Source organism: Stegastes partitus, unplaced genomic scaffold (genome assembly GCF_000690725.1).
Source record: "Stegastes partitus isolate 25-593 unplaced genomic scaffold, Stegastes_partitus-1.0.2 Scaffold1756, whole genome shotgun sequence".
Taxonomy (NCBI): domain Eukaryota; kingdom Metazoa; phylum Chordata; class Actinopteri; family Pomacentridae; genus Stegastes; species Stegastes partitus.
The window spans coordinates 60,816-131,063 of record NW_007579487.1 but is presented as its reverse complement, the minus strand read 5'-3'; the positions used below and the strand labels follow the sequence as shown (position 1 = coordinate 131,063).

Sequence of the window (70,248 nt, the reverse complement as noted above, 5' to 3'; positions counted from 1 at the left end):
CTGCCTCCAACAGAGAGGAGCGCAGTGGAGGTGTCGCGAGAGGACCCACTCCCCGATACTTCCGTCTTCGTTTTTTGTTTTGTTTTGTTTTGGGGTTTTTTCCCCCCTCCAATAACAAGAATACGAATAAGAACAAATCATTAGTATTGTTATTATTATTAATAACAATAATAACAGCAATAATAATAACAATATAATAATAATAATAAGAAGAAGAAGAAGATAAGATAAGATAAGACAAGATAAGATATGCCTTTATTTATCTCACAGTGGAGAAATTCACATTGTTGATAGCAGAGGTACACATATACGAGACAGAAAAAAAAAATAAAAAATAAAAAATGTACATATAAATATAAGCAATAGTGCAAACAAGGAGAGTAGTGCAAACAGAATATGAAAAATGGGCTTCTGAATGGGGGGTATATAGAAAAGATATATATATATTCTATAGAAGAAGAAGAAGAAGAAGAAGAAGAAAACACGAATATAATACCTCTTTCAGAAATGCACTCTTTTTTCTTTTTTTTAAAAATGAACTTTATTAAAATTTCAGCCAAAACAAAAAAAGGCAAGGCACCGACAACAGAGTATAACATTGAGAATTATGTGCAAACATCAAATTTTAAGGCATTAAAAAATAAAATGTATGTAAAGATAAAGAACATTTCAGCAGCAAGGCAAATGTTTTTCAAATCTTATTGGAATTTTTTAGGAGATTCAAGGAGAATAAAAACAAACAGCTTAAGTTTGGCAGTTCTTTCCATTTACTTTAATGAATGTGGTATTTACTCATAATAATAATAACAATGTTGATTAAAAGTGAAGTTTCCCTTGTTTCACACATGCGCTCTCTTCTGTTATTCTGACGGCAACTAAACGGGTTTGCGCATGTCTGAACGCGCACCCTGATCGCTTTGCCGTGGAAGTGTCGCTGGAAGTTGTGCCAAAAAAGTGATCCTCTGCCAAAGGATCTGTCACTGCTGCTAGCTGCATGAAATAGTCATAAAATGCAAACACACATAACTTAACACCCACTGGGTTTGTGCATTTAAAACTTTTCTTGAATGATTGTGACCAAAGACATGTTTTCAGTTAACAGCATGATCATTCCTGACATCTAAGATCACACTAGAGCTGCAACAATTAATCCATCAGTTGTATTAGTTTTTTTATTTTAAAGCAAATGTCAAAAAACTGTAAATCCAGCTCATTACATTTGGATCCATGATAGCTGACCTATCTTACTTATATATATGGTCACTTGTATTCCTGAATATGAATGTTACTATAGGCACTTCCTCATCTGATCCTCATAACTACTGTGTGAAATATTATAGGTGGCAATTATTGTACACAGCTGGTGACTGCTGGTGTGTCAGCGTTTGTCTATATTGTGTGGTGTTGGGTGTACTCAGGAGAAAAGCATGGCATACTGCATTTAGAGTGTTCAAAGCACAGGTAACACACTGGTGACATTATATTGAGCTGGCACCTTTGTAAAAAAAAAAAAAAAAAGATTCATATTAACGTCACTGCTGTGTCTGACACTACAAAGAAGAAGAATGGGGCACCAAGGCACCTTGATTGTAGTCACGCATCCTTTGTGTAGCTACAAGTTTGTTCTGCAGAGCTGAATGCTGCTTGTATTGTCACTGAATAACTGTTACGGTAACATGTGGAGTATGAATATTATGCATCATGCAGAAACATTCACCATGTTGTTTATTTGTTGTTGTTTATTTAACTGTTCTGTTGTGTCTATTCAGAAAAAATCCAAGCCACAGTCAACACCAGTCAACGGATCCTGAATCAAACTGCTCATCTGAAATAACGGCAGTCATGAAAAGCCAAACACTGAGTTACCGTAGAGGCTGATGCACCAGTTTCCAGGCAGACTACATCAACAGGATGTGGTGCTCCCACCATGAGTGTGTCTTTTTTGTTCAACAACTTTATAACATTTATTGAAGCCGTGCAACATTTTACCTTCATACTTTGAATATTTTTTGAAATTGCAGGCTTTCAAAGTGCATGGGGGTGGGCAAATGTCACGCTTATTATTTGTGGTTATTTTTCTAGTGTTTTTAAGCCCTCATCACTTTAGAAATACAGGAGATATCCAAAAGAACTTTTCAAGGATGAAAAACACATTTGGGCTTTATTAAAAAGCTGTTTTCTGATAAATCACTTCAAAAAAAACTTTAAAACCGGCATAATGAGTAAACTTTCAAGAGTCATATCACCTTGTAGGATAGACTGTTGGTCAGTGTTTATCTACATTTCTATACTATGCTCATCATCACCACGTGGGATTAGTAATCACATTTTAACACTTATGAATGTAGTTTATGGCTGGGACAGCTGGATGTTTTGGACAAATGGTGTTGGTCAGACAAGTTGGAAACATTCAGCGCTTGTTTGAGAGTCTTTCAGATTCTGTTCTGACATGTTTTTGTTCTGTCTGTACTCTCGGCTTGTTTCCAGCTGCAGATTGTGAACAACAATGACGATGTGTAGTTTTTGGTGTCTGACACTTGCCTGGTGTGGAAATGGAGGTAAAAACATGACCTTTCATGTGCTATGACTTGTTCTGACCAACCTTCTCTCCCACACGGTCACATGGCCCTGAGGGTTTACCCAACATTTTCTCCAGTGACTTGTTAGGAAGCAGAAAACGCTTCCAGGGTACCAATGCTTGTGTCATCAGTTTACTGAAATGGGTGCATTTTTGGTATTAAAACTATCCCATGATATTGACACTCAAAGTTTGTTACAGAAAGAAAGATTTTAGTACTTGGAAGGGACCTAGAGTTGATTTGGTTGTAGTTTTTTCCAGAGTTTGAATGTGCTTTCAGCCCTGAAAACTGTATGTGGGTATCTACTTTGTGTAATTCCTATGCTGGAAAAGTAATGTACGTTAAAAAGCACAGTATGTCCATTCACCCCTATCTGCTTTAAGGGTCTGTAGCTGTAAAAATATTCATAGTATGAATGCACAATTTTGCATGGTGTCATTAAATATACTGAAGTTACTGTACAAAAATCAAATCAGCTGATTCTGAGGAGTCAGGTAGGAAATTGATTCATTTTTGGTTGATTTTATATGGAAAACACATCATAGTACCACACTGATCTTTAGTCAAGACTTCAGTTTCTGTGCAGGTGTGTGATTTTACGTAAATATGCATATGGATATGTATCTGATATAAAGATTTAAACCCAAACACTCTTCTTACTCCTGTTCCCTGCTGCAGGAAGGCCAGGTGGAGCTTCAGTGGAGCTTCAGTGGAGCTGAGGAGTCATCAGAGCAGTTGTCATTCTTGACCTTGCCAAAGTGAGCAATATCACACCCATCACAGATGGTCGAAAATCAGCACAGAGCAGTTGGGTGTCAAGACAAGCGGTGTCTTTCATTTGATTTGCACCATCGTTTTGGAGCTGTAACCCTCTTCCTCCTCTTTATCTTTCCTGTCAACAGTGTTCTGATCCTCCAGCTGAAGAGGTTTAGATTCTCCTCGGCCTCCAGCTCGGAGAAGGTGGACAGCCCGTCATCTTGTCAAGGGAGCTGGTGATGAATCCAGAGCAGACTGTCGCCAAACAAGTAAGGATGATGTTTAGCAGTTGAGGGGGTTAGTGGCAAAGTGGATCAAATCACATTTACTAGTTTTAGAGAGATGGGGTCAAAATGTTGTGTTGCTAAAGAAAAATCCTGGTTGTTGGAGGAGTCATGATATGCATCCAAAGATGTTTCAACACTGTCCAGAAATAGAAACAACTACTTTGTGAGGACTTATTTGAGTTTTGCCTTTCCTTTTGCTGAGTGCTAAAGCGGACCATACCACATTTTCTACTTTTTGAGAAAAATACTGATTCAAGGTTTGTCTTGCCAAATAACATTGAAGAGTTTACATCATAAGGAACTAGAGATACTTTTGAGGATCATGGGGTAGAAATAGATGCTTGGTGGTGGCTAAGTAAGTTTTCATTTTACCTACAAGTTGAGTTTTCACGGGACTTGAGGTCGCGCTGTCGGCCATCTTGAATCGTGTGCAACTACCTGCACCTGGGATATAATGGTCAGCAATTCCTGTGGCTTGTTTGCCACTACATTTTCATGCCAAAACCTTTATGGGCCAAACTTCAAAGTCGCATTGTGACATAAGTAGTGGGCTGTTGGTTGGACCACTTTTGCCATGAACTAGTAGACCATAAACACTTATCAAAAAAAAACAGAGAACTCACTTGTTTTTTTTTTTGTGGTGTGGCCCGCTTTGGCACTGAACCCCTCAGTTGATATACAAGTGGGCCTCATCACAGGGAGTTTTACTGTTGTCTGGATGCATATCAACTCAAATCGAACCTGCAGTCGAATGAAACGTTCCTGCATCTGCAGCTGATTGTTGGTGGGGAAGCACTTGCTATTCTCTGGTGAACATCATCAGCCATTTTGGCTCCTGTGTTGTGCAGCCAAAGTCAGATTTAAAGGTTTAAGAGTCCACCAAAGCTAACAAGTGTGTCCTTTCCTCTCAGGCCATTACATCTGTGATTACCAAAACCCAAAATAAGGTGATAAGACATGCTGTTGACTCATGTTCTTCCTGCTACCTGGGTTAAAAAGCGGCTTACCTGCTTTTTTTATGGCCAACAGGATCAGAGAGCAGCTTTATACACATCCTAAAACTGTACAAACACAGTTGCATCAATAGTAACAGCATTTGGAAATGTTAGGCAGGAACATGATTGAAGCTCATTTGTGTTGTCTTTTCAGCCCGAGAGGAGTCTCACATTTGGGACACAATCTTGCAGGAAGCAGCCCCACAATATTTCCTGCTCTGTTGTTTTGATGTGCTAACATTATTGATTTTTTAATAAACTTCAAATCCGATCAAGGTTTGTTAAAATACCAAGGAAATATGACTGGTCCTCCCAGTTTCCTGTGTCATTGACGTACAAGAACAGCTGAAATACAAAAGTGTTTAGTTTAAGATGATAACTTACTAGCCAAAGTTATGCTTAGTGGGGCCCTGAATCCATCTATAATTGTGATGTTGGCACCAGATGACCAGTGGCACATATAAACATGTTTAGAGCTGCATATAACTATAATCCTAAACCAATATGAGAAATGTCAAAGCAGAAAAGAAAGCTGGAAACAAAAAGGACCCTGCAGACTGTGTGAATATGTAATTTAATGGTGTTATTAGTATCATTGCTCCATTAAGGCACAAGCTGATCCATAAGTTGCTTAAATGTAAGTTTGTTATTAAAGAATCGATTTATTATGCAGCAGAAGATTGCATAACTGAATTACAGATGTGTCCTTTTATGCTACTCGCAAAAACGACAAATTAAAGAATAAATGGTCCAGTGATAAATAAAAATGACTTTTTTTGGAGGACCTTGGTGGTGTTCAGCAATTTTAAAAGCAAATATGAAAACATCATTCAAACTGATAACTGCAAATCTCAAAAGGTCAAAAAAAAGTACAAGGTTTCAGTGCTTTAATCAGTTTTTGGATTATATTATCATAAAAGGGAATACGAACGGTAAAATGGCCTTGAAATCTTTTGCAGCTGTAAAAAAAAAAAAAACACTCTGACCCTAATTTCCCTCTATCTGCACATTAAACTCCATGGGATCTTCAAGGAGTGGTGCTACCCTTTTCCAAGAGTACTGAGTGGTGCAAAAATTAAGTTTGCAGCCACGTTACCACGGTGATGTACGCTGGCAAGAAGTGAACCGCTGTTGTCCCCCTGAAAATAAAAGTGAAGTTACCTCGCTAACCTCAAATCCTGTTTTGGAGTACAGGCCTCTAACGCTGTTAGCAGATGAACCAGCATGAGTCACTTTGGAAGCAGAGGAGTTGTTGCACTATATATTCTTGTTGCTCTTTTAGGTTGTAAATTTTGTAAGTCAAGATTGCATACTGGGTCATTCTATCGCAAATCATCAATTTTTTTTTGCAGCAATTTCCATTTGATCCTGTCTGATTTGCATGAAAATGTTATGGCATACAATATAGATATTGATAAAGATATAGGTGAAATTTTACTTTGATATATCAAGCACTTTCCAGGTTACAATGTGTTAATATATTGCCAGTCGATCCACTTTCAGACGGCTTTGTTGCACATTGAAGTTTGAGTCTATGTTTTAACAACAATATTTTAGGACCTATTTAAAATAAAAACCTCCAATTTGTGTTGTTATTTCTCATTGTGCCATCGAATCAAAACCTGCAATATTGAACATGTGGATTAAATAATCTCTAATAATGTGTGAGTTAAAAAATGAAAAATCCATTAAAACCACCATGATCTCGTCAAATTTAGAAAACTACCCCCCAAAAAAAAGAATAATGGTCAATTTCTGATTCATATGTAGCTGCACGTCACAATAGCACAAACCAAACTTACTTTTTTAATATGAAAAACAATGTAAATTAAAAACAAAAATGAAAAAAAGCTATTTTTGTTTAATCAACTGAAATAATCAAGACAACCAATTCGATATTTTTTATATTTAAGGTAGTGACTCCAACTAAAAACAATAAGCTGTGATTACATACATCAGTTTAGTTCTGAATGTCGTGTTTCCCTGCTGAAGCGTGAAACCTTTGCAATGCTGCCCTCTATAGGACACATTTATACTGCTTTCATTTGAACTTCCTGTGGTGGATGCACATTTTTTGTGGTATATGCAAATGTTGTCAATGTGATTTCTTGTACAAACATGTCTTTCTGTGTGAATGTTTTTTCTCTGTTTGCCGAATTGGTTTCAGTCATGAAATGTGCGTCAGTGCTATTGTGTAGCATGTTAACAACTAGCATTTTCATAGCAAAAATACAACAGTGCAGCATCCAACAAAGTGAAAATTTTGGATTATTAAGAAGAGTTGCATTTTCCTACTTGACATGCACATAATATTACATATAACATAGCCTTATAGCTTCTTCTTGTCTTGACTGAAAGTCTCTGCCTAGCTTTTTATTTATTTAGACATAGTATAGTGTTAGAAAGATAACATAACAGTAAATGGGCCTCAGTATCTGCAACTCAAAGTGGACTTAATCCCCTGTTTTATTTGACTCATAAGACTTTCTGGCAAGACCAACAACATGTTAGAAATCCAAACTCATAATTGCCTCATCAGATTGAAACCAGTTGTAAAGCAGCTGCAAAGTACAAACAACTGTCTGTCATTGTGCGTCAGATTTAATGTGACACCATTAAAACCTTTTGTTTTGCCGTCTCCTCTCGAGAGTCATTTCATTCCACGTTGATGCACAAAAACGTCAGTTGATGCACGCTTAAGAGCATTTCATACATCTATGCATAATTACTGGTGAACAACACACAGTGCTGCTGTTCTGTGCAGCTGCGCGGACTCGCAGCTCCACGGCCATTTTCAGCAAATACTCAGACCAGCCAGCTGCGAGTTTTATCCACCAAAATGGCAGAGATGCCAAGTAAACCACCGGCCAGTGAGGATAAAGTGGAGCATTTTGACATGCAGGGAGATTTTAAAAGAGGATTCTGAATGAATAGAGCAAATAAATATAATAAATGGGCCTTATGCTTATTGAATTCTAACTATGACCCCTTTTGAGCAATAATCTCAACAACAGTATCATGCTATATGTAATAATATATGCACAATGATATTTTGCATTTGACTTTGTTGAACTGATTTTTGTTTTTGTGCGTTGCTGCTGTTGTTGTGTGCATTCTGTTACAATAAATCCACTCCCAATAAAAAGTAAAATAAAAAAATGAGGGTGTATTATTGTATTAATGGTTATTTATACACTGGCATGTGCCCTACATCTGCTCTGTTTACAGCTACCGAACAACCACTCCGCTGCCTCGTGCCTTCGCAGAAGGCAAGCAGAGCCGGTGACGTCATCGGGTTGAGAGCACGTTGAAATGTGCATGCAGGGCCTCGCGGTTGCCGTAAGTACGAAGCAAACGCGCAGGACAAAACTCCCCTCTGCTGATGTGGGCGCTGGTAAACAGACACGGTGGACAAGACAGTGGAGATATACTGCATTTCTTGGCACTTAAAGTGTTTAAACTAATGCAGACCCTCATTGGGCCAAATAGAACTGTCTTGTATTTTCAACTGTATATGTTATCAAAATGCATTGTGGTCAAAAGTGATTCATATGAATAAAACACAACATAGCTGTAATACATGTGTTGTTATTTTATCTAAATCTTACTTTCAATGAACTGAAATACAAAAAAAACAACTTCATATTTGAGGGTAGCTTTCTTCTAATCAAGAATACAATATTTTTAAACACTTTAAATTTAGAATAACACAAACTCAGCACAAAACTTCATTGAAATGCCTTTATTTATGTCTTACCCATGTTTTAATAAATGACCTTTTCAACACTGATTCTTCAATGGCATTGGCTATTACTTATGACACATAGCCAATCAGATACTACTGTGGGTGGGATTTTGTTGGAGGCCACCAATGAGTGGCGACTACAGCCAGAAGTCACTGCATCAAAGGTAAAATAGCACACTTTATAAATGAATTAATTTGATTCGAAGTCAATTTAAAAAGTATAAAGATATTGATAATCAGCAAAATGCTAAATATTTGATCAATTTATTGAACTCTATATAAGTTTTTAATAGCTGGTCAAAGTCTGGATGGAGTTTGTGCAGTTGGTTAAAGTTGACTGATTTTTTTTTTTTTTTTTTTTTAAATGAACCAATGAATAATAATATGTAATGGAAGACATAGTCCACTTACTTGCTAAAAAAAGTTGTTGTTGTTTTTTTGGATGAAGCTTTCTCTGGAAAATAATTATTTAAAAAAAACAAAAGAATTTTAGTTTCACTTCCAAGATCAAGAATTTACACTATACAACTTTCTAAAAATATTCTTGTCCCTGTTGGTGTGTTGAACTACTCACACTGCTGATGACAAAAATCAGAATAGCAGAAATAGTAACTAAAAACAGTTTTAATATATATTTTTACATATATGTTGTAATTTATAGGTCCAACAATGAACTCAAAAGATAAATAAATAAAAATAAATAATAAAAATGTCAACAAGCTTTGACTCATGCTTTTAATTGTTTCTAACACTCTGGATGTAATTTGCTTAGTTGGTAAGCAGTCATTACAACAGATATTTTGAAAATGAAGCAATAAATAATGATAATAAACCACTATAGCTACTTCCACAATGTACCTCTGCCTTCCTTTGCAGATTGTGTTTATAAAGAAAAAAAAACATCATAAAAGGGCTTACTTCCAAGGTCAACAATTAATCTCCATAACAACTCGCATAGATGAGAATGAAAACAATAGTTAATATTATTAGCAGCAGTGCATGACGGGTAATAAGAGGACCTTGAGTTGAGACTTGCTTTCTGTCAATTAACTTTCCAAATCACAGGATAAAAACATTGCTACTATTCACACTGATGATGATGAATATAATAATTATTGTCAATACAATCAGTAGCTTTAATAACTGAGACACTACAATTTAAATTAGCAATAGTTTTTTCTGGATATTGCTGTGATGGTGATCTCTAGGCTTTTAAATTCGCATTTTAAGGGTTTGCTAATGAAATCAATGCACAGGCTGGAGTGTTTTATGACTTTGTGTAGACAAAGCACCACCTCTGAAACTGGAACAGCAACTCTGTGAAAGAACTGCTAAGTTAACACGGATTGTCATTGCGATGCTATTATCTGCGTTACGGTGAGCTCCAGGAGGCTCCATCCAGTGTGGGCACGGGCTACGCCCTCTCATGTTCCAGTATGTTTGGAAATGAACTCAGGAGCAGACAATCTGCAACGTGACCACCGAGCCCCGTGCGGCTAACCCCGCCCCTCACAGCCAATCAAAAACTGCTTAGGCGGGCCCAGGGCGGGGACTCCGCCTCCTGTCGACCAATCAGGACGGCCGGTTCAACATTACTTGCTAGTCCATGTACAGGCACGTGTGTCCCTGCGTGTAAACTACTGTTGGGGGGAGAACAAAAATGTCTGGAGAGCCAATACACACTGCTACGCCAACACTGTCGTTGCTACCTGGATTTATGCTGTTTTTCTGAAGATTTTTGAATATCTCATCGTGGAATATCAGACCTGTTGTTGTCTTTTTGAAGCGTATGTAAGGTACGTTGCTCCGCTTTGTGTTTTAGTCGTGTTTGTAGCCTTTGCTTTGTTGCTAGCATGCTAGCTGTCACTTCGAGCTAACAGTCCACCGTGTACCAAACTGCAGATATGTCTTTTTTTTCTTTTTTAAACTGCCTCAAACTGTAGAAATACCATATCTCTTAATGTACCATTCCGTGCTTATAGTTTACATGTGAAGCGTTTCATTTTTAGGTTTGGTGGCGTGTACGTGCATGTGGACGTCGCACAATGTGGGAACAGGGCTGTAAAGATGCCCGTCTGTGATAGGTCCATACTGTATTTACGTTATACCTGCTAACAATCAGTTATGATCAGTTTTATAGAATGTTGTGATTGACCATCTAGTAAACCTACCATTATTTTATTAACAGCGCAAAACATTACCATGGGTGTGTAACATGTCAGCAGTCTTTATTTTTACGTTTTGCAGTGACAAACAGTTCCTTCTTTCATATAAATTAGAAAATGCACTCATCTTTTCAATACTTGAGAGAGAAATCATGGGTGTGTGTGCTGGTAGCACTAATCTGGCGATGTTACTGTTGATGTTGAGCATTATTTTCAAATTATTTGTTTGATTCTTGTATTCACTACTTTGATTGTGCTGTTAAAGGGACAGCAAATGTGTACTTTCTGTATTTAAATCACACCTTATTAAACTCAAAAGGAACTTATAGATTTTATCCACTAGAGGCTCCCATCTCCGAGAATACGCATGATGTACTTGTTGAAGGCAGATATATTCTGAAAGAACCAGCACTTTTTATGGATTCAATTGCATAGAGTGTCCATTTTATTATCCACAGTGTAGTATAATAAGAAGTGGATGTAGGGCTACTTTACTTGTGCATTGACTGTGCAAATTGTGAGCTGCTGGTCAATCAAGTGATGCTTTGTGACAGATGTTACATGCTTGTGAATTGGATTTTCTGCAAACTCATTTCACCACACGCTGGTTTCCCCAATGCAAAGAAAAAAAAAATATCACAACCTCAGAAAAACCTGCCTAGAACATGGGCCTGTAATCATTTTTATTGCCTACTGCTATTTCTATTACATTTATGAGGATCCACACAGAGCATCCATGCAGCCCTGTTCCAGCATTATAAACGCTCTGAGTGGCATGGCATTATTTCAGTTTGACAGTCAAAGTTTCACAAAGAGTATGACACACTAAGTCATCAAAAACAGGCTGTGGAGGCTCGAGAGATGAAAATGAATCTGCATGGATGCAACCCTGCAGGCTCTTGCAGATATCTCACCCCACTGAGTGGCTCAGTGCAAAGCAGTTGCACATAAATATTCAAAACGAGAAAGATTAAAAAAAGAAAACCCAGTGTCCTCTTCCTTCGCCCAATGAGCAACGCCTCAGTGAATCTCAGAGAAGACTGTGGGTGTGCACCATAAAGATGACTCTTCCAGTTTGTATGCATAAACAAATTAAACCTGACAGTTCTGACACCAGCGAACGGCACAAATTTTTGCCACGGTGACAGAGGAGGTAAGATTGCAGGCAGTGGCAAAGGTTGTGTGCTCTACATTTAAACTAGTTGATCACATGGATGTGACTCAATATGAGATACAAACAAGTAAACAATCTTTAGTTTCCTTTGCAGTGAAACTGAGTGACTCATCAGCAGTTTGGGCTGTTTATACGTGATGGAGAGGAGCAGCGCCATCGTGCTCCTCCTCTTCTGATTACACGAGCTTGGTTTGCACACGTACTGGCAACAAAAATCACTGAATTTCTTAGTAAATATCTATTTCACTGCTTCGGTAGTTGAAATTGAAATCGTGAAAAAGGCCTTGAAAGACAGAGTGAGAGGAATTTGACTCCATAGTTGCATCTCTTTACTCCTTGTTAATTTATGGCTAGTTTCTGTTCCAAATTTCAAAGAATGTATTTTTTTTTTATCATGTCTTGTTTGATTGTTGCCCATATTTTATGAGCATGTGTCGAATAAAAACTCTTGAATCTTCTGAGAATAGTTTATAGAGGATGTGTGTCTGCCGTCCTTGTTCTTAGACAATAAAACAAACACTGGAGTCTCTTATGATGCCAGAATGGTTTAAAGTTGAGGTAATGAGGGCTGCTTCGCAATTTGAATGCATTTGTGTAATCTTAGGTTTCATTTAAGGATTTTACACTCAAAGCTGCCTCATCTGCTTTTGACTTGTTAAACTGTTTTTTGCTTTGTTACGCATTTGTTGGAAATATTTACATCTGTACTTGTTACACTGATTGTTCAAGAAAGATATGCGGGCAACTCCATGAGTGTAGGGTTCAATATTCTGTTATTACTGTGAACACTTTCAGGGCATCATTTTGTGGTCTATAAAAACTGGATATGATCCTGTGCTGAGTTTTGCTGGCAAGCTAACCAGAGCGCATTCTTTATTAAACCATAATTTGAATAGTGGCTGTTATTAAGCAGGTTTTAGAAATTCTTCAGTTACCACAGAGTAGAAAACTTGGCTTCCTCTACAGTGGTTGCTCGTGTCATTTACAACAGAAACATGATAGTTAATGTAGACCAGTGATGTTGAGGACATCTGGATTGGGAATTAAGGCTTACTGTTTTTTTTCATGTGTTACAGCACAGTTATAAGGGTATTTACCTGTGTAACTTACTCTATGTGCTATTAAAACAAGACAACAGTGCAGAACGAAACAGAAAAATTTGCCAAAAACATGAAAAATGTGCATGAATCTGTTCAAGGAGAGCAGCAGATTTCTTGATAAGCAGCACAAATGTATTGTCACGGTGGCAGCACAAAAGCATTTGCCTACCTTGACATTGGCGTCCTCTTTTTAAGAATATTTTTGAAGGTTTTCTTCTTCTTTCAGTAATTGAAGGGCACTAAAATGACTACATTTTATTAGATTACTCAAGGTTTTTTGAATAATAAGTAAGTATAATGTGCTAATATAATTTTGGCTGAAATAATCACAACAGAGCCGTCATATCAGCTTAAATGCGCTCGGTATGCCAGAAAGTGGAGCATAATGCAACCATTGAATGAAGCGTGCTGATAGGGAGTAAGGACTTACAATATCAATATGTTGACTGATATATATATTTCAATCAGTGTGTGTGTCTAGCGAGTGACATTTTCATGTTTAAGATCACATGTTGTCAAACTATTTCACAATCTAGACTTACCATAAAGATAAAGCTTTACTCCGCACCACTGTCTGCTCAGCTGTGACGTGCACTCTGCTACATTCGCTGCAGATTGTGCTGCTCTGCTGGACAAGTTATGCAATACCACCATTTTCAAATGACGCTAAGCACCTTTTTAGCGTATTATGTTCTGTAAAAGACGTTTTTATATCAACGCATATACGCTTGACGAGGCCAATGTCAGCCAATAATATCTACCAAGTAATATACTGGTCGTGATCTAATTTGCTTAACTAGTTTACTTTCTAACAAATCTGTCTTGTCCCATTGAAGGTTCTCAAACCCTCACACTCATTACCTGGCTGCTGCCATAAGAACTTCATGCAACTTTTTCAGCATACAATTACCAGATATAGATAATTGCTTGATAAACATGCAGACAATGGAGGTATTACGCAAACTGTTATAATACGTAACAACTGAACCTTATTATGGTTGGAACAGTTAACCATAAAACAATGAACATTTGGCTGATTAAATGAGCAACCTGCCATCCATTGACAATAGACTGACAGTATTTTGTAGGATGACAGATGAAGGATAGGTAGAGTTAAAGTGATGCAGGGAAAGTTGGCAGATGTTGTGAAAGTCATGCCAACATGGAAATGAAATGGAAAAAAAAGAGGGCCCCATTGTTACTGAACCGCTTTATTGTGCATTCATAATCTCCAAACTAGGGCAACATAGGTTTCCCAAACCTGGATTTTTAAATTCTCATATAAGCTTGTCAATTTGGCTTAGCACCACTGCTGGTACCCCGAGTCATTCACCTTCATTTTATATCTCATCCCATATTCTGTTGTGTACTCGTTTATTTAATTAAACATAGTGTGTGAAGTCATATGGTGCAAAAAGGTGGACGCTTTTCCACCTATTATCCGATCTCATGTTAAGCGCGTGCTGCGTCGTCTCATAGTTGTACATAATGTACAGTCCAGGGCCTTTCGCCAACACTGATCGCGGATCAGCTCATTGTGCTGCGCATGCAGGAGGCAAACCTGCAGGCGGGGCTGAGACCAGTGTCTGGCAGTCCGTCTGTGCGCACCGTCGCGGCAGGCGAGCCTGTCCGTGACGCGCTCTGCCATTGGTCCGCCGCGCCGACCAATCAGCAGCCGGCGAGGCTTGCGGAAAGCACCGCCGCGTACACGTGCCGTTTGTACACAAGAAAGCAGAGCGGGACAGAGCTGCTGTGAAAGCACCGCCGGACAATGACAAGTCGAGCGGTGGCGGATGCGCAGAGCTGCGGGGGAAACCGAAACGGTACTGCTTTATAATTGTGACTGAATACGAGACAAAGCGAGTCGTGATGCAGTGTGTTGTGATGGGAGGCGTGTGTGTGTGTCTCAGCCCAGTAGAGAAGTTCACACATGTTCACGCACGGAGCCACGCCACACCTTCCTGCAGACTCCATCGGTACATTGCAGCGGGGCAAGTGTCGTGTTTCAACGAGTTTAACTTAAATGACTGTCGTTCAGGACATGCAGTGCAGTTCTTTTGTGTTTCTTTTGATGTTGTACCGGTTTATAACTTGTAGTGTGACAGTGATTGTACATGTAGTATTATAGCTGAGACAAGCACACTTGGCCTGTGTAGTGCAGATTATGTCAATATACTAGTAATTAATGCTTTTAATGAAAGGAGAGCATGCTTGATTTATATACAGTTACAGTTTGTGTCATTTATATGGAAAAGATATGGGGTTGTGGCCTGTTTCCAATACTGTGTGCTCTGTGTCAGTATGTGCAGAGCAGGGCGGAATCAATCGATTTCAAATTGCTGTTTGAAAAAATGCAATTAGCAAATTGCAAATGCTGCACTTTAGGACATATGTTATGCAGCATGTTTGACCTAGGGTTTAAACTGAAATTAAAACAGGAGGGGTTTCACGAATAATCCTGTCCTCCTTCTGTGACAGACAACCTTTTGGGAGTGGTTCATGTTGTAGTCATAAAATGTTTATTACACAGTGATTATTAAGTAAATTGATTTTATTATTATACTGCTTCCTTGGCTAGAGCTCTCTTGTAAAAAAGAGTTTGAATCTCAATGAGACTTCCTGGTTCAATAAAGGTAAAATAAATAAAATTGATATTGAATTGAGGCAGGACTTCCAAAAATGTTGCAAATTAAGTCGTAATATCTGTCAGAAAAATCTGAATTATATGTTTTCCCCAAATTGTTTTGTGCTGTTACAGTAACTCTCACATTTAGCTATTGTGACTGCAGCTATGGTTAGAGTAATAATTATTTTTTTATTACTGATTATTATCTTGAAATATTTCTAAGTGTTAAAAAGTTGTGAACAATGACCACAACAATTTCCAAAAATCTTCATATTGCTTGTTTTGCCTAACCAGCCATTCAAAACACAGATATATTCAGTTTGTAAGCATAAAATCCCCCCCAAAACAGCAAGAATCAGCATTTGAGGAGGTGTAAGCCATGAGCTATGCAAGTTTTTTTTGCCTTGAAAATGACTCATTCTACTGTTTTGTAGTTGTCTCAGCTTTATCTACAACTTGTGGTTCATTCTGTGCCTGCTTTCAACCAAATATATCTGCTTGTCCTTGGTCTCAAGCTAACAGTAAGCAGTTATTTGTGTTAGTTTTGTAAGCCACAAAATCAGCATGTGCTGCGTTTTCCTTAGAAAGGCTTGATTGTGCTAAAAACAGCATTGTGTTGGGAATTGTTGGCTCCCACAACTTTAAGTGTGATATTTTCCTGTGCCACCGTACTGTAGGTGTGTTATGCACATTGTCTGCTATAATCAACAGTTGAGTTCTCATTAATTAGTGCTGTGTAGCTACAGTCCCTGTACTGATTGAATAATTCACCTCCGTCTCCTTGCAGCTTTACAGATACAGCGTTTGTATCAGATGAACACTTGTTTCATTACCATGATAGTGAGCAGATTTGTGGCCAACTGTTGGAGCCGAGCCCAGCCAAAGTCAAGTAGAGAAGCGCTGTTAAGCTGGCAGTACGGCTTTGTTCAGTTCATTGATGTCTCCTGCATGTTGTTTACCACCATAGAGATGTTTTTGTTGATTTAGTTTTGTTGTTGAAGTGAATGCGGAATTTATTTAGCCCCTGCAGACATTAGCTCTGGCAGAGTACATTATCAACAAAACTTCAGTTTCACCATGTATACTGTGGTGTTTGTTGCTACCAACAACCACTGTGAGCTGAAGGATTGTGTATAGCCCCATACTGCTCATTAGAATCACAGGTTGGCATCGTAAATGTGCTTTTGTCTGACCAACACTCCAATCTGAAGATGCAGAAATTCAGAACAGAAAAGAGCATTTAGAAGTTAGAAATGTTTGACATTCTTGCTGACTAAAATCAGTGGAGCTCATGCGTGGTTATGCTGTATGTTCACAGCAGTTATAATCTGAAAACAGCACCTAAGAGTGATGCTGCAGTTTGTAGTCTGGTTGTGTAATACTGTGCAAACTACAATGGTGGCACTGGAGGAATGATGACTTCTTCATTCCCACGACAGTATATCTGTCTATCATTTGACAAGTCATGCAGGTTAACTGAACAGAATTGAACTAAAAATCTGACTTGCTCGTCAACCACAGTCATTCAGGAGATCACACCAAAACAGGAAATGTAACAGTGAAGCTTTAAATGAAGCAAATGGGAGACTGAGAGAATATCTGCAGGACAGAAATGTACTTGATCTCTGTGTTGTCAGGTGAGTGCTTTGCCTCTTTCACTCTGACAAACTCAACATGCATTTTTCATGGAAAATGATTTAAATTTTCTTCACAACATGTCGCAGTTAAGAGCAACACAAATCAGGTGGAGAAGTTAACATGAAATTTGAGACATGCTAGAGAGTAAAATGAAAAAATAGTGTGTTGGCCAGAGGACAAAACAGCATGAACCATCTCATACTCCGCGTGCTTGTTACATATTCTTTCCCACATGAAGATAGACACCATCTTGCATAATCAGAGGTTGCTCTTCGAGAGTGCATTTCCTGTGAATAATTCGAGAGGGCGGGTGGCATAGTGGCTCAGCGGTTTGCATGGTTACCTCACCAGTCACGGGGTTCAGACCTGACTGGCGTTGTCGTGTGGAGTTTGCATGTTCTCTTGGTGCCTCAGTTTCCTCCCACAGTCCAAACACATGCATGCTAGTTGACCCTGGATGTCTAAATGGCCTGAGGGAAGATTTGAGCATTAATGTTAATGTATCTATGCTTTAACCCCGTCTCTCTGATTGGCTTCAGCAGCATTACAGAAAATGGACTGAATTTATTGATGTACCCTTCAAGCAAAAGGGTCAGTACAGCTGGCTTAGCAAGCAGGTGGGTGGACTGGGATGGCGCATCCAGGTATTCTAGTAGCCTGAGCACAGTTTACCACCACCACCTTTGTGTGTCTTTGCCATCACCCGTGGAAGTATGCATGGATGCCAGCCTGCCTCAACTCCCACTCACGCCCTGCTTGCATATTTCCAGATCTTAATTGCTCCTTCCCCCGCCCGGTCCGGCCACAGCACACAGTTTGTCATGTGCAACTGTGCATCATCCATCTGACCAAACATAATGCTGATTAGCATTTTAATGCAGGCAGGGAGGCAGCTTGGTTGTGCTGCACAGTATCCCATGAGTTTGTTGCACTCAAATACCTGCAGTTGATCCCGTTTTTCCATTCACAATTTAGGTTATTGAAGAGTGATAAGCTACGCTCGTCATGATCTGTCCACACCTGTTACCTTCTTGTCAGATCTAATGTGCAGACTCCAGATGGTGGCCGCTTTGAACTTGTCCACTCAGCCATTTTGAGTCATTGCGTCAGTACAGAAGGCTGATGTATGTCTCAGTCACCGGTACAGGTACATATTTAAACCTGTCCCTGACCAAATTCTGCATCAGTGCATCACTGCACACCTGTCAAAGACAGGTAAAGGGGGTTGTGGGGCAGCCAAGTGCATAAAATTGGCAGGACTGACGACTAAGTACGAGCTGGTGTCGTCCACCGATTGCGTCTGCAGGTCTTAAAGGATTACGAGTGGTCACCCTTGCCCAAGGAATAAATAGCACTAGACTTGCACTTGCGTAGGTGGTGGCCATATATAAACTAGGAGATACTATTCGCAAACAAACCTTAATTTATGTGAGCTCTCCCTCTCCCGTCTCCTTGCGTACTGTTTGTTTTCACTGTCCTTCGGGTAAAAGTGGACTGAGCAGTGACGACTAACAAATGTAATTTTGGCATTAGCACACGTTCACCTGTTCTATAATCAGGTGCATGCATACGCACTCGCAGCATGCAAATAGGAGTAGGAGATTATTGTTATTCTGTGCTCAACATGAGGTAGATGTTTTATTCTTGATAATCTGAGTAAAAGGCTCGGCCCTGAACAGCCACGCCCTCTTACATTGTGGCAAACATGCAGTCTCCTCCGCGCCGCTGTGAAAACATTTCATGGCCATATTTGAGTCTTCCTTGAAGGCCAACGCGATAAACCGATGATAAGCGTTTCTCTTTTTTGGCCTTTTTCAAAGCTGCAGCCCTTGGGAGATACTGGTGAGACCATGACGAGTGTTTTATAATCCTAATGTTGCTTTTCTTTCTCTGTCCATTTCTTTTTTCTTTTTTCCCAGGTGGCCTTTAGCACCTAGAGCAACACATCTCTGAAGAGGCGAGAAGACCAGATACAGAGTGAAAGGAATGTTTTTTGCTCTCACCAAGAGCTGTTTTTCTCACTCTCGCTCTCTCAATCTCTCATCCCATCTGTTGGAGCACTTATGCCAAGGCTGTTTCATAACAAGAAATTCACGTCTTGTGTGCAGCACTTTGAGTGACACTTTTTTTTCTCAAGATAATTAAAGATACTGTTTGGTTTTTTTGGAGAGACAGTCTTTGATTTTTGGTGTTTGTAACATTTTACAGTCTGCACTTTGTAGAAAAAAACAAAAATCGTCGAGGGGTTTACAGCCCCATCCTCTTTCAACGGCTTTTGTTTTGCAGGAAGAACAATGAATTTCTCTCCTTAGTTTTTTTAACCATCAGCCAACAATCATGATTCACTTGTACGTACATAGTAGTCCCACTTAAATTACAGTTGCTCAATTTTTCATCTCGGCTGACCCCAGAATCAAGCAGCCTCATCCTACTCTAGTATGAGTTATGACAACTCTACATCAACGCTCAGCAGCAGCACTCGTGGCCGAGTGGCAGGGGCTGATGAGAAAGACCAGGAAGCCGAGTCCCAGGGATTAAACGCGCAGACAACCAGCGGGGGACAGGCCAGCGCCAATGTCGCCACTCAGGGGCAAGGAAGCGGCGCCGGAGGATCTGGATCCGAAGGCTTGTCTGGCGATGGAAGGGGCCCTAACTCGGATGATATGGACGGACTTTCCAGCGGGAACGACTCTGGGGAGAGGGAGAGCGAGGGCGGGAGGGAGAACAGGTCGCGTGGACATCAGTCCACACGCAGCTCCCACAGTCACAGTTCATCCAATGGGAAGGACTCTGGCATGATCCTGGAGAACACAGAGAGCACCAAGAGGTAAGAGAAGAATTCAATATATGTTTACTGTAATATTTCTGCTAAGATGAGTTTGTTTTTCATGTTTTTATGGCTTGATGTCTAACCCTTCAGGCATAAATTGTAACAGAAAATACTTTAAGCAATAGATAAAGATGGAAATTATAGCCTGCTGCTTTCATTATAGGAGGCACAAGAGGTAGTTATCAGTGCAGGGAAACACTGGTCTGCTTTAAAGTCAGATTGTCAGGAATAAATTTATGTGGCATACACAAAGGGTGCTTAAAGTCGTCCTTATCAACTTTTAATGCTTCCAATGTCAGTGCAAATCCTTTAAAATCTTACGTTTCATTTTATTATCCACATAAAACAAATGATTGTAAAATGCAGTGCAAACTTTATGCAACGCTGCATAAAGTTACGAAAGCAATTTAAGTGTATAAACTTAGGTTATACAGTGGATAACAGCTAAATGACTGAACAAATACAGCACACAAGACAGCTTTCCTGAAATAGTTTTCAAGCTTAAACTGGTGAGTGTGGTGTTATGAAGTGCTTTGTCTTTATGAAAACGCTTTAAAGCAATTGAAATCTTGGTTTGAAATGCACATTAAACAAAAAGAATGTCAGAATGGACATCAGCAGCTCTTTTTCCTGCTTATTTGTGCTCACTGTGTTGAATTCCTTGTAATGTGAGGACCTTTGTGACAAGCATAGGCACATGTACAATAAAAAAAAAAAAAACTTACAGAGAGTAGCAAAACTGTGTTAGTCTTGTTCTGTTCTGTGTTGCACATGCTCACATGTACCAGCAACACATCCTTTCATCAATCTTTAAAATGATCATTCACTGTAGTCTTAACTTTTCCTCCTCACACAGCTCCAACTCTCAGAGTCTCTCACCTCCCAGCGGCTCACTGGCCTACAGCCTGCTGTCCACCAGTTCAGAGCATGACCCCCCCTCCACCTCCGGATGCAGCAGCGACCAGTCAGCGAGGGTCCAGACGCAGAAGGAGTTAATGAAGGCCATCAAGGAGCTGAAGCTCCGCCTGCCAGCTGAGCGCAAGACCAAGGGTCACTCCAGCACTCTAAATGCACTCAAATACGCTCTTCAGTGTGTCAGACAAGTCCGAGGTGAGAAGAGAGACATACCCAAGAATATGTGACAGACAAAACCTCATCACGAACCTGTGTCTTTTTAGTGATGAATTGAAACCGTTAGCCACTTTTCTGAACTCTGAAGACACCATGTTTCTTATTTCTGCATGAATAATTTACACTCTGATGTGTAATGCTATCTGCAGCCTGTCTAAGAAATGTGTATTGTTTCCAGCCAACAAGGAGTACTATCACCAGTGGAGTGTGGAGGAGTGTCACGGCTGCAGCCTTGACTTGTCTACCTTCACAATTGAGGAGCTTGACAACATCACCTCAGAATACACCCTCAAAAACACTGTGAGTTTAAACAGTTAGTCATTCATTCCTGTTTCATAAAACTACTGGTAAAGTACCTCATCTTCTTAGTTATGTTCTTTCAGGAAACTTCCTCTACAAGTATCCTCTTGTTGTAGTTTGTGGGCCATGGGTGTGATCATTTTTATTACTTTTTCTACCCCCGGGTATAATATTTAACTGAAAATACAGGAAGATTGGCTCAATCCAATATCATTGAATGCCTCTAATATGGTTGAGAAACACATAACAAATTGGTCCTGATTAATCTGCTATATATTTGTTTTGCTGCAGGTGAAGTATCGAGCAGACTGATTGGAATAAACTCTTAGATTTTACCCACCAGATCCAAAATGACTCACCTAGTGCTCATGAAAGCCATTCAGATTGGGTTTTTGTACTTTACTGCTCTTACTTAATCTAAATCAGGGACAGGCCGAGATGTGTTTTGGCTATTTCTTGCCTAGATGTGTTCTAGTTTTCCATTTATTAGTGAATAAATGAGGTGGTTTGGGTGTATTATAAAATGGGTAAGTTATGCAAATTAAGATGTACTGACTTATTTTCACAAGGACCTTTTGCTTGGTTTGCGTAGGAACATACTTTTTAAATTCAGAAACAGACACTGCAACAAAGTGTGCCCGAGATCTTTCTAACTTCAAAGGTCAATTCAGGTCTTATCAAATTCCTAACTTCCTCTTCTATTTGTTTTTTTCCAGGACACGTTCTCCATGGCAGTGTCATTCCTGTCAGGGAAGGTCGTTTATATTTCGCCCCAGGGCTCGTCCCTGCTGCGCTGTAAACCCGAGTGTCTCCAGGGGACGATGTTTTCCGAACTTCTGGCCCCGCAAGACGTCAGCACCTTCTACAGCAGCACGGCGCCCTGCCGCCTGCCCCTCTGGGCCTCCTGCATCGGATCTGGTAAGCTGACTGAAACTGGAAAGGAAGTTTAGTTGTGTGGTCTTAGTGAAATGTATTCATAGTATTGAAATGTGTTCATTGTATTTCCTGTGCTGACTTGACTGACTGTCTCCCTCAGCCTCTCCTCCGGTCGACTGTACCCAGGAGAAGTCCATGTTCTGTCGGATCAGCGCTAACCGGGCGCAGGGTGGTGAGATGCGCTACTACCCCTTCCGCCTCACACCCTACCAGCTCACCATCAGAGACTCGGATGCTGCTGAGCCACAGCCCTGCTGCCTGCTCATCGCAGAGAGGGTCCACTCTGGATACGAAGGTATTTGATACTACACCACACTGTGTGCAGTTAAAGGTAATATGTGTGTCAAGTCAATGTCACCGTTACATGCTGCAGCCAGAGTAAAAAGAAGTTGTAAATCAACGAAAACTGACATTGTCCTCCTCCTCCTGCAAGACGTGTTTACAGGACGACCCTGCAGCTCTAGTAAAATCTGTGGTTGCCATTGCCACAGTTGCGAACATAGGCATTGCTTAAATAGTAAAATTTGTTATAGCCATGCTGCAAGTTACAACACACACAGACGCAGCACTTACATCATGATCAGTGTTACGTGATCCACTCAAGTATTACACATCATTTTAAACACACCTGGAAAACACATCTCTACAAGATCTCCAAGTAAATCGCACACAACTACAAAGATGTCAGCAGGAATGGATTAAGTAAAAATAAAAGCTCAACTGAGCTGTAGTCTGTTACAGTAAAACAGCAAATGCAGTAATGATTTGAGTCAATGTAACAGGAGGTCCCTGGCACCATATTTTTGCTATGTCTGTGCAGCATTGATAACACTTTGTCAGAGTAACCCAGGCATCCCATAATAATTTGAGTATCAGCTTAACAGTTCTTCATGTAGCTACTCATACAGACAGACACTGTTGGTGTGGGTAAATAGAGAAGTGCATAACCCAGGGTTCAAACATTACAAGGACAATGACATGTGGATACAGTGTTGCGCTAAAAAAAAAATGTGATCCCAGAATTAGCAGAAGAAACTGAGGGAGGGAGTCTAGTTTTAGAGTTCTCACCCTAGCAGTCTGTAGATGCTAATGGGAGGGCTGCTTTTTTAGAATTCAAGTGGTGGGTAAATGGCATTTGCTTGCATTTAGACTCTCATACTGGCTTGCAGGACAGCGAGATGAAAAAGACAGACAGATTGCCTCCAACAGATATGGTGTGGCGTACCATATTCCTCTGAATATGGATATTACAGACACCAAATGGCTGGACGCCTTTTTAGAATTGCAAATAAACCTTTTGTTATATACAGAGTGTCTGTTTCATCTAACCGGTCCACCTATCCTCAAAACATGCGTTTCATCCGTTTTCTCTACGCAGCTCCTCGTATCCCCCCAGACAAGAGGATCTTCACCACCAGTCACACTCCCAGCTGCCTCTTCCAGGACGTTGATGAGAGGTCAGTTACCATGCTTCCGATAACATTGCCGACATATACAGCCAAAAAGCAGACATCAGGGTTCATGAATGATGCCATTAATCAACAAATAGCATTGCCAAAAAGAATTGCAGAGGCACTAGAATGTATAATTGTTGAAGCAGAAGCACTGAAATGTTTTATCTTCCACCGCCATCAAATGATTGCCCAAAGGGAGTCTTTGAATTTGTCGGGTTTTTATGTGTAATTTTTTTAAACCACAATTTAAAAATTAGTGAGAGAAATGCATATAATAAAAATATTGTTCAGTTTTACTCTTTATATTTGAACTTATTTGGTAAATTAGTATTAGAAATGCAATTAATGTTACAAAGTCTCTTGTTTTAAATGTGCTATATAGATATCTAAATACACCTCGGTGACCTGACTACTTTAAAAACTCATCATTTAAATTTATTCCTCTCATTAGTTCCAGTATATTTAGATTTTACAAATGAGAATTCAATTAAATTGGTTTGGATATTGTTTGCTTCTATAATAACCAGATATCTCAACACAAATCTTCATCACTTTACTGATGCGAATATGTAGTTTAACTGAACAAAACAAATGCATTGTTGACGTTTTAACACATTAGAAATGTGCTGTGTTTGCAGGGCAGTGCCGTTGTTGGGCTACCTGCCTCAGGACTTGGTGGGAACCCCCATCCTGCTCTGCATCCACCCTGAGGACAGGCCTACAATGGTGGCCATACATGAGAAGAGTGAGTCTATTTATTCATCGGCCTTATGCTGTTATTTACACTACCCAACATCTTCCAGATATAGGGGGTTTATTTCAATGCTACAACTCGTAATATTTTATTATGTCTTCTATATGTGCTTCTTATTGCTCTCTGAACATGCTCATACAATGCCTGTTCTGTCTTCTGTCTTCAGTCTTTCAGTTTGCAGGGCAGCCGTTTGACTATACGCCCCTGCGAATGTGCGCCCGCAGCGGGGAATATCTGACCATCGACACGAGCTGGTCTTCCTTCGTCAACCCCTGGAGCAGAAAAGTGGCGTTCATCGTAGGGCGGCACAAAGTCAGAACGTAAGCCCTTTCATTAGCTTCTTCTTTCCCCCCACTCAGCAGTGATTGTAACACTTACTCAGAAGCACAAGCACACATAGCATAAATAGATTTCTGCGTTGTTTATTTGATTTCATTTCACATTTTTGTTGAGTAGAGTTTGAAGTGACACAAATGCACACAGTGGGAGTAAGGAAACTTAGTGCATTAGTCATCAGTGGAGCAAAACAGTCCTTGACAAGCACTTTGCACATGTGCAGGCACATTCAACAAAAACTTAGAGCCTAAAGAGTTGGAAGAAGGATGTGTTTATGACCATCTGTAAAAGTGGCAGCCACATACGTAGGCGTAAAATGGCAGAAAGGCAGTCGGTTTCCATTATATACCATATGTGGATTATAACAAAAGTACAGAATTTGTACAAAGTTAATTCTCAGCCCAATCAAAACAGTTTGAGATTTCTCTACTCTCCTGTGCTAAGTGGCCCTCTCTCCCTCTCTCCCTGCCTCCAGGAGCCCTCTGAACGAAGACGTGTTCACCACACCGCAGGGCTGCGAAAGTCGGGTCACGCCCGACATCGTGCAGCTCAGCGAGCAGATCCACCGGGTCCTGGTGCAGCCGGTGCACAGCGGCAGCTCTCAGGGCTACAGCTCACTCGGGTCCAGTGGCTCGCGAGGGTCTCGCCGTTCCCACCAACAGCACCACAGTGCCTCAGCTGCCTCGTCCAGCGACAGCAACGGCCCCGCCATGGACGAAGCTGCTGCCGCGGTCGCTTCACACAAGCCTGTGAGTCCAAGAAACCAACAGAGGCAGTGAATTCTGGACTCGTGATGGGTTGAGATTCATGCACATCCCAGTTAAACTTGAATTAGACTCTTTCACCTCGTGAGAGTTGATTGCGCTATGTGTAGGCCAGACAAGTGAAACGAGTGCTAAAATAGTAGAAATCAACTGGACTTTTCTTTGAGGTTCTTGAAGACATTTCACATCTCATCCAAGAGGCTTCTTCAGTTCTAACTGACTGATGGGCCTTTTGTAGAGTTTTGTCACTCCAGCTCAAATGGCTCATGGCCCATTAACTAAACCAGGTGGTCCAACAACAACGACAGCAATCATGGTGGTAGAGCTGCCAGTTTACTCAACAAAGGATATTAATCTGCCATGCTAGGAGTGACTCAAGATGATGATGATGGTGAAACTTTCTCAGGAGAGACCTTATCATTGCATAAAGAGAAGTCCAGTTGATTTCTACTGAAGCTCCTTGGATTACCATGATGTGGATGACTGAGAATCTACACAGACACAGTGCTAAATAGTTCTGAGTGTTATGCACCTTCAACAAATTCTGCATGAGAAATAAGCAGAAGATTGTCATTCCATGTGTAGTTAAGCTAAGATGTTGTTGCTGTGATTTTTCTAGATGACGTTCCAGCAGATCTGCAAAGACGTCCACATGGTCAAGACTAATGGTCAGCAAGTTTTCATTGAGTCTCGCCACCGTCCACCACCCAGGAAAAACACCATCACAGGTAAAATAAAAAGACAGTTTCCTGATGTCCCCAGGCCTATTTTAGATTTACAAGTTAAAGGTTGTTGTTAGCAGTGCCGTAGTTAGTAGCAGTAGCTGTGAATGCTAAATATTGACAAACACAAATGGAAATGTTGGGCAGATGCTGTTTCAAGAAAGAAAAATCATCTCCAGTAGAAATTGCTCTCTTAATGCGTCATGTCAGCTTCACAGAGAACGATGAGAAACAGCTGGCTCAACTTTCGCTCCCCTTTATTTGTCATCCAGGTGCATCAAACATCAGAGCCATCAATAGTGACCCAATCAGAGGTCTGATAGCGGACATGACAAAACCACCCAAAGCTTTGGTTCCTGCTCCACTTGTACAGAAGGAGTCCACCACTGGCTACTCCTACCAGCAGATCAACTGTCTAGACAGCATCATAAGGTTTGCGCACAGGCCGGTAGCCGTGACAGTCATGTTATTTTCTTTTTTCATTTCACTAATCTAATGAATGTCCACACAGATACTTGGAGAGCTGTAACATTCCTAACACAGTTAAAAGGAAGTGCGGCTCCTCCTCTTGCACTGCCTCGTCAACGTCCGATGACGACAAACAGGAAGTCAGCGGCAACAACAAAGGTACTTCATTACGATGCTTTACCAGTTTTAAGGTTTTACACAGGTGATAATATAGATAACTAGGTGGAAAAGATGCCAAGATTACTGACTAACCTGGTTCTTCGTGTTACTATGCAACTGAACTGTGATGATGTTTTCTCTGCAGGTGGTTCAGTTAGCCTTGTAGGTGAACCACCTCCTCTGCCTCCTCTGACCATGGCCACAAAAGCAGAGAGTGTAGCCTCAGTTACATCTCAGTGTAGCTTCAGCAGCACCATCGTCCATGTAGGAGACAAGAAACCTCCTGAGTCAGGTGGGCATCGTCAACACACTCTCTCCAGTCTGTTGTTCCTCAACGTCTTTCCTGGATGTTATGAGTTCCTTTTTGCATTGGTCAAAGGAGTTTGAAGACAAGTACTGTTCATGGTCACCTGATACTGTCTTTTTCTTTGTTTATTTTGCCACAAAGCATGTGTATTACTTTATAAGCCTACAGAATAATCTTGCATAAACCAAGAGCCACATGATAAAACAGCAGATTAGCCAATTTAAACCTTTGTTTCCCTTTTTTATTTGTGGCGCTCTGCTTTGAAGTCTTTTGCTGTGGCCATGTTTTCTGCAGCCGTTTATGTTAACCTTAAGTTTTAGTTGGGCTGCAGCGACAAAACTGCTGTGTGTATTGAATTCAAGAGAGTTAAAGTGTTTTGTGTGCAGTATGACAATGTTATAATACCATAAATCATAAAAGAAAAAAAAATCTGCTTCCATTTGTAATTGGTTTCTGTACTTTCTAGTATATGCTCAGTGTGACCACTGCCTGCAGTTTAGCTGTTTTTCTGCAGAATGTGGACTTTTTTTTTTTTTTTGCAATTTCTAAACTAAATAACATTTATTAAATATTACGATTTTAAGTTTAGATTTGATCAAGTTTGCTGTCAAAGGTCCGACTCAGATGATTAGTTAAAGGACCGTCGGAAAATGGACAATCTGATGATTCTCTCTGTTTTTACTGTTTTTCTTGGATATTTTTGTAATAACAGCATCCTTTTGTAAACCCACTGGTGGATTTTGGGGTTCAGAGAGTTAACTGGTGTACACTTTTAAAATCATGCTATTTTATAACACCCATTCATCTTCCTCCCGTGTCACACAGATATCGTCATGGAGGAGGCGCCTACAACTCCTACACTGGCTCCTCCTACTCCTTCTATACCATCGACTCTTCCCGCCGCCACCCCGACTCCTCCTGTGTTTGGTTCGACACCTAACGCAGCCATCGCTCATCCCCCTCCTCCTCCTCCACCACCACCTCCACCTCCCCCACCTCCTCTCCCTCAAGCCAGTCAGCCAGAGAAGGACAGCTGGAGAAGTGGAAATGTAGGAGGAGCGGGAGGTGGAGGCGGCCGGCTGGGTCTGACCAAGGAGGTGCTGTCCGCCCACACCCAGCAGGAGGAACAGGCGTTCCTTGACCGCTTCAAGGACCTTAGCAAGCTGCGTGTTTTCGATCAGACGGCATCCTCGACTGTGCACTGCCACACCCCAGCTGGCAATCCTCTGTCACGAGGTAGGGCCACGCTCCCATCAGGCGAACACGCACACTATATGTAGTTGTATGCACACAGAGATTTAGTGCCTTACTATATCATACCTGACAGTATTCCAACTCAAGCCTCATTTACTAAATTAGGACAAACATATTGTCTTGAGGGCAGCAACACTGTAACACTAATTTATAGATTAGATGATCTACAAGAAGTTTATAGTCAACAGTTCTGATATTAAGTAATCAGCAATTTGTCAAACAAAATGCAAAAAATTCAGGATCAATTTGTATTAATCAAAAGTTATATTGTAGCCCTACTGAGCTTCACTGTAGTCGTCTGGGGATGACATGATACATAACTAAGGCGTTACATAATTAGGCCTACAGTGTAATCTACAACAGAGTTACATAATGGGTAGAAGTTTATTGTTTCAGGTTTATGAGGAAGTAGTTCTAGCAGTAAAGTAGCATAAAACATGCAATAAAACAACTTTATCACCACTCTTGAGTAAGACTTCTGAAGAAAATGCACTCGTACATCCCATAAATTCAACACAAAGAGTTTATTTGGTAAAAGAAAAGTGATTCATGATAAGGATAAAAAAAAGGCAAAGTGGTCACCTGTGTGGGAAAACAAGAGACAGTTTATGGTGTATTTAGATTCCTGCATATAGGACAAGGGGACCTACCTCAAGTATTTCAGTTCATTAATTAATTAATATGTCTGTATCTTTTTGGGGAACCTGTGCAAAATCTTGTTTGCTGGCCCACCTCTCCATTTCCACATGAATACCGAACAAGTCTGCATCACATTAGATAAGCATAGAAGTTAGACCAACACATACATTTTTGTCCACTGTTATAATGGAACCTTTACCCTCCCTGCACTAAGCCTTGTCTAAATATCCACTATTGATAGTAAATGCCAAGATTAATGAAGCGTCTCCCTTTCTTTTTTAGGAGTGCGTTGTTCTCGTGACTACCCAGCTGCAGGAGGCGGCACCGGTCACAGACGTGGTCGTGGCGGCAAGAGACTCAAGCACCAGGAGTCGTCTGACCAACACAGCTCTCTGGGCCTGAGCGGGAGCCGCCGAGACCATAGACCCAACGCCGCTCCCATGCCCCTCAACATGCCCCTTGCTCCCCCCACAACCTCCTCCTCCTGGCCTTCTGTATGCTCACAGGCCAGCATTCCCTCTGCCCCCTTTGCCCCCGGCATGCTTCCGATCTACCCGATGTACCCGCCGCTCACACAGCCCTTACCCGTCTCAGATCCGTCACGTTTCCCCCCCGCACCGATGGTACCTCCCATGATGGCATTTGTTCTGCCCAACTACATGTTCCCCCAGATGGGAGCGCCCATTGCTCAGCCAGGTGCCACCCCCGGACACTTCTACAATCCCAACTTCACCTACCCCGGGGCCCCCACAGCCGCCGCCGCTCCCCCGATTATTTCCAACCCCGTCACCATTCCAGGCACCTGCGCCCCGTCTCGTAGCAGCACCCCGCAGTCCTACAGTCAGACGCCCGCTGACCGAGAGGGTGCAGAGTCCCCCCTCTTCCAGTCCCGCTGCTCCTCCCCTCTCAACTTGCTGCAGCTGGAGGAGTCGCCGAGCAACCGGTTAGAAGTCGCCACGGCACTAGCGGTGTCACAGCAAGCCACGCCCTCCGTGCAGGGCGGTGCGGCTGTGGGGCAGAGCTCAGCCAATCAGAGGAGCGCTGATGATGCCTCCAAGGAGAATGAGAACGTAAGGAAGCAGACATTCATTATAGGATGCCCAACTTTATGTCACTTAAAATGTATTTCATGGTGTGTGCTTTTTTTGCATTTCTGTTCATTTTTCTACCATAGGGTGAAGCTAATGAGTCCAACCACGACGATATGTCCACCTCCAGCGACCTGCTGGATCTGCTGCTGCAGGAAGATTCCCGCTCCGGCACCGGCTCTGCTGCGTCCGGTTCAGGGTCCTCTGGAACAAGATCCTCAGGTTCAGGCTCTGGCTCCAATGGCTGCAGCTCCTCTGGCACCAGCGGCACCAGTAAGTAGACCCTTTTTTTTCCTCTCATTCACAGATTCAGTCAATGACATTTTGACCTTTTGTTCCTACAAACAGAGGCGAGTGCTGTGTGAGATGTTTTTAGATTTTTATCATTAGGATGATGAGTTCAGGGTCACTGTGACAGTTATTTTAGTTGATAGTGTGGCTGCCTATTTTACACTATTTCCTGCCAGTAAAGCACGCTAAAACGCAGAAGAGAGTCGTCTTTTTTTTCTTGAATATGTTCTCTTGATAGAAATAAAAAAGATATTCTCAAAACAAGACATACATTTAAACTTAAAAAAAAGGGGAGAGTTAGAAAGTTGCCACAGTCAAATCCCTATGCAGTTAGATATGACTTAAGTAAAATTAAATATTGAAAAACACCTAAATTTCCATTTAAAACAGTTTTTACTGAGATTTTTTTTGATTATCTTAACATTGAATTCATAGTTAATTGTATAGAAACCCCACTCAAATTCAGGACTGTTTAATATTTGGAGTGTAAACTGCAAAGTCACGCATCTGAATAAATCACAACTTTAACTTCCTCGTCCATCCAGGCAGCAGCCAGGGCAGCCACACCAGCAAGTACTTCGGCAGCATCGACTCATCGGAGAACGACCACTCCCGCAAACAGCCAGCAGGGGGCAGCAGCAGCGCCGGAGGAGATGGCGGCGAGGAGCAGTTCATTAAGTGCGTCCTGCAGGACCCCATTTGGCTGCTGATGGCCAACACAGACGACAAGGTCATGATGACCTATCAGCTGCCTGTCAGGTACAGCACTGGGCAAAATGTGATGAAGCTATACAGCAGACTCATGCTTTAAATTGACAGCTTTGATACTTGAGCAACTTCTGAAGTCTGATTTCTGCAGTACATAGAAGAATTGATGCTTTATACCTAGATGGTGTACAATTATTCAGAATACATTGTTTTCTTGTGTTATTTGGCTCTAATCTGGCCTATGCTCAGCCATTCTCTGAAAAACTAGCGAATGGACAAGAAAGATGGCACTTTAACGCCGGCCCACTCTCCCTGTGTCTGAATAACAGGGACATGGAGACAGTGCTGCGAGAGGACCGTGAGGCTTTGAGGAACATGCAGAAACACCAGCCACGCTTCACCGAGGAGCAGAAGAGGGAGCTCAGCCAGGTTCATCCCTGGATCCGCACAGGGCGACTGCCACGAGCCATCAACATCTCTGTAAGTACCGCAGGTCAGCCCGTGCTTGGAAAAACCACTCATAATGTGAATCGCTGTACTTCAACTCGCTTTTTTTCTGCGGTTTCAGGGATGCGCCGGCTGCAAGTCACCCACTTCGGTGCCTCCCGCCGCCCCATTCGATGTGGAGATCCACGAGATGGAGCTGTGCAGCGTGCTGAAGGCCGAAGAGGAGAGAGCGAGTGAAACCAAGAAAGACCTCGCGGAGACGGCCATGGACGACGGTCACCCAGAAGACGAAGACGAGGAGGAAGAGGTGGAGGAGAAAGGAACCAAAATACAAGACAGCAACCAAGAAATGACAACAGACGAGCAGACGCCACTGTCAGCCGTGGATGAGAAAGCAGAGACTTAACTGACATGATTCACTAAGTAGGTGGCCAAATATGAAAAAAAAAAAACACTAGTGTTTTGTCACAGTCTTTCTACGCTGACACACAAAATATGCACCTTCCAGGACTTTTCTGTGCTCTTTACACAAGGCGGAAGAAAATCGAACCGGGACATTAAGGTGCATATTGATCAGAAAACTGCCATTCGTTTGTTATGGACAGGTCAGGCAGGACTCTTGGCCTCGTTCATTTCTTCAAGTTTGGCTTTGATGACAGCACACCAGGCATGTTCTATGACTGTATATTGAATGCCTTGGACACCACCAGACACGCACACTCAGTTTTAGAGAGTGAATTAGTGCTTCTTTTTTTTTTCTCCTTCAGCTGTTCTTGTAGTTTGCATATTTATTTAAGTTGTAAAATAAGCAGAGAGGACGAAGGTGAATGTGTTATATATATATATATATAAAAAAATGGCGCCTTTACATAAAGATGGATGTGCTTCACCACAGTGTCCTCCCTGACGTTTTTAATCTCTCCTGTTCAGGGTTCAGATCGTGAGGGAAGGTTAGAGGTTACCTGTAACTTCTCTTCTTATTGAATGTTTCTGGGATCTTGCTCCCACCTCGATCCTGAGTTACGTTTTTATGCTTTTTTCGGGGGAAGGAGAGGAATCTTGTCCCAAATTAACAAACGCCACTTTGACCCAGTAGAGAAAATGTACAGAAAGAGCCAGGCTATTTTGTAACATTGTGTATATTTTTATACTTTAAAAACAGCAGATAAAAGGGACAAAAAACACCCTATAGAGTATCTGTACTGTACAAAGTATACGTGGAAATCCAGAATTGAAATCTTATGAATTTGCTGCAGAAAGAAAAAGCAATCAGATCACAGTTTCTGAAATGGAGACGGTGTTTGTGGCACAGCAGTCAAACTGCTTTATTTGATGTACAGTAAGTCGTGGAGCAACGTTGCAATCGCCAGGAGGACGACCAGGGCCTTTTGAAGGTCTCTCTTTGGCCGGGCATTAGTTTGTACATTCGTGTGGTTGCTGCACAGTGAGGAATGAACAGTGCCGCTCAGATTCCCTCACAAATGCCACACACAGTATTCCCCAATTTGTCAGCACTCCATAAGGAGCTGTAACGCCTTGTGTTGCCAGTGCTTGCTCATGGTGGTGAGTAGATTTTGAAAGAAGTGGACGTAACTCTGTAAAAACAACAAAAAAACAAAAGAAAAAAAAAACAACAACTCCTAAGAGTTCGGAGAGTGTTTACTATCTTTTTTCCTCTCTGTCCCTTTCTCTCTTTCTCTTCCTCTCTGTGACACTGTTCTGGTCATGTGATATCCTATGCTTTATGGCGTCAGTGGTGACAGTTTCTTAATATTTTTGTGAAATTCTTTGTACAAAAAAAGACAATAAAATGACTTGAAAGGCCTTTAAATGTGATTTGTTTTTTTCCCCTCCTCTTCTCGCACAGTTAGCTTTATGATTACATCTCTTCGCAGGCTATTTTCGTTGGTGGGTGTTGTGCAACAGTTGGCCTGGATACAGAGAAGTGTCCAGAATGAACTGGAAGCAGGGAGCGGATCATGGCAGCTGCTTTTCTACCCAACCGCAGTCTCCTTCTATTCAAATGTGGTTTTCACCCAAAGTGGTCACCGCAGCTTAAAAAAGACAAAGGCATGTCCCCCGTTTAGACAAACACAAAGCGCCAAAGTTGACTTCATTGAACATTATGATTATAACAATGATGGCAGTCATTATAATTTATGCGGGCTATATCGTGAGACCGCTAATGTTAATAAAATAGCTACATAAAAAGCTAATTTTAAGTCACATTGTTTGGGCCAGAAACGTATCTTTCTGTGCCAGCACGAAGGAAATTTTGCTGCACAACACAGCATATTTCAAGTTTATTTTAGTTACTGTATTTTCCGTTCTTTCCTGCACTTAAACATTTCATCAGCTACTTTCGGCCATTGTGAATTCTGCGTAAAGGTATTTAAGCTTGTTAATTAACCGTCGCTTAAATTGGGCTCGTATGTTTAGGCAGGAAATACTTGAGCTAAATGGTCAAAGCCAACAACGTCACCATGACAGTGGGGATAACTCGCGGGTAATCTGCATTAAACATTGTACAGTTGAGAGCAACTGGAAACACTGCAGATGTGTTACTAAGCAGGAGCTCCTAAATCCAGACAGAAGAGAGCCATCGGTGTCATTTTAAAGTCATCAACAAAAGCCTTTTGCAAATGTTGACCCCACACTGGCCAAAGAAGGAGCTTCTAAACCTTGCCAGGAATAGGGAGTCCAGGACCCCCTATTGGAGGAGGACCTCCCCAGTGACCGTCCTGTGGTCTTCAAGTGGTGAGTCCACTGGGCCCAGCACTTGAATGAGTCAGTTTGATCAGGTGTGCTGCAAACGGACAGCAGGCCAAGGACTGCACCTATACGTGCATACCCCTGGCATCGCAGACTGGCTCTATGGGCCTATAATGTCACTTCTCCAGTGGGGAAGGTATCAAGCATGGTTAGGAGGTCCAGTAACTGGCCTCCATCAAGTCTCTGGGTTGCATCCTGGAAGCAATTTCACCTAGAGACTCCATAGTTCTGCTGGCAGACATGGGAGGTGTCTACTCATGCTGGCAATGATTAGGAAGCCTGAAGGGAGGTGTTTAGTTTTATTAGGTTGACCATTCCCCACAGAGTGGTGTTGTGTTATCGGAGGCTGCCAACAGCATATATTTAAGCATAAGTTTGCTCATGAGTATCACTTGGTTCCAGAGTACCTTAGGCCAAAGGTTGATGATTGACTTTGCAGTGGCGTTGAGACTTGCGGTCCGCCAACTGACGTGGTGGTGGGTGAGCTGGATCAGGTAATGGGGAAGGCTACTGGACAGACATGGCAACCCAAACGTGTAGTACGGCTGAACTGGCAACTGTCAGTTTTACAACAAACTCTAAAAGTTGTGAACTCAACATGGGCAAACAACATCAACAAATCTGCATTTAAAGTGATTTCCCAACATTTTTCTTGACCCTGTGATGTTTGCGAAAACTCAGTGTCAAACTGCAGTAAAAAATGAAGCTGTAATTACTCTTTTTCTGATGTTTAAAGAGAAAACTGTCCATGTGCTCTCATGTCAGGAAGAACTTCCTGAGGGAGGGTGAAAACATGAAATCTGAGGGAGTCATTTTCAAAGCCTCTTTTGCAGAGGTAGCTGTTCGAAGCTGTGGGCAAAAGGTTGTCTGTGCCTTTTGGCAGATGACATGGTTCTATTGGCTTAATCTGGCCGTGACCTTTAGCAGGCATTGGCACATTTTGCAGCCAGAAGAGGAATTGGTTTTCTGTTGTAAACCTATGGATTGGTCCTGGGGGCTGAGTTGCTGCCCCATGGGAAAGAGTTTTAAGTATCTTGGGCTCTTGTTAATTAGTGCAGATGAAGTGTCGTGTGACAAACTTTATTTATATAGCACTTTTCATACTTAACACAAAGTGGTTTTATAAAAACAGAAATGCAGCAACAGTAAAAACAGAATAAAAGACTCTAAAACACGGGGATTGAGGAAGTGAGGAATCCTATTTACAATGTGCAATTTAACACATGCAGTGAGGAAACGCCAGATGGGATTAAATAAAATAAGATCAGATAATAATATAAATTTAATTGTGTTATTTAAAATGAGAGAAATACAAATAGAAGTCTAACATTATAAAAACAGATGGACAGAAAAAGAGAAAATGCACAATAAACATCTGGTAGCATTATTATTTACATCATTTATAGATATTGCAACAATATTATCATTGTGAAATCTTTTGGCAGCGCTAATCATGCAGTAAAAATTGGATATACTGTCAGCCCTAGTAACAATAGACCCTGTAGCTGCTGAGACTTTCTCTAGCTGGTGGCAGTGAGGGAAAAGTTCATCCTCTGGGGACAATGCATAATCAGTGACTTAATTTCACTGCAAATCATCCAAACATGACATTTTGCTCACAGCCAACAATGTAAAGCTGTTGGTTGCACTAAATGAGAACTAAGAAGATCGTGAAAGTCATGGGGTTCATCCTCTGGGCACAAAGAATTCCTCAACTAAATTTTACATACAATAAATCCAGTATTTGGTGAAGATCTTCCATTTTTGCTCAAGAGGAGAACTGAGCAGCACCAACATTACCAAACACACATGCTTTCTGCTAACACGCTGACCAAAAGCCAGCTGGGCAGTGAATTGGTCATTATACACACATGCAACACAGGCGCTCTGTCCGTCAGCACACACCTGCAGAAACATATATTCCATTACTTTACCTGTTAACCAACATCACAGAGCTGGACTATAACAAGCACACTGTACAGACTCGCTCCACTCTAAACTGTACGTTATATTTGGCCACGAGTCAATGAATGTTGTTTTCCCTCCTCACCTGTGTCAAACAAGCCTCTGTTTTCCACTCATCCACCTTTTCCTTTCTTCTCCATCCCTCCATAACACACACCACCTTCCATCACTTACACTACCCTCCTCTTTCTTTCTCCCCTCCCCTTCCAATCACTACATCTCTCCACGCCTCTGCACCGCTTCTCCCTCCCGCTTCTCCTTCTCCTCTCTCGTCTTTTTCCTGATCTGGGGAGGACAGCAGGATGGAGGACAGGGTGTGGACTGTGTGCCTCCTTGTCATTTTGACATTGGGATGGACCGATGCTCAGACTAACAGCAGTAACTTAAGGTAAGAGTGAAAGAGAATTATTTTAGATTTGTTGCCAATGTTTCTGTCCTGAATTTGTCTTTTTTGCATCCTGCATGTGCACATGTGGCAAGTTTATTTTCAAGCCCACATCTGTCTAGATTAACAAGTGTGCGTGTTTCCTCTCCTGCTTGCGGTATTGTGATTACTGAAAGTAGACAGAGGAGGTTGGAGTGTTAGTAAGATGTGGTTGGCATCTCATAAACACACAGACAGGCAGGCGGACACGAAATGACAGCATGCTGATCAAAGTGGGCACAGTCGCTTGTCTTTATGTTTTATGGTTTGGTGAAAAATAATGATCATATAGTCAGGTAGCTTGACACACATGGCCATATTTTTTGATCCTAACTAAACTTTTGGTGTGCGTGGACTTTCATTCAGAGTGTAAATTGAACACGAGAGACAAACAAATGCCTGTGGGCTGTTCAGCCCCAGAGGGTCAGAAGGGAGGGACTCCACCACTGGAATATTTTGGCCACATGTGGCCTTACAGTACCGCAGTAGACACAGGACACATGCCTGAAAACATGATGGCAAAGAAAACAAGCTATATTGGATTGATGATCACAGATGTTTTATTATTTTTGCCCCACTGGCTGCCATAGTTTAAAGATACAGGTTTTAAAAAAACAACAAAAATCACCCTAAAGTGACCAGATGCAGGCGCTGCAAACATCCAAATTAACGAGTCTGGGCCCACGGAGCGCAGTGAAATTAAAAGCCGAAGCTGGCCCTGCTTTGATGTGTGTTTATCTCAGTGTGAACGAGTGGGTGTGTATCACCAAACTCCATGTGTGTTTGAAAAAAAAAAAAAAAGTGCCTGTCTGCTAAAGTAAAGTGTGTCTGCTGACAACTTTCTTGTGGTGCAGTCACAAACACACACACACTGTATATTGACGGTCTTTCTGGCTTGGTTTGACGAAGTTTTATGAAAAAAAAAAACACCATGAGGGTTCACTAGGAACCTCCCCGGCCCTGGAGAACAGAGACAGACTGTGCCGCTGTGGTTTGCAGCGTGTATGTAAACGTGGGTCTGCGCTGTTTTTTTCTTTTTTTGCCTCAATACTCTTCAGTTTAAGCTACATAGGCAAGTGGCATTTTCTTAGCAATGCAGCAAGTCGACTACAGTTTTTCCTCTGTCCCTCTCTCTCTCTTTTTCAGGCCAGTCTTCGCCTGTGGAGGCCACCTGGTCACAGACTCGGGCATCGTGGCCAGCGAAGGTTTCCCTAGTTACTACAAACCCAACAGTAAATGCATCTGGTACATCACTGTGAGTCCTAAAAATCAGCCTTTCTCAGAATCACAGTGCGGCAATGGAAGATATCGTATTCCTAAAGGCCTCGCTCAACCTACACAAGTGATTTAATTATGATGCTTGCGACCTCGTTAAGACTGCGTAGGCTTAGATGACGTCTCCCTGCCTCTTCTTTTACTGGTTAAGGTCTAATTTGTTGCACACTTTGTGAGCAGCATGAGTCTAGTAAACTCCAGTTTATCAGCCAGAATGAATGAAAACACCAATCTTCTAATAGTGAAAGTTTTTTTTTATTGGAATATCATCAAGCAACCCCATGTGGTTTTTGTTGATCAGTCGCTGCTGTTGCCACAAGTGTCAACATTAAAAGGCTAAAATGTAGTGAAACAGATGCGCAAGAACAGAAAAATCAAGCTCACTTCATGATTTATTTACCCAACAACTATTAGCCACTGGTTGTAACACATATACATGGGTATTTTTTAGACTCCCTTTCAAGTTTATACCTCGCTAAGTGTTCATATGCTGTTTTTTTTGCATATGGTGGAAGGTATGTCAGGACCAGAACAAGCACTCAACCCCATGACTGACCATTTTCAGCTTGAAACTGCACCATACCGATGAAAATCAGAACAATAACAGGTTATGATCTCTGGTGTTTCATACATAACAAACCTATCTATGTATCCAATCCTTACATCTTGCAGGTTGGAGCTTTCTGCATCATTGCACAATTTCAGTAAGACTTGGACCCCCTTTCTAGAATATTACAAAAACTGACTCTGAAGAAGAACAAGGTCTTGCAAGGTGTCTCCAATCCATCTGGTGAAGCCTGGAGGTGCTTGTGCTTTCCAGGAAAGTAGTATGAGATGCCTGGCTAGTAGGAGGTGAATGCTATTTCTACATGAGTGTTTAAGTAAAGGAATCTCATGGATATATCCAAAAAAGACACAAGAGATTGGGAGTGATGTCTGTTTGAATCATCTTAGCACCAAAAATGTTGGACCAAAATGTATCAAGTTTCAGATAAGACCAGAGCATATGCATGTGGCCTGCAGGTTGGCCTCAACAACAAGGACATCAAGGTTTAGTATTCAGGAATATATTTGCCAGCCTTGCCCTGGTCGACTGCACCCCAACACAAGTTGTATCGGGTGGTGTCTAGCACAGGGGAAAATCTGAGCCCTTTTAAGGCAGAAATAAGTCATTATATTGGAACTAAGCTTCTAAATATGTAACTTTGACGCACACAGATGAGTTTTTGGGGGTTTAATTAATGGCCGGCGAGGAACCTTCATTCTAAAAAAGAATCAGAACGCGAAAACACAACTGAACCGTAGCATGCCAAACCAACAGACAATGACATAACACTAACCCTCAAGCCAAATAGGCTGTTACCGGTAAATGGAAGGGGGTGGATCATATGTGTGGATGGAATCTGAAGTGTCACTTAAAATAGTGGAAGAGTAACTGTTACAGTTATGTGTAAATACAGAAAAGGTTAGCACCAGCAATATTTTGGCCACCATGGCACACAATTGTCTATTTTCAGGGACTTAAAACTGCGTTGGCACACGGATGAAAGGTCCGTACTGAACAGAAGGAGGCTGCTTGAATTTGAGAGGCACGCATTCACCATGAAGCTCATTTACTGCCACAGAGCTCAGTTTTCCATTTGTAAAATTCCAATTTTCACAAGTTGCAGTATTGCTTTAAGGTTCATTTGTGTCTTGTGAAAAGTAGGTTGTAAGATCTTTGCTGGCTGGGTTGTATTTCATTTTTAACTACTAGGGTTTCTTTTTGAACATCCAGAAATATTGATTGCCCAAAGTCAATTGGTGTTGGGATCCACTTTCATTAAAGTGCTTCCACATACACTTTTTACTTTATGTAGATTTAAGAATGAGAGACATAAACCTGTTTGGCATTGCTTTGATGGTACCACATTGCGTATTTGATATCAGCTTCCTCCAAGTTCGATGGCTGCTGTGTAGCATGAGAAAAAAATTGAAGGGAATGTGATTGCAGAAAAAACTCAATGTTGGCAAAGCTGACCCTGGGAAGTATAAAACATACCCTAAGCTGAGAGAACAGGAAGGAAATCCATCAACAGCAAATAAACCTTCCTCTCAGCAAGCTGCCACCAACTCTCCTGCTACAAACCAGCTTTTTATGTTCAACTTGAACGGCAAAGTTTCATCTATACAGGGTGTATTAGAGTGTCTCAAAGCTTTCCAACAGTGCAGAATCAGAAGACCAACCAAAACATTAACTTACATTTTATCGATCAAAATAGAAAATTACAGTTTTACCTATGGCCACTCTGGAAGTCACTAAATTTATTCAATTAACTCTAGATTTTTACTAGAATATTTAGGGTTTAAAATTAGAGACAGATGTGGCGACATAGACCAATTATTGCCTTTTTTTGTCTACTAAATTTGTTACACTTGCACTTAAAGACCTCCTCTGGAGAAAAGCTTTTTTAAAATTATTTTATCCATATGGTTTTTGGATTTGTTTGTTTGTTTTTGCCATAGCTTCGCATTTCCACTTTGAAATTGCAGTCTGTCGATAACCAAAACAAAGATTCCGACTTTCAGGGTTTTCATAAATTATAAACTTAAGGATCAAATTTCCATCACTTGCAGGATGGGGGTGTCTGTATTATTCTTTGGAGATGGCTTCTGGTTCAAACGTGTATGGATGAATTATTCCAATATTAAAACTTGCCATTGTGTTGCTTCGAGTAGTTTTACAGTGTTTGAGCAGAGTTGTGGGTGAGCTGGTGTGCTTGGGCTGCAGTCAGTAATGGAGGGGTGGGTGGAGATAAAGGTGGAGCCCTGTACAATCTAGATTTACTCCTAGTCTAATTTCAAGGCACGAAGGGATTAGTTTAATAGAAAAAAACAAAAAACATACGACTAGTGATGGCTTGTTAGGTTATCACTGACATCACATGACTTATACCAGTTGTACTGATACTGAATCATAATGCTTTACATAATCTGTTTGATATTGAAAAAAAGTTGCTCTACATTTACTCCCATGGCTTCTTTCCATCCTCAAAACATCACTCGTTGTTCCCTCCAGGTGCCAGAGGGTCACGTAGTCATGCTGTCTTTCCGCCTCTTCGACATGGAGGCTGACCCCACCTGTCGCTATGACTACCTGGACGTCTACAACGGTCACTCCCGCTTGGTGCAGAAGCTGGGACGTTTCTGTGGGACGTTCAGACCCGGTGCCCTCATCTCCACCTCCAACACCATGATGCTGGAGATGGTGTCGGACGACGCCACCGGAGGAAGAGGCTTTCTGGCTTCCTTCAATGCAGGAAAGCCACATATGGAAGGTGTGGACATGGAAACTGATGCTTCAGCTACATGATTTTATCTTTTTCCAAGAGATACACAGCACCACTGTGGCTGCATCTGGTGTTTTTTTTTTTCCCCCAGAAGTTTTCTCTTTCTCCAAAGTTACAAATGACTTTCAAGTTTCATTGAAAACCATCCGAGCATAGCTTAACATATAGATTTCCTTAAACTTCAACAGCAGTGTCCTCTTTTTGACCCCGTCTTCTTTCTTTGCTGCCTCAGAGAACCAGTTCTGTGGAGGACGGCTGACCAAAGAGCAGGGCTCGGTCAGGACACCCAACTGGCCTAACTCCAATTACCCAGCAGGTATCAGCTGCTCCTGGCACATCTCCGTAGAGCCGAGCAATGTAAGCAGATCATATCGCACTTCCCTGTTAAACACATCCGACTTTCTGTGTTGACTAGGTCAGTTATCATCCAGTACGAAGCACTAAATCATTGTCTTTAAGCAAATTAAGACAATTAATTTGTGCCAAGAAATGAGTGTATGTATGTAGTACACTGGTCTTTGTTTTGACTTGTTTACTTATTTGGTCTAAATTGTTATTTGCAGTGATTGCTTGCTCTATATTGCCCTAGGTGTGGTGGTGTTAGCTGATTTGAGCACTATTTGTGTCAAGTCATAAGTAACCTACAAAGTGCTGAGGTTACAGATTACTTGTTGCTGTTGCTTGTGATAGTCCGGCCAACTTCCTGTTGCCAGAACTTGATCCTTGAAACAGACGCCTGCATCCTACCAAGGCCACGCAGCTGTTCCTGCTCCTACCCTTGCACTCAAACACCCACCAAACTAGACAGCCAAAGCTGATAGTCGTGGCAAGACTTTAGCTGTGTTGGCAAGTTGGAGGTGGACATTTTGATGTTTTTTTGGTGTTGAATGAATGATCCATTACTCGTATTTGAAAGTGTTATTTTTAGCTGTCCAGATTACACTTGCAGAGTTTGACATATTCTCAGAACTCCAAGTGTCACCCGAACGCAATGAACTTGATATGTTGGGCCACAAAAATATCTCCTCATTGGATCCTTGTAGCCTGGCAAAAAAAGGATGCATAGCTAGTACACGTTTGAAGGTGACTTTGAAATGGGACAACCTTTCTTGTGCTATTGTGATGCATTTTGTCTTCAAATGCAGCCTTTAAAGAACCCTTGGATGTGTGGATGAAATGCTAACAGCAACTGTCGAATGATGTTGTCATAACCTGGCCAATAAGTCTTGGCAAAAATGGGAAAGGATGTGCAAAATGTCAGAAAAAGTGTTAACTTAGCAATAAAGTGCATGGAGTATGTTCATCAGCAGTATCAGTGGGGTAGCTGTGGATGTTATGCATAGTGTGGTGAGAGGAGCTGTAAGGTGCAGCACCCAAACCAGTGGCTGCAAAACGTGTCTGTAACTATTAGCAGAGCTTAGAGATAGAGAGAGATCCCACTGAGTGTTGGGCCTTTTATAGAGCAGGGTCCATGGCCCACTCAGCCTTTGGCACATCAGTGACTAAAAACAGACTACAGAATATGAGATCCTCCCAGTAGGCCCAGGCTGGCCTACTGGGCAGGGCCATGAGGAGACAAATAAACATCATCCAGTGAGAATCAGTTATCAGCTTGTCTAACTATATGGGCCAAATAATTAGTCCAGATGTTGAACTCTTGTAAAGGGCCAGTTACTGAAGTTGCTTGTGGTTAGTAGCAAACACATTATGTTGCCTTTTTAACATGAGAAAATACTCATGATGACTGGATGACTTTAGCAGTAAAAAAAGGAAAATGCTTTATGTTTAAATAACAGAATTTGTCAAGACTTATCCCTCAGTGTTGCTATGACAGTGACGTGTACCCAATCAGAGTGCTGTGGGTGTGGCATTGCTTAAAAATACAGAGGGACAGAGAGAGGCCACTGCAGCAGAATAAAAGTAGAAAATACAGCACATTTATAAAATTTTAATTAAGAATCAATTTTTTTAAAAAAGAAAAAAAAAGAAAGAAATTTTTTAAAAAATGAAAAAATGCTGAATATTGCATTTAATAATCAGCCTGGCCAGTAATAATCAGTCAATCCCACATGTAAAGTCTGGCCCTCCTACACAACCAATAGGGAAGCTCTTCAGAGGGCCTCACACAGGGAACTGGAGCTGTGTCCCAACCTGAATGTAAATTAAATTGAAAATTTAGCAATAAGCAGTAAAAACTAAGCAAAAAAAAAAGAAAAAAAAAAGTAAAACTTTCAGACAAGCATTTCAAAATTTTCTTAACCAATTGAGGCTTTCTTTAAAAAAAAGCTTATAATATATGAGCGCTCATGGTGTACTTCTACATGGCAGCCATACCTATGTAAGTGAAATGTAGAAGTTAATGACTAAAACAACTGTTTGGCTTACAGCAATTTGCCACACAGAAAAAATACGATCTGTTTCTGTGCCAACCTAGTGAGAGTAACGATCTCAGCCTGCCATCCCCTTTAAAGCTTCCTGGTTCTGTCACCACAAGGTTATATGAAATTGTTAAATTTGAGTATTTGAGTCTGTTCGGTTGACTCAGATAGCCCCTTTCTATTTAAAGTGTTTGGCTTCTTTCAGCTGAAGCAGAAAAGACTTGTTGCAGCAGCTGTGGAAATCATGTAAAATTGTTGCCAACTGTGGTGTGAGGTGCATCAATACACAAGATCAGCTCACAACACAAAGTTCAATACATTTTTAAGTTAATAAGAGCCTTAGAAGAGACATTAGAAGTGACATAAGTATTGTGAAACTGTGCCGCCTCCAAAAGTGTCCCACACAGCACCTCTGGCAAACACCACGTTAGCTCACTGCTAAATTTCTTTCATAATAGTGTGCAAAATAATCAAATATTTCATAAAAATGTGAAATAATGTGCACAGCAACTCCAACACCCATCTAAATATTAGAAGGAATCTAATTTCAGTTCGGCTGTATGTGCAGCTAGGTGTGTCGAACACCTTGTGCTGGTGGAGAAAGAGTGAAACTAGTCGTGAAGGGGCCCATCACAAGGAAATGCTGTACCTCAGGTTCCCAATGTTGTGATGAAGTTCAAATGAAAGACCTCATTGAGCGCCTGCAGGCGTGTTCGTGTGTGCCAAGAGATTGAACTTAAGGAAAGAGGGAAGGAAGCAAGGGCGAGAGAGAGAGAGGGAGTAAATGCCCTTCTGTATTTCAGAAGTCCAGCGCCTCCGCCTCTCCATGTCTGCACTGTACTCAGTTCATGAAATTAGTCAGGGATAAGCGTGGCATGATTCCCTGTCAAAATAAATTTCATAGCTTGTACTGCCACCTCTTTTCCAGGTGATCGAGGTGAAGTTTGAGAAGCTGGATTTGGAGTCCGATACGTACTGTCGTTATGACTACGTGGCGTTGTTTAACGGGGGAGAGAGCGACGACTCGAGGAGGATCGGGAAATTCTGCGGTGATAGACCACCAGGGTGAGATTACTGTTTTGAAATGGATTTAAAACAAAGCTAAATATTTTGCTTTTTGTAGATGTGACAGACAACTTTGCCAAAGTTTCTCCACTGACTAACACCTGTTTCCCCTTTGCATTTCTTCCACCTGTTCTTCTTTACAAAGAACTATAGTGACAAATGGTAATGAGCTCCTTGTCCAGTTTGTGTCTGACCTCAGCGTGACCTCAGATGGATTCATGGCCTACTATTCCAGTGTGCCCCGTGGGTCCCGAAGACCCACCGCTGGAGGTGATTTCATCTTCAGACCTCAGACCACCTCCCTGCCACAAAAACCAACGGCAAGGCCAAACAAACCTACCAAACCCACCGCTAAACCAAGTCCCAAACCAATTCCCAAACCAACTCTCAAACCAACTCTCAAACCAACAGCCAAACCAACTCTCAAACCCACTGCCAAACCAACTGCCAAACCCACGGTCAAACCCACGGCCAAACCAACTGTCAAACCAAGACCTGGCCTTGTGGTTAAAGCCACCCCAAAACCAATCAAAAGACCATCGGGGAGGACGCCCCTGGTTAAAAAACCTCTTCTGCGCAGACCTACTGCTAAGCCTGGCATCAAGCCAACACTTAAACCCAAACCGGCTAAACCCACACCTAAGCTACCTGTGAAAAAGCCTACACCTAAACCTGGAGCTAAGCCTACACCAAAAACTAAGATTGTTAAGCCAACGCTCAAACCAAGAATTCAAGCTAAACCCACGCATAAACCTGCACTGACGACCAAGCCCACTGTAAAGCCAAGCGTCAAACCAGTGAAGCCGACCCCTAAGATTAAAGTTAAACCAACAATCAAACCTAAGATAAAGCCTAAGCCATCACCGAAACCAGGATTAATCAAGACTGTGACGAGGAAGCCTGCAGTGAGCAAGAAACGTAAGTGAAATTATATGGTTTAAGTGCATAATCTGGCCTCCGTGTATCTAAGTGTGCACACCTGTAGTAGAAAGCAAGTGTATGTTATCATTTGCTTGTGTGTTTACTACAGCTATACCGCTAAACCCACTGTGTACACAAGCCTGTAAGAGGACGGGAACTCTCCAGTCCAACTTCTGCCCTCATGACTTTGGTGAGTCACAACACGAGCAACCCCTTCGTCATTTTATTTACACTGTGAAACATGCCTTTTTTTTTGACTTAATCCCAGTTTTCCCAGCAATAGATTTTAATTTGAGAAACAGATTTTGCTTTTATTCATGTATGCATACCTTTTTACCCCATTAGGAATTACATCTCTGCCTTTTTTTTTTTAGCTCAGCAATTTCTCTTTTTGTTCATACATTTTGATCTCTCTTTCAGTAATTGCTGGTAAGGTTACAGGTTTGAGCCCCGGCCCTGGGGGTTCTGCAACAATCGAGGTGTCACTGATCAAGGCCTATAAGACAGGACGCCTCAACATCTCCAAATCAGGACCAATCATGTCGGTCATGCTGACCTCCACCTGCAAGAGATGCCCTGGGATAACCAAAGGTATGTTACAGTGCTCTGTATTTACAGTCTTTGACCTGCTCTGCATTTTACATGAATATTTCCATACACTGTACTAGGAATGGGCCAAGTTCTTTTACACCTTCTTTTATCAAGGCTGCATAAATCTCAGGTGTATTGATGAACGCGATGTATACAGTGTGTGATACTGTAACTATACCGCTGCATTAGCAATGCACAAATAGGCATGCTTTGCAGATATAACACTCCATCAGCTGAGAATCTGTGTCATTCAGAGAATCTTCAGGAAACAAAAGGGAAACGCGCTTTCCAGTAAAGTTAAATCCAAACCTCTGAACATAACCAGCTACCAACCAGGTTAGCTCAACAGAATAAGTTTACCGTGGAGATTTAGCCAGGTAACATATCTCCATAATGTTTACGAAACTGAAAAGTATTTTACTGATGTTTGAATATCAAACAAAAGGAACCCATCTGATATCTTATTCTGCTCTGAGGTTGTGCTTGTTCATGCCAGAGAGGAGTTGTTGGTGTCAGAGGGAGCCGCCTTTGTGAGACTGAAAACTCTGACTTTAGGTTCAACATATCCCGCTAACCCACAAGTCTTGCTTTGTAGTGCAGCTGTAGTGTTGTTTCCTCCCTCCAGAACACAAGAAGATATCTAAGGTCATAAATGGGGAAACCAGCAAAAACTACACACTCAAAATGGGGTTAAAAATGAATCTAAAAGGTGATAGTGAGATCTGTCCCAACTACCACCTATTGAATCTATCAAAAGGATAGAACGACTAAAAATGACACGAAACACAACTTATGTGTTTTTTTTAAAGAGGTTGTTTGAAGAAAGAACAACTTAATTCTCACATTCACACACTCAAACTCAACATTCCCAAAGAAAGCCAGCTGATGGTGCTGAACCTTCTGAGCCCCACTCCCAAGTGAGACGAGCCTCAAACACCTCTCTTTATATAACCTCCCAGTCAGGCTGATTACCAACAGCCAACAGCCGAGCTCTACTTCACAGGTGCAGCAGATCTACCTGATGAACAAGGTGGAAAAAAAACCCCCTTCATATCAATCCATAGCACTGGTGTTTGTCACATTCTAATGCTTTTTCTTTATGTTTCTTATCCAGGCCTTAACTACGTGTTGATGGGAAAAGTGGACGAACAGGGCAACGGCCACCTCGCCCCCTCCAGCTTCACTCTCCTCTACAAGCCCATCCACGCCAAAGCACTGGCCGCCCTTTCTCGCAAATCCTGCTGACACAACAGCCCGATCGCATTCGGAGCTCTTCAAAGAATTTCACTTTACAATAAAAGAAAATGAAAATATTATCAGCAATAACCAGCAAGATTTTTTTTACATGATATTGTTGTGAAAAGCAGTAAACATTTTAAACATGAACTATTACTTTTTTTGTATTTTGTATGTAAATTATATTATATATTAATTATATAATATTTCTGTGTTAAAAGGTGCATAATAAACACAGTGGTTGGATTCATATTAGTGTCTCTTTTCTGTTTCTTTCAGGCCAGGTGGGTTTTTGAGTTGGCAAACATTAAGTGATCATCTTTAGTTTGTGGTTTTGATGTAGCTGTGGTCACAAATTGAGCATATCTACAATGAAAAACAAAAAGAAATGCATGTTTGCTCTAAACAATCAGTAGGGACTCATCATGTCATCAATGTTTTTCTCTGTGGATTTCTAGTAGAAGAAGGAATGTTTAAGAGAGGTTATTTCTGTAAGCTGTCATTAGTTTTCTAGCTGTGTCATAGCAAAGATGACGCCTCAGTTCTTACTCCCGCCCGCAGAGCTCTGATTGGCTCGGCAAAAGCTGCTCCTGACCTTCATTCCAGGCCTGTTGGAATCAATAGAAAATCTATTAAACTAATCATATCACTTCAGAGGGTTGAAACATCTATATGCAGGAGACACAGAAGGGCATAAACACAGATTTGGTCCACTGCTTCGAGGAAAAATGTCATTTTTGTTTCCATACCAGGGACATTGAGCGGTTTGTTCTCCACGATCAATAGCCTCAAAGAAAACGTATTAGTGCAGTTTTAAATGGTTGTATTAGTGGATTAGTTATGGCCAGCCTTTGAACTTTACACACACTTCAAACCTTAAATTTACCATCTTAATTCAATTTGTTCATCTTAAGTTATGCTTGCAACAGTGTTTGGACATTATGTAGGTCAAGTTGGTAGTGGTGGAAGAAGAGTTTAAATAAAAGTACCTACAACAACTCCTTTACAAGTAAAATCCTGCATAAAACAAGTCCTACTTAAATGAAAGTACAGCAAAATTAGCAGCTAAATGTAGTTAAAGTGTTGAAGTACTGTTTTGACTTCTGTATTATTGTCTATGGCATAATTAGATTGTTAATAGTGAAGCATCAGTGTGTCAGCAACATGTTACTTGCTGGATTTTTTTCTCTAACATTGACATTCATTTGAATATTTTGCAAAATAAACACCATGTAAGAAGAAAAATCACTGGTGGAGCTTTTAATGACTCATATACTTCTAAATTCACACTGCTTCATGTAAGAGGCCCAAAAGGTTGGAAACCACTGGTTCAATAAAGCTTGTTATATTAAGCTTTGTGTATAATTGTCATCTTAAAAGCTACTCAAGCTGTCGCAAATCAAATCAAGTTTATTGTCATTTTGCTAAACATACACAAGATAAAAGAGCCTTTCTTCACGGTCCAGTAACTTAGAGCAATTTAAATAAAGTAGTGTTTGCATATCTAGATCATTCTGACGGCTTGTGGAATGAAGTTGATAATCATTCTGGAGGTTAAATGTAAAATTAAAATGTTAAATGTCGTGGAGTGGTCGTAAAAAAATACTTCAAGTGTCTCAAAACTGTACTTAAGTGCAACACTTGAGCAAATCTTCTTTTCACTGCTCCTCTTTATTGGTCCACAATGCAAACTGGTAGTGTTTTATTGCATCTGTTTTCATTGTTCATACAGTAGATGAAGTAGCCTGACATTACTTAAAGATACAAAGAACTGTGACCCAGTAGCTTCCACTTCACTTGATATCTACAGATCTTAGCTTTAAGCCAACTGCTAAGAAAAAGCATCAACATTTCAAATAACGCTTCATTCAGTCAGTCTCAATAACTGAGTGTTGTTCAAGTGCAATATCTACTTTGCTGTTTTAGCTCACACATGGTTGCACAGTATTTATTATGATTTCATCGAAAGCTGCATCAGTTCATTTTTGCCACAAGGGAGCAGAAGAACACCACAAGTTGACATTGGGCTGTGAAAATTCCCCTTGTGTATTTGTGAATTCTCTGATCAATTTAAGAGATTTGACATTTCTAAAAAACAACTGCCTGCTGGTGTTAGAAATGAAGAAAAACTTTTTTAACCAAAGATCCAAGTACATGTGCGAGACCCAAGTGATGAGCAGGGAAGGACCACGTAGAGATTTGTATTTGAAGAAGGCTGCAAGGTGCCTCGCCTCGCAGCAAGAAGGTCGCCGGTTCACATCCTGGTCAGGACACCTTGGATCTTTCTGCGTGGAGTCTCCATGTTCTCCCCGTGCAGCAGGTTCTCCGGGCTCCTCCCACAAGGTCCAAAAACATGTTGAGGTTAATTGGTGATTCTAAATCGTCCATAGGTGTGAATGTGAGTGTGCTTGGTTGTCTGTCGCTAAGTGTAGCCCTGTGATAGACTGGTGACCTGTCCAGGGTGTCCCCTGCCTTCATCCTGAGTCAGCTGGGATAGACTCCAGCCCCCCATGACCCTAGTGAGAATTAAGCGGTGTATAGATAATGGATGGATGGAAGATACAAGGAGATGTGATGCTGCCTTGCATAGCGATTGCAGTAAACTGTAGCCACAAAGACAAAAAAAAAAAGATCACTTGCCACAATAATCATATATTACACTCTGTTTTAATGTGGTAATTGGAACCTGGTTCTGGTTTCCTTCTATATATACTAAATTCTGAGATAAAATGAGAAAGTGCATTTCTCACCCACAGACAGCCAATGGCTGCAATGGCCAGGATGAAGAAAATCACAAGACACACCCTGAAAGACGACGTTTTTAGTGTGATTTTTAACCGCAAACAACACTATTAACCAGCTGACTTTGATTTAACCGAAACTGTGCAGGAAGTTTGCACACCGCTCTCACCTGTTACTATTATTAGAGCTCAGCAGGTGGATTGAGGTTGTCTGTGGTGTCATAAGTAGTAAGAAATCTGACCTACAAAGACACAGAGAGAGATGGAACCAGTGCATCAGATATCTGCATTAAAAGATAAAGCTGATAAGCAAAAAAGCTGCCAGAGGGATAACAAACCAAAAAAATAAAGTGCTCATTCATGAAACAGAAATGCTAACAAACTGCAGTCTTTCATAACGACCACAAAAGCCCCACAAAGAGTTTCCACTAGTACAACATGCTAAAATGTATTTTATCAATCTACTGCATCAGAGAGTTTCTACCCAATTTGTGTGTCTCACAGGAAGCTTCTGACTTGAAGGGAGGGAAAAGCGGTTTCCCACAAGTGCTGATAATGTAAATATTGTTATCGTGAGTGTGTTTGCTGTGGATTTCTATTTATTGTCTGTTGCTTTATTTCCCTTTTTCATTACGAGGAGGATTCATTCGTCCCTTCATGGTATAAAACCAGTGTTTCAGACAGTTCTGCATTTTTAGTTTGAACGAGACACACTCCAGAAAGAAAAGCACTGACTTCTCTTCTTAGAAATGAAAAGCTGCTGTGAAAAGCAATAAAACTCAGAGTTTTGCTGCTGCAGTTTTACTTCATCTATAAAAGTGTATATAAAAGTTGCACATTCTGTTCACTATCCTGTTTACTTTTCGCCTTGTATATATATTTTTTGCACTGTTCTATCTATCTATTGTGTGTTTTTATTCTTTATTCTTCTTGTAATTATCGTTTCGGCCTGGAACTGGTGCCCATTACATTTCACTGTGCATTATACTGTGCATAATTGCATTTGTGACAAATAAAGGTCTTGAATCTGGAATCTAAAAGTTGAATACAGCCTACAGGTTAAAATAGTGAAGCCAATGTGCAAGTGTCTTAAACCTGCATTCTTTCCATCAGCCAGCAGGAGGCGCCTCCCTTGGCTGCAAAAGGAAATTCAGTTGTAAAGTAGTCTATGAGAAAATGGCCCTACTTCTCATTTATTTTATTGCCTCAGCAAACATTTCCCTAATGAATTTGTGGTCTCAGTTGTTAGCTCAGCTCTCCTTCCAGACAGCACGATGGTCATTTGGTAAACACTGATTCAATGTAGCATAAAACAGAAATAAAATGGTATACTGTGGCAACTTAGCACCAGAAAACATGCAGATGGAGGCGGCGGAAAAGGTTAAGGAATATTTATTGATAGGGGCAGGGGTAAAGGGGAATTCCTGGGGAACCGGGGCGTGAAGGTCCGTGGTGGGGAAACCAGTTCGTCGGGGTGCAAGATGGGGTCCACTCCAAGGTGCAGGTGCTCCGGGGGCTGTGAGGTGGAAGTGGTGCGGGGGTTGGTGCAGTGAATCTTGCTGGTTGGTGCTGGTGGGGTTCTCCGTGCGGGTTGGACAGGGATTGCTGGTGAGCCAGTGGAGGCAGTGCTGGAACGGGCAAAAAAAGACAACGAGGCTAGCGAAGTCACAAGACTGAAAAACACAAGAGTACTCAAGACTAGTAGAATTGAGCGGCCACGGTACCACGAGGGGCTGAACAATCATCTGGCACTGGAGCACACGTGAAGTCAGGCTTCAACCAGTGGCTGATGGGACAGGTGAGTGACGAGCTCTCCCCCGCCCAGCCTGAAACACAGCAGCACAGAGAACCCACAACACAGACACCAACTGGAATGTGCACAAAATACAACAGAGACCAGAATCACCACAGTACACCTTGTGATTGAAGTGACTACCATATGGGCTTGTGTGAAACTGGTCGCTTGCAAGGGGTGAACTTGTTTGGAGATGCTAAACTTTGCTCATTTAATTTCTGCTGAGCTCAGAAATCATTGCTGTAGTTTCTATTTCTGTCGTCTTTACTTTGAATCTTGTGGCCTTTCTCCAGGCCTCTGAAAATAGTTTAGTGATTTACAGGCTGAGCTGGTGTAGACTTACTGCACATTAACATTCGAGCTGCGACTGTGGGTTGCAAGTAAACATACTGTTACTGTAACTCTGTTGATCTCTGCAGTGTTGTGAGAAGGGCGTCATGTGGAAACACCAGGGCGACATCTAGTGGCGTAACAATATTATTGCTGTATAGTCTTAAGCTTTTGACATTGTGGGGCTTTTTTAAACCCTCGTATTATCTTTGGGGTCAATTTGACCCCACTCAGTGTTCAATGTCTCTAAATGGGGACAACTGGGTAAAGATAAAATTAACATGATGATATGTTTCCAATGTCCTGTACACATGTTGTGCGCATCAATGTTCTTTGGGATCAGTTTGACCCTAGATTGTTTTAGCTGTATAAAACATAAATAACATTTTTTTTATTCAAAAGGCTATTTAGGTAGTAAACAAACAAACCTAACACATAAACTTCAGCGCCAATTTCAATTATAAGAATTTTGTGGAGGTTTAAATTGCTGGGGGTCAAATTGACCCAAAGCACGAAAGATGTTCGTACATTTGAAGGTAATAGGAGGGTTAAAGAACAATGAGGGATGCTATTTGGTTGTAGTGCAAGACTCCTGTTAAACAAATGGAATGTGAAATAAGATGACGTTTTTATGACACTGAAGCTGCTTAATGTGTGAAAGCCCTATACTTTTCTGACAGTCAACAAATCCAACAATAAATGACTCCTCTCCAGAGATGGCAAAAGTACCCAGATTCCTTATTTGAGTAAAATACCGATGTAAAAAAAACAACTTGAGTAAAAGTACTGATCCAAATATCTGCCCAAGTAAGAGTACAGGCTCTGAAATGTACTCACTTTTGAAAGCAAAAAGTATTTCTATTGCACGACTCACTGGCTGCAAAGCTACTAAACACATATATGGAATCTACTTTAGCACCGCTAATGTTTGATCAAACACTACCTGCCTAGTATCCTTCACTATATAGTCCTTCAGGTATCTGTATTGTACACTTAACACGTCACACTTCTGAACATTAGCTTCTAAACTACGGTGTCACAAATCACGTTCATCGGCCCAACTCTTAATCAACCTTTTTAACAGCACATCAGGCAACAGTTGTTTCTCACTGAACAGGTGTTGTGTTATTGTGAGGGACACACCCAGAAACTACAGATGAAAATAAGCTTCTCTAGCCGTTGTGTCCCTGCCAATTAAATTAATAAAAAAATGAAAAGACAAAACAGATTTGTACATTCAGTGAAGCTCAATGGAAAACCCTTCACAATGAAGACACAATTCCTGTGCTCCTCAGATAAGTAACTCATTATATGTTCACGCCTACACAACACATACTAGACCCCACCCTCTCGATCTCTCTACACTGCATCACTCCAGGATCCTGGATGTCAGGCCTCGTGGTAGGGGGCTCCAATACCTCGCGGATTGGGTGGGATATGGTGTCTCTTTGTGGTGGTTTTGTGTCTCTTTGTGGTTGTTTTGTGTCTCTTTGTGGTTGTTTTGTGTCTCTTTGTGGTGGTTTTGTGTCTCTTTGTGGTGGTTTTCCATTTGTTATCAGCAAATGAAACAAACCTTTGCTGACCTTTAATGAACTTTTGCTCAGTTCTTCTGTCAAAGACCTAAAACTCTATCTAAAGCTGATATTTTCTGTGCTGATAAATCCGTTAATTCTCTTCAACACAACATTTTGCGGCAGAAAAATCTTCAAATATATTTTCAGAAATAATTCAGTTGCTTCGTTGACAGCAAACAGCTGACATGTTCCACATTAAATTCATTTTCATGCACGTTTATGTGTGAATTTACACGAAACTCCTGGAACGAAATACTAGAATATGACATAAGATCATTATTGTGACGAGCAGAAGCTGCTGTTGTGTAAATCATCCAGTGGGAAAGTGAAGAACACCCAATAATTAGTATTTACAGCAACACACAGAGCAAATAAGCAAGTACAAGTTCTGGTTTTTAATTATTACCAGTAAAATCAAAGCTTATCTGTTGGGTTCTGGTTGAATTCTGTCCATCTGAGTCAGAACCAGTTCAGCAGCTGCAGTTTCTCGTCAGATAATCGGATTAGAAAGTGTTCGAGCTCCTACCTGCTGCCTCGCCGCCTTCACCTTCCCTCCCACTCCAACAGCAGCCGATCGATCGTCAATAGCAGCGATCGATCGGCTCACCCATCAGAGGAGCTGCGCCCCCTGCTGGCCGACGAAGGCTTTCTGCTGCTCGCCTGAAACGTTTGTGGAAGTTTAAGTAAAGAAGAAATTCCCTGAACAGCTGTATTTGTTTTTTTTTCTCAATTGTAGAATAATTTCTGACAAAAACATGTAGTAGCTGTTCTTGGCCGTCTGTTCTCCTCTGTAACATAATAAATCTATCATGAAGTGTTTTTATCTTTGTTTTTTGTGGAATTAAAAAGAAACAAAAATTGGTTTAGAAAAACAATAAATTCTTGTGATAGTTCTTTTTCTGAATTTTGCTTCTTTCTGCTCTTTTTTAAGGCGTGATTCCTCAGTAGTTTATAATCACAGATGAGCCTATCAGTGAGGAGTAAATCGTTTATAACTGTGAATAGAAACGACTGAGGAGTCATGCTGTAGAAATGATGGATTCAGTATTTATGCTTAAATAATACTTCACAGTGTGAACTCATGATAAAGTGTTACCAGTGAAGTACTAAAACAAAGGCAACCACACTCACCTGACCTTCTGTTTCAGTTCTAAAAAGTCCTTTCAGATCAGAACTGTCCAGTCCAGTCGCCTTTGTTCTAGTGCTCTGATGAACCATAACCTGGATGGATCAGAATCTTTACAGATGTCATCCAGAAACATTTAAGGATACCTGAAATGAGACATGTCTCCAGATTAATATCATCCACATAGGAGATTTTTATTTCTTCATTTGATGAATGTTTTGTTTGTATTCGCCCAGGTGTTCCCGGGATACTTAAACTTCCTCACTGGAATCGCTCTTAGTCTGGTTCCTCCCCCAGAACCAGTGTGCCTTGGGAGACCCTACCAGGGGCTGATGCCCCAGACAACATGGCTCCTGGGATCACAGGGACACTCAAACCCCTCTACCGCGTTAAGGTGGCGATTCATCAGGGGGTGGAAAGGACAGGACAGGAAAGTAGGAATGGACAGAGTGTGAGACTAGCAGACGTAGAGGTCGACTGATGTGAATGTTTTAGGACCGATGTCAACATGCTTTTATTTTTATTTTTTAGTCAATCGATAGGTCGGTAAGCAATATTTAGAACCGGGCTGATCATTTGGTTGATGCCCAGGTCTGATGTAGACATATTTTTCTATCTTTTTTTTTTTTTTTTTTAAACCGGGCTGATAATTTGATCGAATCCCAGGTCCAATGTCGACATACTTTTTTATTTATTTTTTTGAACTGGCTGATAATTTGGTTGATGCCCAGGTTCGATGTCGACATACTTTTCTTTCTTTTTTTTTTTTTTTGATTAATCGATAGCTTGACCAACCAATATTTAGAACCGGGCTGACAATTTGGATGATGCCCGGGTCCAGTGTCAGCATACTTTTCTTTTTTTTTGGGTAATCAATATGCAACATGTGGAACCAGCTGATGATCGGCCGACCCCGTGGTAGAAGGATAGAACAGCAGTAGTAGAAGGGGTGAGGGTAGTGGGAGGGTTAGGGAAAAGGGAAGAGGACAGGAACGGGGTAACAGAGAGAGGATGAGGCTGAAGAGCCTCCAGAGGAGAGGACGGAGGAAGAAGTGGGGAAGCAGAGGGAGCTGCTGTTGTCCAGCTACACTGATCAAGCAGCATCCATCTTCCTGTTGCTCTTCTTCTTTGACTTGTGCCAGCTCCAGAAGCTTTTCTTCTTCTCCGCCTTCTTTTGTTCGTACTCCTGGACTTTCTGTAGCAGCTCTTTGTTGCTGTCTTCATGCTCTTGTTGCTCTTTAAGCATTTCTTGCTTCTTCTGCTCTTGCAGGGCAACATCTTTTCTAAACTGCTCTATGGTGCTGTGCTCAGTTTTCCAGTCATCCTGCAGGTTGGTGTAATGATCCTGCAGTTTGGTAAAGTCTTCCTGCAGTGTGTTGTAATGATCCTGCAGGTTAGTGTTACGATCCTGCAGGCTGGTTTATGTGACTAATGACACCCATAGCCACACACACACACTTGATTTTTCATGTTTACCTGAATTATGAAGCCTGTGGATACCCCCTTGTCAAGTATTTGAAAAATAAGGTCACTATTGGCAAAGTGGCGACTGTTTTTTTGTACACCTTTGCTTTTCATGCAGTTATTTTAAACATATGTAACAAAAAATTAATAGTCATGCTCACTAGTCAGGTTCATATTCACATAAGCTTAATTTTACTATGTTAATGTGAATATGAAATGGCTAGTCATATTAAAATGACTAAAACTATGGCCGCTGTGACCCCTCGCCTTTTGCCCCTCAAAAATTTATATGCCCCACAACTCACTACCAGCACGGAAGCTTTGGTGAGCTGCCTTACCTTTAGCATGGGAATTAAATGATTCACATTAAGATTTATCTCCAGAATAATTGGTAGTTGGTGGATGAATTCTTGGACTTCATGTTCTTGCACCTTCCCGGAGTGCAAGCCATTTTTACTTTTCTGGTTACATTCTGGTTCATATTCACATTAGCATAATTTTAGTATGTTAGAGTGAATATGAAATGACTATTCATATTGAAATTAGTAAAAATTATGATACAAGAAGCAACAATACATAGTCAGCTTGCTTGCTAATTACACACCAAAGTAACTGCTTGTTAACTACTGTTCAGTGAATCAGTTTATCAAACAATTTGCTGTGGGCCACTCATTCACTATATTATGTGTCATTGTTTTTCAGTAAGGGTAAAGGAAGACCAGGGTGGTGACCAGGCCAACAGCAACAAACAAGGTCCTGGTCAGAGACGAGAGGGGATGCCAGGTAGGAGGAGACAACGCAGGCTCACTCATCTTCAAATGAGTGCAGTGACCGATTAGTCCAGGCCCATTTGGGTGACTTTTTGAAGCATTAATCCTACAGTTGTTATTTTCATAAGGTAGAGCAGGGGTGGGCAATCCTGGTCCTCGAGGGCCACAATCCTGCATGTTTCCCTCTTCAAAACATCTGATTCAAATGATCAGCTCATCATCAAGCTCTGCAGAAGCCCGATAACGATCCTGATCATTTGAATCAGGTGCATTGGAAGAGGAAAACATCTAAAACATGCAGGATTGTGGCCCTCGAGGACCAGGATTGCCCACCCCTGTGGTAGAGTATTGTTAATTTTAGTTACATGAATATTCATCAGTTGTCTGATTGTCTGTAGTAATGTGATACTAATGTCCAACATTACATTTGAATATCAATGCAGTTGTGCCTTTTAAACCAAAACATTTTGTAAGTTATGACGAATGACTTCAAAATCTACTTAAGCACAGTAACGGAGTATTTGTACTTCGTTGCTCGCCATCTCTGCTCCTCTTGCGGTGCCTCTGTAGCCAAACTCTGATATGTATCTTTAACCGTCTGTCACAGTAAACTGATTAAAAACAGCCCAGTGAGTCACACTAGGGCACTCCAGTTCCCATCCGTCCAACATACACCATCCTGCCCCAATACAAATTAATCTACTGTGTCCAAGAGCAAACAAAAATGCACCATTTACTCTGTATTTTGTGACTTTTCAGCAAATTACTAAAAAAAACAAAAAAAATTACATGTCCCCAGATTGCATTTTTTTTCTGCTCAAAAGACTGCAAAGATAATTAATTTTATCATGACTGTATAAACCCTAGTGTTAGCTCTTTTCATGCCCTCTTCCCCTAAAAGATATCAACCTGGAACAAAACAGCTGACACAGATGTAAATGAGTATGCTAGACCAGGACTTTTTATTGCTTCTGACTTTTTTCTCTGATTGAATGAATTTGTGGAAATTCGCTGCACGGCCGTTGTTTTTCCCTCGTGTGTGTTTTTCAGACAATGTTGTGGTGGTGAAAAAGTGCTTTCGCGTTGCAGTGTCCCAGCTTGGCTCTGAGGTGACTGGCTCTGGTTAAAACATACTGGGCTACAATTCTGCCTCTGTATTAAAATACAGTATATATAATCACATGAGCAGAGAGCAGCAGAGATGAAAACAGATGTCAACAGGCTGTGTTGCACTTCTGCACAGCAGGAAGCATGAAAATATAGTAACCCACAGAGTCAAATCTGTCTAAAAGCTTCACTGTCTCTGATTGTCTCTCAGCATTCCAGTTTCTACTTAGCTCTGACCTGCATATGATCAAAGCTAACGGTAACATTCCCTTCCATAATAAAAGTCATCCACAGGATCTTCAGTTCCTCAGATGCTGGCAGTGCATGAAGACTCGTGTTCACTCTTGCAGCAGAGCATTTGGTCAAGTAGCTCTTGAAAGTAAACAGGCAATGAGGGGAAAGGGCTATGCATTTTTTATGTTTTTTTTGCAGGACAGCTCTTGGTTCCTGAGTTGGAGTGTAGCAGCTCAGTTAAATTCTCTCTGGCTTGCAAAGCAGGAATCTAGCTGATTCTTGAGGAATTTCACAAGTAAAAATCTTCATATCTGCAGCTTTTATTTTGCACATCCAAGTTTGTAGCAACCATAAAACATGATAAGAATGGATTTTCACCCTATAGCACCTTTAAAGTGTTAAATGATATGGAATCTGAACACACCTTCATAAAGGCAGAGGCCCTATAGTCACAAGATGTTGTGCTAACGTGGTTAAAGATGCAGAGAATTGCCTTACGTACTGCTGAAAGAAAGTTTCTCCGTTATCTACATACATGGTTTCACTGCGACCACAAGCGTGTCTGATTTTTACAAATGAAATTATCAGTGCCGGTACATCTAAACTACAGAGAAAGGAAGAGACACACCGCAGACTGCCAGATTAGACGAACTGTTGACTGCAAGTTTAAGTTTATATAGCCTGACTCAACACCCACACTGCAGCTTAATTATGTTGCCTTTTTTTCTACCCAGAGTTCAAGAAACAAGCTCAAAAAAAGAGCATGTTATACTTTTTAGAGGTCACAGAGGAAGGGTGTGCATTGCTCAGTAGACGTGTGTTGGGGTAATCTAAACTTCCTAGCTGAATGACTTGCTTCTTGATATTTAACCTCAGTTTTTTCTACAGCACAATGTTACGACAGAGGATGACTTGAGTAAAGTCTCAAATATTGCCGACTTGTTTACAAGGAAATGCGTCATACAATAACGGTCGATGAGTCAGTGTCACGGTAAACGGGTGGTTGTGTTCATGCACCATGGGATCAGAGACACTGTATTTGTGGAAGTGATCCATTACATGCCAAAATACTGCATTCATCTCTGTGCTCTGTATTGTCTAACATATTACCGGATGGGCTTAAAGGACAGTCATTGTGTTTTGTCAAGTATCATTTGTCTGCGATGTAAAAAGAGACAAAGAGGAGGGTTTTGTGGTGGAGTAAGAAGTCATTCAGTCCAACTTTGATCACATTCACTACGAACTGCACTCGCTACGTGATACATGTGCATGTTTTGCAGTCACGTTCGTCTGAGATACAGTTTCTATTTTGATTCAAAAATACACGAACTGGGCGCCCCGGTAGCTCAACTGGTTGAGCAGGTGACCTATATTCACATATACTGATGCAGCGGCCATGGATTCCCGCCCACGGCCATTTGCTGCAGCTCTTCTCCTCAGTTTCCTGTCTCCCTCTTTCCACTTGACTATCTCATAAATATAAAAATAAAAATGCACAAACCAACATGTTAGCCCCTATGCTAGGACAGGGACTCACTGGTAGAGCAAGACAATCCTGTCTCTGCAGCCCTGTAATGTGTCAAATAGAAACATTTCAAATCCTGATTTTAGTCTGAACTCCCTTTTTTTTGGTTCTGTGCGCAAGTTTGCTGCGCTCTAACTTTTGCAGTTTTTAGGACACAACTGCCAGTTGTCACACTGTTCAATCAGCCTGTAGGTTCTGACTAGGCCTCACTGTGTTGTCTGGACATTTATTTGTGTATGACTTTGCATGTAGAACAAATTTCAGAAGAATATTCTGATTAAAAAAAAAATTGTAAAAACTGTATTTAGTATTACATTTTGTATTTTAATGGAAAATATATTATTTCAGTGATAAAGAAACATAACACGTGATACTGGGGCTATCCAAGTATCCTCCACAGTTTCAACAATACATATTGATATATATACTTAATATTTATTGCGTTTCTGTCCTCTCCATCTCACCAAGCAGAAGGCGGGTGCAACAGCTACAGAAAATGATGTCGAACAGCAGTATGTAGTTGAGGTTGGTGGTCCACAAGGCAAACTGGTAGAGCGTCTTGTTGCAGAAGGTATCCGTGCTGTTTGCCGTGTTATTGTAGTTGGGTTCATCGATGGAATAGATCCACATGTTACCTAAAGGGGGAAAAAAAAACAAAACAGAAGGTGATGAAATAAATGTTTGTCACTGATTCATTTTTCTGACTGATCTTTGTTTTGAAAAAAAAAAAAAAAAAAGCATAATGTGGTAATATGGTGCGGTGTGCTTTAAATAGGAGCTTTAAAATGCATCTATTGAAGTAAACTTTAGTATTACTAGTTCTCAAAACCCGCATGAATAAAACTTTGTTTCAGCCACTTGACCAGGCAAAACTGAGGACAAATTATTAACCATATAATGTGTTTTTGGTGAATAAATATTCTCCTTTTTTTTTTTTTACATGTGGCTGAAATTGAGCATTAGGATTCCCATTGGGACTCTACAACAAAGCAAGTTCAACATATCCAGGATATGTTTTCATTATCCGGCTTCAGTAAACCTAACAATGGCCACTATGCTAATGCGGTCACATGAAACTAGCTATTAGCGCGCTTACATAAAGAGGGCGGTTATGGCACTGGATGACCAATCAAAACATGGACAGGTGGAGAGTTGCATATTTCTGTCAGAAGAACAAACTATAATCCAATGACAACATGACAAAAATAACAAAATATAATACGTCCTAACATGGTCATTTAGAATGAGTGTAGTTATTAGGCTTAATAAAACCAGATAATGAAATCAAATCCAGGATACGTTGAACTGGCTTCATAATACATAGTAAAAAAGTGGTTTGAAATCAAACCTAATATGCATATACTTTATTTAAAGCTGCAGTCTTTTTGGTTGCAGAGAACCTCCACCACAAGTTTACACACAGCCCTGATATGATACCTCCTTGTGAACTTTTGTGGCATATTAGCAACAGTTGCCTTTCTGCAACTAGCAGACAAGCAATCATGCTAAGGCTCTGGATTCTGTTAATCACCCTCCTAATAAATATAATTAAATTGCACTTAATTCAACAATACATAAACTTTAGCACAGACAGATGAGTAGCTGTGACAGAAAATGATGCCTGCTGCTGAAAATGGCTGTTTTGACTGTTTGAACTTCTTCAATCAACTCACACAAGTCTGCCAGCTTACCAGCGGTGAAATAGCAGAAAAAGAAGATCGAGACGAAACAAATCCAGATTGTGCTGTGATTGCCGAAGCCGCAGATGAAGGGCACGGTGGTGAGGACAGCCAGCAGCAGAGCGATGGCCCCCATTACCATCAGATAGGTGGAGATGTAGGGATGTTGTCGGCAGTCATATTGGTACACTGCTCCTGCAGGACAAATGTTACAATCCACACCTGACATAAAGCCGTTGCCACAGAAAATGAATTCAAACAACATTCCTGCAACTTTATGACTGTAAGTGCACTTGCTCCTTACCTGTTACTAGCTGAGCGACGGATATGAGGAACAAAATCACCTCAAATAATGCTGAAAAAGGGCAAAACGCATTTAAAGTTCACAGCATTTGTTGAAGGTGACCCAAATGTGAGCACTGGTGTGTGCGACTGTTTCTGCATCACTCACCGAGCGTTGCTGCTAGAGATTTAGGAAGTCTGCAGATGTGCTGAGGGCTCTCACTCTCTGACATTGTCTAATGATAAAACAAACCTCAAAAAGGAACAGAGACACGAGCTCTGTGCTCTATTTGTCAGGTCCAACAATGACAAGTCTGTGGGCTGAACCCGTCAGGCAACTGATTCTCACAACAAGTGCTCTTTTTTTCCTTCCATTGTATAGTGGTTGAATAGCTTAACACACAAGCTGGGGTCTGCTTCAGTTCAAATTGATGTTAAATTTCATGTCTGAGCAGACAGAACGGTGTCATCAAACATAGAAACTAAATCTAATAAGCAAGCAAGCTGAAAACAGGAAATTTGCTGCAGAAAAAACAAAAATACTTTGAAAAAATTGCATCAACTAATATTAATAAAAAGTGCTGTACATTCTGCGCAGCATCTGCATGTCCTATTGTAAAGGTTATGCTTCTCAGAGCCTCCTGTCAGTGTACCTCCTTCGTGACGGCTTGAAGGGAAAGTAAAACGGCATTAGGTGAGAGACAGTTCGTTGCTTGTGTGAAAGCTGAAAAAAAGTTTCCACATATGGGTCTGAGCTTCTGAGGTCTGACTCCCCTCCCCTTGGTTTCCGTTCTGTGGTAATGAAGAGTAAAGTTCTATTATGCTGCTTACAGGAATGAAAAAACATGTCAACAATAAATAATGAAGCGATAAAAATTGAAGCAATTTTTCATGGTGAAGCTCAGAGACGACAGAGCTTTTTCTACTGCTGCTTCTAAATGATGGAACAATCGGCCTTTGCACATTAGACAGGCCCCTCCACTGCCCATTTTTAAAACTCACTCTTTTACTCCTTGGCTTTTGACTCAGTATGAGACTTTTCTCTTGTCTTTATCATTTTATTGCTGTTATTGTTTTAACTGTTTTATATACATCTATTCTTGATGCACAGCACTTTGTGTCAGCAGTGGTTGTTTTTAAAGTGCTTTATAAATAAAGTTGAGTTGAGTGATGTGGACGATGAATTCAGTAATGTCTCATTAAATGTGATATTCTTATAGTGTGTAAAACTTTTAGGTTTATTCTTATATTCAGGTTAGATGTTCAGCACAAGTTACTGTGGCGATTTACGCCAGTAAAAATTGACCTGTTGTCATAGGCCTGAAGTGTAGGTAAAGAGGGACAACAAGCATTAAGTAAGTAACATAAGTATCTACAATAAGAAATATGGGTTGAGCACACTTAAGGGAAAACAAATAACAAAATACAACAACCCCAATTTACAAACCAGGGATTGACTAAGGAAGGTAAAAGGTTAAGATCTTTGAAACCAGGTTAACTGGTAGTCTTGAGGTGTATGCCTCTTTTAGCTTATGGTGTTGGATTTTTCAGTTTGCCTGTCACTGTGTTCTTTATTTGGATCCCTACTACCTGCCACCAATCTAGGAGCTGCTCTTACAGCAGCCTATACTATGAAGTAAGATTTAAGGTTAACAAGATAACTTCTGGATTAACTCATCCTCAACTAGGAAAAGTACATGAGGGCCTTCATTTTGCATTCCCTGTGTTATATTTGTTCTGTGAGGATGCAGGTATTCAGCGTTAAACACCTGTCATGATTGCAGCTATAATTGTGTTCTTTTGTGTCTCCACACCCTGAGAAAGGTAAAAGCTGACACGTGTTGGTCTTTTGCCCACTAAAACCAGCATTTACTTCTTCCTGTAAGGGTCCACTTCTGTCTGTCAGAGTATGGCTAAAGGTTCCCATGTAAGTTGAGTCATATAGTATGATAGCATCCTGAACAAACATCTGGGTACTTACAAGGTGATAGATTTCCTGTTGCGACAATTCCCCAAAACCACCAATAATTTTGACTCATCTTTTTTTTTTTTTATTTCACTGCTTCTTTACATGACACACTGCAACACATCTGTCACTGTAAACCTCAAGATTCACTGTACACAACATGCAATCGTAATAGTTTATGTATAGCTTAGAAAAAAAAAATGCTGGTTCCCTCAGAGAACAAACAGAATGCATCAGAACTTCTACAGACATGGAAAATGCTCATTGATGAGTAAACATTTGGGGATCATATTTGCATCATCCCACAGTCGAGCATGTATCTACAGAAAGCCATGCAGCTGCTGTTTTCCCAATTGCTTTAAGATCATGTTTTCAGATGTTTGAGAACAGTGCAAAAGCATCACTCGTGCAACAACAGATGTGGTTGTTGGCCCTCGATACAACAAAAGCCCCTAGACGTCATTGTTGGGGTCGGCACGACGACACAGGGCGAGCAGGCCTAACAGCGACAAAGCTAGCAGGATGTAGGTCACTATGGTTGTCCAGAAAGCAAACAAGTAGAGCCTGCTGTCGCAGTAAGGATCCACGCTTGTTGTTTCTTTGTTGTAGTTGGGCTTGTAAATGGAGAAGATCCACACACTGCCTAGAAAAAGAAAAAATAAATAAATAAATAAATTTCAGAATTTAAGGTCATATTGTTCACATCGAAGTGCCTTGTGTGCACCAATCAGTTTAACAAGACATAGATGGACATCTAGTGGTTTATACGTGTTACTACAGTGTGTCGTTTCTTTAACTGGTACAACTTTAATGCAGTGTATATTCTTAGATTTTGCTCCCTTTGCCATTTTCTTCATTCTTAAAATGAAATTCAAGTTAAAGGGTCTCCGTTTTGACTTAGTTAAGGAGATTCAGCATGCATCGCAGACAGTGCTGTCAAAACAAACTTGCAGGAAGCATTACATGTGTTACGGAAGTGCTGGGAGTGGAGTATTAATGCATAATGAGACTGCTTCAACTGGGGTGGCATCCCAGTTTAAATCAGGTACGGTTTTAGATCAGGGGTCTCCAATCCTGGTCCTCAAGAGCCACAGTCCTGCGTGTTTTAGATGTTTCCCTCTTCCAATGATCAGGATCGTTATCAGGCTTCTGCAGAGCTTGATGATGAGCTGATCATTTGAATCCGGTGTGTTGGAAGAGGGAAACATCTAAAACATATAGGACTGTGGCTCTCGAGGACCAGGATTGGAGACCCCTGTTTCAGATTTTTATCAGTCTTGGAACTTTTTGATCACACCTTGTACATGCATTTGTGGGACCACTGGTAGGACTGCATGTCATGTACTCCCTACATGCATGTGCATCCTTGTCTGTTAGCAAGAAAAATATGGGGACCCACACAGAAAACAAGCCCAGGAAGAACGTCCTTCACTGTCTCCATTCGGATACCTTATAGTTCAGCTATTTTCCAAGTTAGATTGACCTCAACAATGAGACTTACATGGCCTGACATTCAAGTTTTGATACAGTTTCAATAATATGCATAGGAAGGGTCTCAAACTAACGCCGTGTAATACCACAGTCTTGTAACAAATCCTACACTCATGAAGTCAGGAACCTTCAACAGTGTCTATAAGAGGATTCTCCCCACTTGGAAGTTTTTTCCTAGTATTGCTTTCAAACACTGAATCATGGTCAATATAGTGGTCTTCTTTGACATAAGCATCCTATTTAAAGTGACTCACTGAATTTCATGAAGGTGCAGCCAACTGGTGTTAGAAGTCACAATTGTTAAACTGAGATCATCTGAGTGTAGTGAATGTGTTGTAAGTGACCGTAGTATAACGACATCTGTACCTGGAAGGTCCAGTCACTGGTGAATTAGTACTGCTGACTGTAACTACATCACGAAGACAAGAGAAGACCAAGTAATTTTGTGAAAAAGTTGCTAAAAAACACAAGTCAGGGGATACATACATACATATATCCCTTTGAGCACAGTTAAATCCATCATGAAAAAGTGACAGGACTATAGTATATGCGTGAATCTGCCTAGAGTAGGCTGTCCTCAAAAACTGAATGACTGTGCAAGAAAGAAACTACGAAGGGAAGCCACCAAGGCACCGATTACCCTCCAGAGTTACAGGTTTCAGCAGCTGAGATGGGAGATGCAATAACTACCTGGCGTCTTCGCTAGTCAAACCTTCATGGGAGAATTACAAAAAGAAGGTCACTACTGAAAAAATACATCTTAAAAATCCACTAAATGTTACCCTGAAGTCAACTGAAAGAAGGTTCTTTGGTCTGATGAGACCAAAGTTGAGCTTTTTAGTCATGAGACAAGATTCTATGTTTAGCAGACATGAAACACTGCACATCACAACAAACACCATGAAGCATGGTGGTGGCAGCATCATCAAAAAGAAAATTAAAGGGAAATCCTTGAGGACAACCTCATGCAGTCTGCAAGAGAACTGCAACTTGAGAGAAAATTTGTTTTCCAGCAAAAGCCTGTAGTCACAGCTACACAGAAATTCTTTAAAGACAACATGGTGAATGTTCTTTGAATAAAATGATTAATCTGATGTAGCTTCAGCAGTTTTCAAAGAAGGATAAAATTGCAGGGGCTTTGTTTGTACATTTGTCAAAAAAGACAAATTACATTGACAGTAATTCAATGTCAAAAACAAATTAAGAAAAAAAAAAAACTTCTGTAAGTGTCTCAGTAAAGTGCTGATTTAACTGTAAGGCCATTTTGGAGGCAGCAGTGTGTGGTGCTATTGAAATGTAATTCATGATACTGAGAGATGTTAATATTTAATCTGACTGGCGTTAATGTAGAACTGTGGTTTGTCTGCGACCACATGTGTTTCCACAATTTTAACAGATGCCAGCCAACTTGGAACAGGTCTTTGGTGTAATGTAACCTGGGCTTGATTCAGACATACTATGTTTTCTATGGGGTCATCCATCATCCCACTGCTGTTAATCTCACCGGCAATAAACCAGCAGAAGAGGAAGCAGGCCACCAGCGAGTTCCAGGCTGCACAGACTCGACACAGTAGATTGGTGGAGCCATCGTCAGCCTCCTGGGCAAAGGGCAGGCAGGAGAGAATCGCCAGCAGCAAGCCAAACACTCCCACCACTATCAAATAGATGGGGATGTAGTGCTGCCGTGGACAGTCATGCAGGTATACGGAGCCTGATGGACAAACGAGGCGATTATTTATTGTCAAATTTTAAATATTATTCACAATAGCAGAAAAAAAAAATGCAGATTTGTCGTAATTTCAAATCACAGCTTTATTGAACAATTTGAACATCTCTAAACCTTCATTATGGTCAGTGGACTCACCAATTGCAATCTGAACAATGGGCATGACGCAAAGAATCAACTTTGAACCCGCTGCAGGAAAGAAATAAAACACTTAAAGGCTTGTTTCTGTGTGTTCAGTGTGCCCGGCTTTAATGTCACAAAATCTCACCTAGCGTATGCGTTTGAGGTTGGGGAGGGCTGCGGAGGCGTCGAATAAGAAGAATGCTTGCCATGATCAGGGATGAGGATTCAAACCTTCGGCGGAAGTTAAAGAACTGTGATAGAAGTACAGAAAAATGCTTATATTGTTTTTTTAAAAATTGAATATTAGCCATATGGTTAAAAAAAAAAGTGCTTTTAAATATGTCAACATAAGATATCCATTGTTTTCTACCAATATTTCTTCACTTCCTCGTTCTTTCATAGCAACACCTTTTATGTACAACTGACATTTCTACATGAGTGCAATATGTGTTACCTCTAGGTTTTTGAAAATGACAGTGATTTACTAAATTATCGTGGAAATTTTATTTTTTTTTTACCTTTAAAAAATATGTTAAATTATGTCATGTCTACAGCACAAATGGATATACTAGAACAAACCAATATCGCTATGGCATAATCCGGTCACAGATCTTAAATAGAAACTCCCTTCAGAACACACTGAATGTTTTCCCAGGCAAAACAAACCTAATTTGTCAAGCCAACAAAGCCTCCCTTTGTATTTCAGGAACTGCTTGTGTCCAGCTTTGCAGTCAGCATAGTGAGTTTCTTCTTTGATGATGCATAAATGTTTATTTTCAATTCAGTTTACTCGTCATGCAGTTTGATTACAATGCTCATAAAAAGTAAGTGAGTAAAAACAAATAAGACCCAGTGTTATAGTTTAACAGGTCTACGTATCTGATAGTAAAAATGCTGTCAAATGAGAACAGATAAGAGTTGATTAAGAACTCTATTATTGAACTGAGGTGTGGCCTTAGAGTAGCCACAGTACAATACTGGAGAAAATAGATTAAACAGATTTTCAACATTGAATCATAATAAAATAATTTGGCTTTGTTGACAAGAATTTAAGAGGAATGACTATTTGTGTCAATAGATTTCTACAAAGTAATCTTACTTGATTAAATATATAAAACATCAGTTCTCTTAAAAACATCTTGAAAACTTTTTATTAGTAAAGTATTACTGGAACAGAAGCAAGAAAAGAAATCATACGGTGTACCAAGCATAAAAACACACAACATGAATATAATTACTATAACAGTACTATTACTATAACTACTAGTACAGAGTACTAGTACTAGAAGGGATTTCCATCAAACCAGGAGACTAACTAAAACACTATTTGTTTTAGCATGCATTGCATCACATGCTGAATAAATGCAATCTACATCAAAACCACGCCACAAAACATAAGCTAAAGAAAAAAAAAATACTGCACACAACAGGGAAAATCTGTAAAATAACCACATTGTTCAACAAAATACAGCTAAATATAAATTTTTTACATTGCAGCGATGTAAAGTCCATTTCTGCAGCCCGATAAAGGGCGTCTTCTCCAAATACAACAGCACAAAGGCTTCATTAAGTCTGAACAAAAAGGTGCAAAAACTATTAACCTCCAACACCTACCTTCTGTGAGACGTAGAGTTCACCTCCTCTGTCTTTTGCTGCGTCTGACGGCAGTGTTTCACCAAAAGCAAAGCCTCCACCTCTTGGCAGCGTGCACAAAAACACGTTCACACCATTAGCCGATTGTTCAAAGGCGACTAGTGCCAGGTTCCTAAATGTACATTCCTCCATCCCTTGTACTTGATTAGTCTCGTGACGGCATTGATAAGTACCCAAAGTCTCTTTTATAGGTAAATAAAGTTGAAAATTAAAGTTATCGAAATAAATAAATCTCTTGAGTCATTTCATGAAATTAAAACATTTTAGAATTTGATTTATAAATGAAAGAATTTGATGTCAAATGTCAGATATTAACATAGCACTTCTAAAAGTAAATGGTTTAAACTATTACCTAAATGCTCTATGTAAAATTAAAATGAAAACAAAACAGGAAAACGATAGAAAGAAAATGAATTTAAATTCCTGTTCTCATTGCATCGCTGTTAAAAGACACAGACAGATTTGGATATTAGAAAACAGATGTTCGATACTGTGAAGGAGAAATTCCTCTGCTCTCTCCTGATCTCCCCAAATGTGTACCGTTTCACATCAGTCTATAAAACCTATAGCAGCTACAGTCTATAAACCTTCTGCTATAAAAGGTCTTGACCCCAAATCCCCATCTTACCCAGCATGGGAAGTATGGAGCTTTAAGATGTTATAAAAGGAGGACAGGCTGGCACTCCTTATACCTCTCCAGGCCAGATTACATGAGGTAGCTTCTCGTTTGTCATAAATCAAGGTACAGTTTCCCACCAAAGGACGATTTAAGGTCTAAAGAATCCTCAGAACTGATGCTTGCATGAACTGTTGGTGTCACTTGTCCTGATATCAGTGAACCTTATTTCAACCCAAGTCATCTGAGTTTCCAATGCGTCTGTGTCGGCCTCCTCATTCTCTCTGAACGTCAACAGATATTTAAAAGTAGCATAAATAAGTATCACAGCATCCAAAGTGTGTCGAAATAAGTGTAAATAAATATACATACAGCACTTAAAATGTCAGTTTAGATCACGTTTTCCACTTTAAACTCAAAAACACATTGGGTTATGG

General features: G+C 40.8%; 2 protein-coding genes across 4 annotated transcripts; both read left to right on the top strand.

Annotated features, from left to right (window-relative positions):
* The first annotated feature begins 9,974 nt into the window (after positions 1-9,974).
* per1b (period circadian clock 1b) lies at positions 9,975-33,484 on the top strand. 2 transcript variants are annotated; one of them, XM_008302097.1, is made up of 20 exons: positions 9,975-10,158; positions 18,985-19,892; positions 20,752-21,005; positions 21,205-21,326; positions 22,043-22,244; positions 22,363-22,557; positions 23,641-23,719; positions 24,355-24,461; positions 24,637-24,790; positions 25,282-25,555; positions 26,190-26,298; positions 26,565-26,724; positions 26,804-26,919; positions 27,065-27,211; positions 28,052-28,462; positions 29,402-30,189; positions 30,294-30,480; positions 31,044-31,257; positions 31,536-31,686; positions 31,775-33,484. In XM_008302097.1, exons 2-20 carry the CDS (start codon positions 19,504-19,506, stop codon positions 32,057-32,059), a joined length of 4,344 nt encoding a protein of 1,447 aa, XP_008300319.1. In that variant the 5' UTR covers positions 9,975-10,158; positions 18,985-19,503; the 3' UTR covers positions 32,060-33,484. The 2 variants fall into 2 exon arrangements, with proteins under 2 accessions (XP_008300319.1, XP_008300320.1); XM_008302098.1 differs by lacking the exon at positions 9,975-10,158 and adding an exon at positions 14,518-14,624.
* A 3,173-nt stretch (positions 33,485-36,657) lies between these two features.
* On the top strand, positions 36,658-47,740 carry LOC103372445 (procollagen C-endopeptidase enhancer 2-like). Of its 2 annotated transcripts, XM_008302096.1 has the most exons (10): positions 36,658-36,778; positions 37,961-38,069; positions 41,148-41,406; positions 41,651-41,775; positions 44,725-44,861; positions 45,007-45,236; positions 45,273-45,779; positions 45,892-45,972; positions 46,203-46,373; positions 47,488-47,740. In XM_008302096.1, the coding sequence occupies exons 1-10, from the start codon at positions 36,693-36,695 to the stop codon at positions 47,616-47,618; spliced, it is 1,836 nt and encodes a 611-aa protein (XP_008300318.1). In that variant the 5' UTR covers positions 36,658-36,692; the 3' UTR covers positions 47,619-47,740. The 2 variants fall into 2 exon arrangements, with proteins under 2 accessions (XP_008300318.1, XP_008300317.1); XM_008302095.1 differs by having other exon boundaries at positions 45,007-45,779.
* The last annotated feature ends 22,508 nt before the right edge of the window (positions 47,741-70,248 follow it).

What these genes read in the sequence shown, in the direction of transcription:
- per1b (XM_008302097.1), top strand. Translation starts at nt 19,504, where the DNA reads ATGAGTTATGACAACTCTACATCAACGCTCAGCAGCAGCACTCGTGGC. An exon ending in GGCCTCCTGCATCGGATCTG is followed by an intron (nt 22,245 to 22,362) that starts GTAAGCTGACTG and finishes TGTCTCCCTCAG; the next exon opens with CCTCTCCTCCGGTCGACTGT. An exon ending in CCTCCAAGGAGAATGAGAAC is followed by an intron (nt 30,190 to 30,293) that starts GTAAGGAAGCAG and finishes TTTCTACCATAG; the next exon opens with GGTGAAGCTAATGAGTCCAA.
- LOC103372445 (XM_008302095.1), top strand. Translation starts at nt 36,693, where the DNA reads ATGGAGGACAGGGTGTGGACTGTGTGCCTCCTTGTCATTTTGACATTG. An exon ending in AGGAAAGCCACATATGGAAG is followed by an intron (nt 41,407 to 41,650) that starts GTGTGGACATGG and finishes TTGCTGCCTCAG; the next exon opens with AGAACCAGTTCTGTGGAGGA. An exon ending in ATGCCCTGGGATAACCAAAG is followed by an intron (nt 46,374 to 47,487) that starts GTATGTTACAGT and finishes TTTCTTATCCAG; the next exon opens with GCCTTAACTACGTGTTGATG.